We start from the raw sequence: 72,089 nt of genomic DNA, 5'->3' as shown, positions 1-72,089 counted from the left end.
TTATTTGTTTTTTTTACATGAAAAACCAGCAAATGGACATTACCTTTTAATTTAATTTTGTTTTTGTTTTTTTTAATTTATTTTTGGGGTTGATAAAAAATTAAAAAACAACATAACAAATAACAACATGTTTGCATAGTGGGCCTACCTTTTCTGAATTTTTTTTTAACTTTTGGGCGTTGCAGGGATATTTTGGATTAACTAAAATAATTATATAAGGTATTTTTCTAAAAACATTATGGATTTAATGACAATTGGACCAATTTTTGGAATGTAAAAATGTGTATTTAAAGTCTAGGAAAACACTTTTTTTTGGTGAAAAGTTTAACTTTTAAAGAATACTTACTCCCTGAATTTGGTATGCCACATTGTTTGCATTTTCCTATGCAAATTCCATAAACCCAAATGTTTACACCATAAAAATAAATAAAAATGACCTTGTGAGCTAATTTTGGAGTCAATAAATGAGATTGGTTTAAACAAAAAGCTTTTATTAACAAAATAGAATAACTCAAAAAATTAATGTTGCAGAAAGACAATCAAATGGTCCATTGTGACCAGGAGATGCACCAAATGTCCTCTCATTGCCAATATCTGGCCCAAAATGGCTTGATCCCGCATCCTTGGGTCTGTAGAAAGACAAATATGTTTTTAAATTAAATGTGATTTGTAAAACAAATACATAGAAGAAAAACAGGATTATTTACACTTAAATAAAGTTTAAATACCATGCTAATTTTGATGCAAAACTATAGTGTTAACAAAAATTAGAAAAAATTACCAATTGGCTCAAAAACAAAACAAAACATGGACATGAGAAGAATGGTTTGAACAATCAAAAGAAACAAGAAAAAGGATAATCACACCTGAGCGCCCCCAACACAATTAAAAAGATGTGAAAATTACTTATCTTCAGTCATTATATCTATTCTTCTGAAGTCTTTTCCAATGATTCAAACACATAAAAAAGAAAAAAAATGGAAAATCTAGTGCAGACGGTTTCCACAATACAATAACATCAGGGAAAAAAACCTTTTGTAATAAGAGATTTTTCCAATATGGTTATATATATGATGTACTAATCCATCAAAACAAGTTTTAGGACAATATTTTAATATATATAAATAAATAATACACAGCCCCAACACATAAATTATGGGGTTAAAATCACAAAAAACATAAACTTTCGGTGAAGTTGGCCTCATACCAGAATCAGGTAAAAAATGAGCCTGTAGTAAGCTTAAGGGATAGATGGAAAAAACCTGGGATCCACCTCAGCTACCTTCCAGGAACGTTTTCCACACAGGTCTGGATAGAATGCCAACTGCAATCCCCCTATTCTCAGCCAACGCTTTCTCAAGGCAAAGGGGGTCCTATTGTTACAAGCCTCCTTATATACCCCTATCAATCAATATCCTGATATGTGGGAGGAGCCAGCTTCATTACAATAAATATACATAAATATACAACAAAAAATGCCTAAGCTTTATGTTGTCTTATCCTACCTACAAAGACAGTAATCTCATTATTTGAACAGAAGGAAATTCATGTTTTATCACCATCCCAGAAAAAAAAACGGAAGTTAACGGACCCGCTACTTCCGGTCCGCGCTCCCACAGTAAAGTAGTCTATAGTCCATAGATACATGTGGGTCTTGTATCCTATGCAGCCCATAATGTTATCCTCCTTCCCCCGTCTCTTGGTTCCCTGCCATCATGAAGCCGATGCCAGAGACGAAAACCGGAAGTGATGTCGCGGCAATATGGAAACCGGAAGTTACTACTCCAGAGTCACAAGGCATCTTGGGATATGTAGTTTTTGTATCCCAATAGTCCGTTTATGTCCCAGTTAGATCTTATGGATAATTATAATGATCATAGAACATTCCTAATAAATAAGAATATACAAAAAATCATCTTAGTCACTGCAAGACATAGCAATTCCTTTAAAAATATCAAGACACAAACCCAAATGTAAAAATAAATAAATTAATAAAAAACATTTATTTACTAAAAACATACATTCAAAATACCAATAAGAAAGATATAGGAAATGAAAAAAAGTGCATAATGCATATAAATAATCTATAATTATTCTAAAAACCACTTTATCTCAAAATCCTTGTTTAACCCTTGTGGATATAAAGTTTTAAAAGTATAAATAGAGTGCATCTCCGCTTTTGCTAGTTCTTTTGCTAGATTATTATTTCTCCAATTTCCCTTTATTTGTTTTAAAATACCAAAGACCTTTATCTGTTTAATGTCACATTGATGGATTTCTTTAAAGTGCATTGATAGTGCATGTGTTATTAGACCTTTCATTATATTCCGCAGATGCTCTGCTAATCTTATTTTTAAAGGTCTAGAAGTTCTCCCAATGTAGAACATGTCACATTTACAACCTATATAATAAATTACATTCCTAGAGTTGCATATTTAATACTTTTAGCTCTTCGATATACAAAATTAGGTTTTTCTGGAATTAAAGGTTTTAGTATTGGATCACCCCTCAAAATAGACCAATGTCTTCCTATAATCCGTTCTACTTGTTTATATTGTGAATTATATTCCGTAACAAAAGATAGATTGAAGCCATTATCCCTCCTTGTTTTTAATTGTTTATTTAATAATTCTTCCCTTTTCAAATTATTACACTTGGTCATGGCTTTCTCTACCTTATTTTTATTGTACCCACTTCTTTCAAAACATTGCATCATACTAGCAGCCTGTTCCTTAAACACTTTATCATCTGAACAGTTTTGTTTGAGTCTTTGTAATTGACTGTTTGGAATAGAATCCAACCAATTAGAATGGTGACAGCTGGTTGATTCTATGTATGCACCTGAATCTGTGGGTTTTATAAAATTATGAGTCAATAATCTTCTATCTTGGACATAAATAGTTAAATCTAAAAAATTGACAATGGTATTACTAATTTCAAATGATAATTTGATATTATAATCATTCTGATTTAAAATTTTAAAGAAGGTCTCCAGTACTTGACGTTCTCCCTTCCATATAAATAAAATATTGTCAATGCATCTGGCCCAGGACACCAGATTCACCCCGAATTCACTATTCCACACATGTCTAGTTTCCCACATGCCCATAAATATATTGGCATAACTCGGGGCGAATCTGGTGCCCATTGCTGTGCCAACCTTCTGTAAATAAAAACAATCCTTAAAATGGAAATAATTATTTTCCAGAATAAAACTTATCCCTTTCTTTAAAAAATTCTGGAGTTCCAAATTAAGATTGCTCTGTTCTAAAAACACCGTTACTGCCTCTAAGCCAAGCTCATGCTTAATAATTGTATATAAAGAGCTGACATCGGCAGTAATTAAAATCTGGGATGGTGATAAAACATGAATTTCCTTCTGTTCAAATAACGAGATTACTGTCTTTGTAGGTAGGATAAGACAACATAAAGTTTAGGCATTTTTTGTTGTATATTTATGTATATTTATTGTAATGAAGCTGGCTCCTCCCACATATCAGGATATTGAGTGATAGGGGTATATAAGGAGGCTTGTAACAATAGGACACCCATTGCCTTGAGAAAGCGTTGGCTGAGAATAGGGGGATTGCAGTTGGCATTCTATCCAGACCTGTGTGGAAAACGTTTCTGGAAGGTAGCTGAGGTGGATCCTGGGTTTTTTCCATCTATCCCTTAAGCTTACTACAGGCTCATTTATTACCTGATTCTGGTATGAGGCCAACTTCACCAAAATTTTATGTTTTTATGTTTTTTGTGATTTTAACCCCATAATTTATGTGTTGGGGCTGTGTATTATTTATTTATATATATTAAAATATTGTCCTAAAACTTGTTTTGATGGATTAGTACATCATATATATAACCATATTGGAAAAATCTCTTATTACAAAAGGTTTTTTCCTCTGATGTTTTTGTATTGTGGAAACCGTCTGCACTAGATTTTCCATTTTTTTCTTTTTTATGTGTTTGAATCATTGGAAAAGACTTCAGAAGAATAGATATAATGACTGAAGATAAGTAATTTTCACATCTTTTTAATTGTGTTGGGGGCGCTCAGGTGTGATTATCCTTTTTCTTGTTTCTTTAAATTGTTTTTGAGAGGTAAATTGGATACCCTCTCTATAAAAGGATTCAACTAGAGCAGCCGAGGCGCAAAATATATCACCTAAATCCTCTTTTATCTTGTTTTCTATCTGTATCCAATTTAGGTGTTGTTTGCTGCCATTATGTTTTCTATAAGAGAGAATAGAAGAAAAGTATTTGATAATTTGTTCAATATAGAACAGGAGAGTATCAGTTTAGAAGATGAGGATTTAGAAAGTTTGATGAAAAAGTTGGAACAGAAATTATTAAAAGAAAGCAAAATCTGGTGGGAAGTTACTACTATAGAGAAATATATAGCACACCAATTAATACTGAAAGGTTTAAAAATTACAAAAATCTCATCTTTTACTGATGCATCTCAAGCTTTTACAAAAGAATGGGAGAATATCATAAATAATTGTTCCTTTGAGTTAATGCACTTGATTGTAAAAGAGAGACGTATGGAGCTTCAAAAATTAGAAGATAAGATTGCAATATTAAAATTATTAGTTGCACCATTCAAAAGATCAGAGGACTTTTTAGACATGGAGAAAGATATTGAATTTAGATTAAAAAGAAATGAGAAAGAAATAATGAATAGGAAACTAAAGAAATTTAATAGGGATAAAAATGAAATTTTAGAAGAAAATAATCCTTTGGATACTACTAACACAGACAGATTTGTTACCCCGCGAGAGGAGAGGAAAAAAGATTATATAATAAAGAGAAGATATGATAATAAAGATGCATATGGGAAGAATGAGAAATGGGAAAGAAATAGAAGACCATCGAGAGATGAGCTTGATAAAAATAATAGAAACAAACAAAAAAATTGGCATTATGACTGGCATTTTAGGGATCTTTGGTGTTATCCACAGGAGTCTTTTTCATTTAGAAGGGGGAGACATGATGGTTACAATTTCCCACAAGAAAACTGGGGGGATTGGAATTATGATAAATATCCTATTAACAGCGAAAATCGATTTGATGTATTGACTGAAAATCATGAATCCCCTTTTTTAGAAGGAGGGAGGAGACATTTACGAGAATTTTGAGAGCTCCTACCCACAGAGGAAAGAGGGGAGGGATTAAAAAAAGAGGGTAAAAAAACAGAAAAAGCGAGAGAAAGAACCTAGTAGAAAAGGATCAGAGAAAGACATAAGAGTAGAAAAGAGTAAAGCAAAAATCTTTAATTTGAGTAATGATATATTAAACCAACATGAAATTTCAGTGCTAGAAAAAGGTTTAAAATACCACCATCTAGCAACTTGAATAAATTTAAATTGTTTGTAGATTTACAGAAATATATACGCAAACTGTCCCTTAAAAGGTTTTTTGCATTAAAGGTTGATACAGAAACAATTAATAATGAAGAGCAGGGTTCATCTACATATTTTAAACTTCGATCTATTTTTTATCCTAAGCATACAATAGGAAATTTTGTGGAAACATTCAGTGAAATGGTTCAGAAGGATTTGGAAGAGTTACCAAAGGGAAAGATCTGTTATAACTTATCTAAAACAGAAAGTGAAGCATTAGAAAATCTAAAGAGTAACAGGGAAGTTATAGTTAAACCAGCAGATAAGGGGGGCGGTTGTACTTATGGACCGCAATAAGTATGAGACTGAAGTTTTGCGACAATTGAGGGATGCGGATATGTATAAAGTTTTACGAGGGGATCCTACACAAAGGATTTTAAGTAATTTAATCCACTTAGTTGGTGAATATGTAAAGAAATCTGCATTAACTGAAGCGGAATCTAAATTTATTATTAATCAAGAACCCTCAATACCTGTATTGTACATTTTACCGAAGGTTCACAAGGATGTTTTGAACCCCCCAGGGAGACCCATTGTATCTGGGGTCAATTCAGTGACTGCAAATCTTTCAGAGTTCATAGACCACTACTTACAACCCTTAGTTTTAAAGAATAAATCCCATCTTAAGGACACAACGGATGTTTTAAATTTATTAAAGAATATTGATTGGCAGGAAGATTATTTTTTAATTACTGCCGATGTCAGCTCTTTATATACAATTATTAAGCATGAGCTTGGCTTAGAGGCAGTAACAGTGTTTTTAGAACAGAGCAATCTTAATTTGGAACTCCAGAATTTTTTAAAGAAAGGGATAAGTTTTATTCTGGAAAATAATTATTTCCATTTTAAGGATTGTTTTTATTTACAGAAGGTTGGCACAGCGATGGGCACCAGATTCACCCCGAGTTATGCCAATATATTTATGGGCATGTGGGAAACTAGACATGTGTGGAATAGTAATTCGGGGCGAATCTGGTGTCCTGGGCCAGATACATTGACAATATTTTATTTATATGGAAGGGAGAACGTCAAGTACTGGAGACCTTCTGTAAAATTTTAAATCAGAATGATTATAATATCAAATTATCATTTGAAATTAGTAATACTGTCAATTTTTTAGATTTAACTATTTATGTCCAAGATGGAAGATTATTGACTCGTAATTTTATAAAACCCACAGATTCAGGTGCATACATAGAATCAACCAGCTGCCACCATTCTAATTGGTTGGATTCTATTCCAAACAGTCAATTACAAAGACTCAAACAAAACTGTTCAGATGATAAAGTGTTTAAGGAACAGGCTGCTAGTATGATGCAATGTTTTGAAAGAAGTGGGTACAATAAAAATAAGGTAGAGAAAGCCATGACCAAGTGTAATAATTTGAAAAGGGAAGAATTATTAAATAAACAATTAAAAACAAGGAGGGATAATGGCTTCAATCTATCTTTTGTTACGGAATATAATTCACAATATAAACAAGTAGAACGGCTTATAGGAAGACATTGGTCTATTTTGAGGGGTGATCCAATACTAAAACCTTTAATTCCAGAAAAACCTAATTTTGTATATCGAAGAGCTAAAAGTATTAAAGATAGGATTGTAAAGAGTGCACTTTCTCCACCAATTGAAAAAGGAAAGATCCTCACACAGGGGTTTCATAGGTGTGGTCAGTGCACAATGTGTAAGACTGTTAAAGGAGAAAGGAAGTGTACAGAAGTACAGATAAAGGGCATTAGTCACATGATTTTACTACATGCAACTCTAAGAATGTAATTCATTATATAGGTTGTAAATGTGACATGTTCTACATTGGGAGAACTTCTAGACCTTTAAAAATAAGATTAGCAGAGCATCTGCGGAATATAAAGAAAGGTCTAATAACACATGCACTATCAATGCACTTTAAAGAAATCCATCAATGTGACATTAAACAGATAAAGGTCTTTGGTATTTTAAAACAAATAAAGGGAAATTGGAGAAATAATAATCTAGCAAAAGCGGAGATGCACTCTATTTATACTTTTAAAACTTTATATCCACAAGGGTTAAACATGGATTTTGAGATAAAGTGGTTTTTAGAATAATCATAGATTATTTATATGCAGTATGCACTTTTTTTCATTTCCTATATCTTTCTTATTGGTATTTTGAATGTTTGTTTTTATTAAATAAATGTTTTTTTATTAATTTATTTATTTTTACATTTGGGGTTGTGTCTTGATATTTTTAAAGGAATTGATATGTCTTGCAGTAACTAAGATGATTTTTTGTATATTCTTATTTATTAGGAATTTTATATGATCATGATGGCAGGGAACCAAGAGACGGGGGAAGGAGGATAACATTATGGGCTGCACAGGATACAGGATCCACATGTATCTATGGACTATAGACTACTTTACTGTGGGAGCACGGATCGGAAGTAGCGGGTCCGTTAACTTCCGTTTTTTTTCTGGGATGGTGATAAAACATGAATTTCCTTCTGTTCAAATAACGAGATTACTGTCTTTGTAGGTAGGATAAGACAACATAAAGTTTAGGCATTTTTTGTTGTATATTTATGTATATTTATTGTAATGAAGCTGGCTCCTCCCACATATCAGGATATTGATTTATAGGGGTATATAAGGAGGCTTGTAACAATAGGACCCCCATTGCCTTGAGAAAGACCTCCGGAGAGGTAGAAACGCGTTGGTGAGAATAGGGGGATTGCAGTTGGCACTCTATCCAGACCTTTGTGGTAAACGTTCCTGGAAGGTAGCTGAGGTGGATCCCGGGTTTTTTCCATCTATCCCTTAAGCTTACTACAGGCTCATTTTTTACCTGATTCTGGTATGAGGCCAACTTCACCGAAAGTTTATGTTTTTATGTTTTTTGTGATTTTAACCCCATAATTTATGTGTTGGGGCTGTGTATTATTTATTTATATATATTAAAATATTGTCCTAAAACTTGTTTTGATGGATTAGTACATCATATATATAACCATATTGGAAAAATCTCTTATTACAAAAGGTTTTTTCCTCTGATGTTATTGTATTGTGGAAACCGTCTGCACTAGATTTTCCATTTTTTTCTTTTTTATGTGTTTGAATCATTGGAAAAGACTTCAGAAGAATAGATATAATGACTGAAGATAAGTCATTTTCACATCTTTTTAATTGTGTTGGGGCGCTCAGGTGTGATTATCCTTTTTCTTGTTTCTTTAAATTGTTTTTGAGAGGTAAATTGGATACCCTCTCTATAAAAGGATTCAACTAGAGCAGCCGAGGCGCAAAATATATCACCTAAATCCTCCTTTATCTGGTTTGAACAATCACTTTGGGAACTTAAATAATCCTTACACCATTTGTATATTGATTTTAGTGTATAAATTTTAAACATCACAATGAAACTTGTATTTGGTTCTGGCATATGTGTTTTTTTTTATATTTTAATTTTTGAAACAGGAATAAATTGGGCCAAAAATTAAGAAAAAAAAAAAATTTACAAAGAAAAAAAAAATTTAATTTAAAAAATGTAAAAAATAAAAATTTTGGAGCTCAATTTTCCAAAAAAAAACACCCCCCCAAAAAATGGACTGCCCTTAGATTGTAAGCAGGGATACAACAGTGTATGCATATAGGGCACATTTTAACACAAAAATTGAAAACATCACAAAAAAAATCCCTGCAGGTTAAGGGCCAGGTTGGCCCAGATCCTATTCCTCCAAAGTGGCCCATGGATGGGTGAAGACGGGGGAGAAATGTCCATGGGGGGTAAAGGGGAGGGGTTGGATTGAGGAGTGGGTGCATTAGGGGAGGGTGTGGGGATGTGGATGGGTAGGACAGGGGAGCGAGGGGTTATTTGTATTTGGGGAGCAGGAGAGGGAGGGGAAATAGGGATGAGCAGGTCAGAGGAGGGTGGGGAAATTTGGGAGGAGTGGGCAGGGGAGGAGATGGTGGGAGTTGGGGAGAGGGGTCGGGCAGGCCTCCGTCTATGTCTCAGGATCCGCTCCTGACCTAAATGATGTATAGTTTGTAATATTAGCAAATATGTATACCCAAAAAGATTTTAAAGCTAAAACATGAAACAAAAAGAAAATATTAATCGTGAGAAAAAAAAAACAAGGTCTCATTTAGGCCTAAAAAAATGCATACTGCACACATGCACACGCATTAATACAAATTTACATTAGCAAAGACAAAAAGTAACAACAGATTGTCAGAGATATATAAACATTCAAATATCCACTAACGCCGACAGATCCTCATCCGAAGATGCGCAAGCAGGTGCGGGGACCGGCGTCGTAAATCGGACCACCGGCGTTCTAATTGGCCGATGGTCCGCCGAAAGCCCATGGCCCGCAGCCTGCGCCGCACCTCCGCGTATGCGCGGCGCTTGCGTTGGTTGGTGATGGGGGGCGGCATGTCCGTTATACGGTGATCAATTATTTCCGTCAGCACCAGTAGCTCCCGCTGTGTGAAAGCACTGGCTCTCATGATGCCAATGTTTTTTTTTTTACAAAAATCAGTTTTATTACAGGGACCCCTAAATTTTGATTGGCTAATGTACTTTCATAAATAATATGAAGAATTCTATTGGTTAATGTGTGAGTCATGTGAACAACCCCTAAAAATATATTGTGACTTTTGATTGGCTTGCTGCATTTGGATGCGTTAGCAACAAGCTGGAAATAAAACAATTTCATAATTATAAACCAAAATAAAAGCTAAGAAAAAATAAAAGAAACTGCCTTTGGATTGAAAAAAAACACGTTTTCCGTTAAAAGCGGACGGATTCTACGGACCAAAATGAACACAAAACAAACAATAAAGTTTATTGACTTTAAAAAAAAAACAAGATTGAAAACTTTCGAGCAACAATGAAGTCAATTAAGGTAATTATTGCCACCAATCGATTCACGGATGTTTAACGAAGGAAAAACAAGGCAATCGGCAAATGACAGGCCTACTTCCGGTCGTACTTGTGCGAGCGAACACTTCATCCAAAAACGAGTAGTGCGCTCGCTATTTGGGACGCTCGTTAGCTAGAGGAGGGGTTGTGGAAATATGGGGCGGAAGACTCGCTACGAGCGACCACTCGTGCGAGCGCTTGGTTTGACATTTGGACGGATGTACCTCCTGCAGGCGAACGGCTGATAGTGTCCGGCTCTGAATCAGGCCCAGTGTTCTCAGGCCCAGATTCAGAGCCGGGCGCTCTTTGTGAGCGCTCGCTCTGAATCAGGGAATTATTTATTTTTTTACCCCCTCTGCCTCCAGGCCGCTCGCTAAGCTGTGGGTGACCTCCCACAGCTTTAGCGGGTGGCCTGGCGATGGTTGCGATTATCGCGACCATCGGGCTTGCGACGAGACCCTTATTAGAGCAGGAAGTTCACTATTGACATCACTGGTGATGTCAGTAGGGCCGCCCACAAACGGCAAACGGCCTCTGTTTGTCCAGCCACCCACCCTCTGCAAGCCTACAAAACGGGGCGAGCTGTCATCCACAATCGGCAGCCGCCCTGTCTTGTAGTGAGTCCCGCAGCGAGTGAAAATTCACTCGCTACTGGGCTTGCACGTGCGCACTGCCCGGCCATCGACCCACTTGCGAGCACATAGCGGGTCTGAATCAGGCCCTCAGTACTAATGGAGGTGCATAAACTGAACTAGGGCAATATTATGGGGCACAAATGAACAACCACTGTGGAGAGAGGTGTCTCTATAGAAGCATTGTGCTATGGGGCCCACAAAGTTCTGGTTACGCCCTGACCATGCCTTAGTATAGAATTACAGCGTTCAAGACTTCTGTTATTCAAACAAGAAAGTAAAACAAAGCAGTAACCAGGATATAGAAGGCTGTTGTGTATTAGAAAGTAACACACAGTAACAGGGCATAGTTCCCACCCCTTATGTACATAAGGGTCAATTTAAAAAGTGGTATAAAGATTGCTACATATCGCTTAACAATTTTCAAACTAACTATGGGGTCTATATAGTGTACGTATTAACAGGCTTTATGGGGTTTTGTGGTATCAGTGCATGTTTCAGTGTGTACACTGATACCACTACTCCCCCATGTACTAATGTGAAGGGGTCTTTGAAATGACGCTGGGGATTTCTGACCGGCACATGAGCAAATTCACCGGAAGGGCCAATCAGATGGCGAAAGAGGGAGAGTACAATTTGCTAGAGAGGTGAAATAGAACTCTGCTCCTTCTGCAAACCAAGCAATAAACATGCGTCCGATATCGGGGTGTGGGGGTGCGATAGCTGGGGGAGACGGGGTCAGTGAGCCTACGGCGCATGCGCAGATGCCTTCTCCCTGTATTTTTTGCGAAAACTACAGTGAAAAATGTGCAGAGGGGATTCGTAGGGATAGAGGCCCTGATTCAGAGCCGGACGCTCTGAATCAGGGCCGTCCCTCCTACCTTTTGGAGCGGCCTACCTTTTGGAGCGGTGTGACCACCCACAGCTATAACGAGCGGCCAAAATGATGGTCGCGATGGTCAAGACCATCGTGCTTGCGACGAGACCCTTGCGCAAGCCCTGGAGTGCTTTTGGCTCTATCAGAGCCAAAAGCACTCCCACTGACATCGCTAGTGATGTCAGTAGGGCCGGCGCCAGACGGTAGGCATTCCCATGGGAACGCCTCCGTCTGGGCAGCCACGCCCCTGGCACACCCACCAAAGGTCAATCACCATCGACAGCAGGCCCCCTTTGGTGCGAGACCCATAACGACGGCTTGGCCGTCGTTATTCGCGTCTCGCGCATGCGCACGACGGAGCCGCCTTCGTCGTGCGCATGCGCACTTGGGCAACATCGACGCGCTTGCGAGCGCTCAGCGCTCGCGAGCGGGTCTGAATTAGGCCCAGAGTTTTATCGCAAGGGATTTTGATATATCCCTGTGATATTACCTAAATTCGCAGTGCGAATTTAATGGAAAAAATAGCACACTACAACTACATTTGAAATGCGGATTATAGTAAATAGGAGCCTTGGCAATTGCTAAAGGCCTCATTAACATTAATGCGCAGATTCTGCACATATGCAGAATGGCCGTGTGACTCTCCTCTTGTGATACCCAACGCTGATCTGAGAGGGGCAAATCTACAGTGCAAGTGCTGCGCTCGCTGACTTGTTGCCAGTGCTCTTCTCCCAGACTGCAGGCTGGAAAAGTGCAACGCGTTATTTTTTTACATCAGCTTTGCATTGCAAAACTATTGTTTTGTTTATTTAAATTGCAGAAGTGCATTTTATAAATAGTAGGTTAGGTCCTTTATCTGCTGCTAAAAAGCAGGAGAAAACATCTTTATTGATTTTATACATAGACCCCACAGTTATTACATTTATCAGAACACGCACGCGCGAGCGCGCGCACAACACACGTTACGGGGCGTGGTTTATTATTAAAAGTAGTGTTTTTCTCATGCAACAGCAGCAGCCAATCAGAAGCAAGGATGGCGGAGAAGGGGAGGGCCGATCGCTCGTCTAAGTAATGAACTGCGCCGGGAAGGTAACTAGTGGTTCCAAAATGGCGGCCCCTTCAGCATCTCAACCGGAGCTGAACCTGTGCGAGTCCCCGGTCCCGGCTTCAATGTTCTCCCCGGAGCCTGACGACGAGGATTCGGACTGCAGTCTGGACGGGGAGCCCCTGAGAAACGGAGAGGCAGAGATAGACCTGACCAGTAAAGTAAGAGCACCAGTGCACAACTGGGTCCCCGGCTGACTGTAGGGGCAAGTGGACGTGTCACTTAGGAGAGGGCGGGGATATGAGGCCTCTGGCTACTACTGGAGGCTCCGTCTGGCATTCCCCCGCTGTCACTTCCATATGTATTCCCTCATTGGCCGCACTTTCATAGGCTTCTCCTAACTAGGCTTATTCACTTGGAGATAAGCATTCACCGCAAATGGAGTCGTATGTTATGGACCACAGCACTGATCATCTGGTAGTGTCACTTCTATACAAGATGTGTCAGGTGTAACTTGTTTACCTCCCAGACCCTAGTGGTGGTGATGAGCTCTCTGTTCAAAGAAATGTTGACATCAATATTTAGTTATGGGAATTTCTTATAAAACAATAAATCCCTTTATCTAACTTACTATTCCATAATAATGTAACTGATTATCTCACTGAGCTCTTCAGAATGTGTATATCACTTGATAGTATGCTGTATACGTGTGTTTTTGTGTGGTTCTGTTTTTTCCGTTTTCTTTATCTGACTGAATGAATTGCACTTTCCTATTATTACCCCTAATGAGTGACCTGACAGTCATGGTGAGGCAGGATTGATGTTCGCTGTTTGCTTTACACTTTATTGTATGAATGGATGTCCACGCAAACCTATGATAGGAACCTGCTCTACCAGTCGTTGAATGTCTGCCAGTTCTCCTTACGATTGTTTCTTGACTTTTAAGTTGACTGATATAATTAAAAACAGGAATATATAAAATTAACTATTTGCTGCTATAAACTTTCTGCACGTCATGGGCAGTCTGGTATCATTTAGTTGATGATAAGCTTTTGCTGATGAAACTGGTGGCAACTGACAGAGGATTGTGGGTGGAGTTGTATTCACATTCCATTCTGTAATACAGCTTCTAAACAAACTTCTTTTCTCTCTCCACCTTCTATTTATATCCTAAATAGAAATGTCATTGGTAGTGTTTTTTTTTTTTTTTTTTTTAAACTTTTTAGTCCTCTAAGGCTGACCAAAAAGTTGGATTTTTTTTTTTTTGTTATTTTCCTTTTACAGTGGAAATTTTTTTTTAAAAAAATTTGATGCTTTTAAAATGTTATATTTACAAGTATACAAGAACATTCTTAGTCTGTTGTTTTAATGTTTCACCAGCCCTATAGAAAGTTTTTAGTTTTCATCTCTCACTTTATATATTTCTTCTAAATATAATCTTCAACATCATTTACTTGTAATCTGTATTTATTTATGGCCATTTAATATGATCCTATTTTTGGTATGATTAAGGCTGGGTACACACCAGGATGATATCGTCACGATTGGCATATCGTCATGACAAATTGTGTAAATTGGCTAATGTGTTCGCATTATTGCGCGTTCCCGCTGGTTATATCCATCTTCCGGTTGTCTATGCTGCACGGACAATCGGAAGATATCGCATGTGATATGGTGTCAAACGTGCAGTGTGTACGGCCAACTGGACGATCAGACTTGTCGTTCCTGGTTGGCCAATTTTGATGTCATCATGTAGCCACTCCCATTTCCTCCCACAATCCTCAGCTTCTCCAACATCGTGAGCCTGAAGACTTTACAGATGCGACTTGACGATACAGACAGCTTGGGGTTGTACTGCATTAGGGAGTGATGCCACAATGACAGCATAGGCAGGCGCAGCTTGATAGAGATAGCTATCCATACTTTCAGAGCAAAAAAACACTTTGTAGAGCAAGGCAAAACAAAGTAGAGCAGTAAGCTAAGAAGAGCGTTCAGCAGGATAACCTAACCTCAGCAAATACAGGAGCTCCCGGAGTTATTCAATTCAGAGCGCTGTTAAGCCCAACTAAGGATTACTTCTCGCAGTCCTCCTGGGTTGCGAGCAGAAATCTGAAAAAACTCCTGGAGTGATGCTGATTCCTGACTTTAGCGCCGTGCAGTTTAGTCAGAGAACCCTATATATTGAGTGCATGATAAGAAATCACTACACACTTTTTTCCTCTGAAGAAACAACCAGTCTATACAAGTTGAGAAACGCATCAATAAACACTGAAAATAGGTTTAAATAATCTGAGCGCTTCACAATTTAAAGGAAAATGCTGCAATGGGTTAATATGGTGTGCACCCACAATACACCACAAAAGTAGATGAGTAAATACAAAAGTAAACCTTGCGCAAAAACCTCAGTGGGGAATTATTTTCCAATATTGGTCTATTGGAGTAACCTTAAAGTCATCAAAATTCCATAAAATGTTACTGTATCAGTTCTTCCAGGTTTAAATCAGTACATGTATGTGTCCTCTTCTCTTCACAAATACACTGGTCTGCCCGCACAATACACTGGTCACTCGCTATCTTCTTTACCCACACTGCAGTGCCTCTTGCTCCTCAGAGAAAATAAGGGATACAAGAGAAAGCCGCAATAGTGTGATGAGGTTTTATTAAAGTGACAATGTGTTAAAGTAATACTGAGGCTGCGTACCAGACATCCAGGTGTATAAAAACACCATCAAGCATAATTAATTTGTGATTACAGGGTACCTCCTGGGCTCAAGAATCCACCTGCTCCGCTTGGGTCTGGAACAGCTATTCCTCAAATCTCCACCAACGCATTTCAGCTTACAAAGAGCCTTTGTCAAGGTGTGCTAGGCTAGACCTAATATCCATGGAGGGGGGATATAAACCAGGATATTGGGTCTAGCCTAGCACACCTTGACACCTTGAAAGAAGATAGCGAGTGACCAGTGTATTGTGCGGGCAGACCAGTGTATTTTTAAAGAGAAGAGGACACATGTATGTACTGATTTAAACCTGGAAGAACTGATACAGTAACATTTTATGGAGTTTTGATGACTTAAGGGTTACTCCAATAGACCAATATTGGAAAATAATTCCCCGCTGAGGTTGTTGCGCAAGGTTTACTTTCGCATCAATAAACACTGACCGCTGTGTCAGGACCAAAGATTTTACAGGCAACCCTAAATAAATCCGCTAATAAAAAATCTCTCCTCCTGGATTGGAGTGCCGCGTCCTAAGGACTGAGACGCCGTTACACGGCCGCCAGAGGTGAGTGCTCCAATATTTGAGCTGTACTAGATCCAGCTAGGACCGATCAGTGGGAACTTTTTTCCCCATGTATCGTGCACTGTGTCCCGAGGACTGAGACTGCCCAATTGCCGGGTGTACGAGCGCCCATATGCGAGTGAACTAGATCCGGCAATTTGACCTGAGAAAGTCCTTATCTCAGGAGCAGATACTGACCCGATTAATAACCACATCAATGTACGGGCTTCTACAGACTAATTCACTGAGACTGGGCAAGTAACGTGCATGGAGCTATATCTACTTTGGTATATATATTTTTTTTTTTCTGCGTCAAACCCGTGGAGGCTGTGTATTTATTAACATCTAATACAAATCTAACAATCAATAAACAGCACCCCTATGGCCATATGAACATTGAGTGTGTTAATATCAGCAGTACAGGTATAAGATTTATTTAATTTTTTTTCTTCTGTTTTCAAGTTACATCAGCTGATTACATATATCAGCTTATTTTCAACATGGAACATTGAATTTATGGTGGGGAGTGCACTCCCATATCTACTTGCATTATGATATATAAGTACTTTAATTTTCTATATCTGGGTCCTGTGCTGTCATATTTATTGACCACCGAGAGCAGCCTGCTGTTCCTCAAATGACATACTGTAGCACAAATTGATATTGCTACATTCAGTTTTACCAGATAGTTACAACCTTGGAGAAGTTGTTACAATAGTAACATTTATTTGAACAAAGTGGTATCATCCATCTTTGTGTCTAAACCAGTGGATTCAGTGGTTAATGGAGTAATTATCATCAGTGTTATATTATTCATATCAACTGTTTTTTATTTATAACTTTTACATAAATATTTTTATAGTGATTTTTTTCTAACTATTAGCTCTTCTTTTTTTTTTGTTCTTTGTTATAAGTTTGGCTTTCCTTATTTCAAGATAGCAGCAGCAATTAGATTGTCTGTCTAGTTACTGAGTACTGCAGGTGCCTTCTCCCGCTCTATCCCTTTACTAATGAAGTCACCTGTGGTCAAGCATGGATATCCTTACAACCTGTACTGTTAGGGTGCTTTGAGGACCGAGTTTGGGAACCTCTGCTCTAAATGTACAAATAAACAATTGAAGATTAAACACAATTATATATTTTTTAACAAACTTTAATCTAATTTTTTTGACTTCCCAAAGTAGCCACTTTTTGCAGATATAACCGCTCAACACACTTGGCATTCTATCTACAGTGGAAAACAAATATTGTTTGAGAAGTTATTCCCAACACTGTTGAAGAAGCTCCCACAAATGTCTTGCACTTGTAGGTTGCTTCGCTTTCACCCTTCCGTCAAGTTCATCCTAAACTAGACTAGTTCAATTAGGTTTAAATCTATAGACTGTGCTGGCCATTCCATGATTTGAAGTCTACAGTCTTATTATTTTCGTATGTAGTCTTGATATAGCCTGGAGGCAGGGCTGCCATCAGAAATTGTGAGGCCCATTACAAATGAAACGGTCAGGAACCCTTATCCACCCTGATACCCAGAGCAAGTGCATGCTATGAAGCCCCCACTACAGTTCTGAGGGGACCACATACTCCCCAGACATACCCAGCTGTCACCCAGACCTCTTCACTTATAATTGGACCTCTGCCTACCTGTACAAAACGGAAGCATATTTTGGTGACATGCGATACAGAAAGCTTCCTAGTGACTAATATACAATAGAGAGCTTCCTGTTGACCAATATATAATACAGAGAACATCCTAGCGACCGTCATACAATAGAGCGCTTCCTAATGATCGTACAATACAAAGAGCATCCTAATGATTGATGCATGTTGGATAATACAGAGTAGCAGAATGATGCAGTTCCTTTTTTTTTTTTTTTTTTATATTACCAGAAAGTCTGCTCTATCTTCCTCCTTAAATGTTGTTCGAGAACACATGTTAGAAAACCATGAATATAATATCAGTGTTTCTGACACAGAGGCCTACCCATAGACTTTGAGGTAGTCTTTTTCATCTTTACCATTAATTATGGACTCTACAGATGTATGTAATGCATAATATTTGTTTATACAATTTTTGTTATGGCTCTGAGATGTTTGACTTCTAAAGTAAGCCTTGCTGTAGCCTATATATGAATGGTAACATGTCGCACGTAACCCTAAACTGCAGATCCTAGAAACCTGCACAAAGTACATAAACTGTCATAGTCTTGCATACAGTGTGTACAACGCACTCACTACCACACTCCTCCTGCCATGACCTGAGAGCTGGCACACTTGTAGGGTCATATAAGATCTGCAGTCAGGTATCTGCTGCACAGCTCTAGCTCCTACCTCCCGTCTCAAGTCGAGGGCACCACATCTCTAACCCTTTCATAGTTGGCAGATATACAACGCACTAGGGAGAAATACTTGCTATCCTCTCCTCCGATGGCTTGGTTCTGTAACCTGCTGTAGATATTTCATGGCTGGGGCAATGGTGGAAGAAATGGTAGTTTTGCTATGGCTATGAGGTGGTAGGGAAATTATAGAAACCCCCTACAAAAGGAGGAATCCGTGTCAAGATGAGTGTTAATAATCCAGGCTCTAAACTGCTTTCGATTCACAGTCTGCCTGTGAATCACAATCAGACACTAAAATCAGAATTCGCTTGTGTCAGGATCATCAGCATTAATTGTTTGTCAAGTCTTGAATGTTTGTTTTTGATATTGTATTAATGTGCATATCTATTATGTTTATTTTTAGTACTTATTAGCACAATAAATTACCATTTGGTATTTTTATATCAATATATCCATCTAGTAGTATTTAATATTCATTAGCGCTGGTTTTCTTTTTCTGATTTTTACTTACTATTAGGGAGTGACAACCCCTATACCAGCAGCTCTCTTGATAGCGCATCTCGTTCACTTGTCTCGTTCACTTGTATATTTTTTTCAAACACCACTAAACAAGAGGCAACACACCATGAAGACCAAGGAGCTCTCCTACACAACTTTGTCCCCGACTTGTTTGAAGTACGATTCTGGGTTGGGTTATAAAAAAAAAAAAAAAAAAAAAAAAAAAATCTAAATCTTTGATTCCCCCGATCACCATTAAATCCATCATCATCATATGGAAAGAACATTGTACCACAACAAACCTGCTAAGAGAGCCGCCCACCAAAACTCAGACTGGGCAAGGAGGGCATTAAGGCAGCACAGAGACCAAAGGTAACCCTGAAGGAGCTGCAGAGTTCCACAGCAGAGGCTGGTGTATCTGTGCATGTGACCACAATAAGCCGTACACTCCATAGAGCTGGGCTTTATGGAAGAGTGGACAGAAAAAAGCCATTACTTAAGCTGCATACACACACAACGATTATAGGAACAATTTTATGTCAGATTTTTTAAAGTGTAATGAACGATTTTTTTTGAACTACAAACGATTTTTGCATATTCCCTTAATGAAAATCGTTCAGTTGACAAGTCTGACTGAACTACAAACGTGAACGCGCATGAATGATTATCGTTCAATGTTTGACTCAAAGTGAACTATTTTTTTAAACTATTATCGTTAAACGATATCGTTTAACGATAATCATTCAAAAAATCGTCTGTGTATGCACCTTTAGTGATAAAAAATAAGACACAATTTGAGTTTGCCAAAGGCAGGTGGGCGACTCCCCAATTGTATGGAGAAAGATGCTCTAGTCAGATGAGACTAAAATTTAACTTTTCAGCCACCAACGAAAACGCTATGTCTGGCGCAAACCCAACACATCCCATCACCCCAAGAACACCATCCCCATTGTGAAACATGCTGGTGGCAGCATCATGCTGTGGGGATGTTTTTTAGCAGCAGGGACTGGGAAACTGATTTGAGTTGAGGGAAAGATGAATGGTGGTTCACCTTCCAGCAGGACAATGACCCGAAGCATACTGCTAAAGCAACTCTCGAGTGGTTTAAGGGGAAACCTTTAAATGTGTTGGAATGGCCTAGTCAAAGCCCAGATCTGAATCCAATTGAGAATCTGTGGTCAGACTTGAAGATTGCTGTTCACAAGCGGAAACCATCCAACATGAAGGAGCTGGAGCAGTTTTGCCTTGAGGAATTGGCAAAAATCCCAGGGGCAAGATGTGGCAAACTCAGAGACTTATCCAAAGCAACTTGCTCTGTGAATGAAATGATGCACACCTTCAAACAATCCATTTTAATTCCAGGTTGTGAGGCAACAAAACATGAAAAATGCAAAGGTGGTGAATACTTTAGCAAGGCACTGTATATGGTAGTTTTTCTGCAATGGTGAACCTCCTGAAGAAATTGTTCATCCCCGGGCAGATGGTAACTTCAGTTGGTATTCCCTATTCTCGTAGGAGATTACATGGTCCAGAAGATGTCTGTTTGCTTAGGAATATAACCAATGTCAGCATCATCTAGCAGCTGTTAAATTAGCTAATACAAAGGGGGCAATCCAATTATGTTCGAATTGAGAGTTTGTTTCATGAAATTTGTAGATTCCCATGAATGCGCGCAACTGAGAATTCGTCAATCCAATTAAAAATGCCTATTCGCGGTACTCGCAGCAGGGGTTTGCGAATTGACTGCCAAATAAATGCATGAAAAAGTGGTAGACCATCCTGGACCTCCCCAAAGTTGATAATTTTGTTAGCAGGACCGTATAGAAGGCTGTTAGTGGACCTAAGGAAACCACTGAATGTTTTTATATGGTATCGGCTATGTATGAAGCTTGATCAGTATGTAACTTGGCAATGCCCTATCCCCACAGAAGGGACAGCACTGTACCTGCTGCGGTGGCTGCTGGCTCCAGGGCTGCCGCAAGATCTCTCGATGCTTGCGAGATCCCGCGCATGCTCAGTGCGGCCCGGCCGGGAGTGAGACACAGCTGCTGATGCTCTGTGAGCTCTAACCTGGGATCGCTGGTGGGGGAGTTTTCACTCCCCCGCTCCGGCCAATGAGATGTTAATACTTTTCATTGTTAGTGCTTCCTGCTTCGCCTCGGTAAAGGGGCGAAGCAGGAAGCTTTATAGCGGTACAATAAGTGTTGCTATAATAAATCTGCCCATTTTTGTTATTTGCACATACATTTTGATATCTCCATTTGCACCAGTGATTATGAGAGGGTGATTTTTGCTTTGTACTGCTTCCATTTTCTAATGTTTTGCCTTTTTGTTTTGTTTGCAGCATGTCTTGGTGAGCCCCAGTGCAGAGCAGTATGACAGTCTTCTGCATCAGCTGCGGGATCGCATGGATGAGGGACGTGGAGAGACAATATATGTTGTTGGGCAAGGATCTGGTGAGTTAATGTTTATAGACATGTAATTTTTTCTCTAAAAATAAGCCATTGGAAACTGATTTGCATTGAGCTATAACAGGGTTCTTTGTTTTACACTGTCTTCACTGAAAAGATGCATACATCCATACAGTCAGACTGTATGTATGACCGTATCCATATTTGGACACTGACACAATTTTCAGAATTTCGTCTCTAGACGCCACCACAATGGATTTTAAATTAAGCAATGGTGATGCAATTGAAGTGCAGACTTTCAGCTTTAATTAAAGGGGATAAACAAAAGTATTGTATGAAATGTTAAGGATTTGAAATTAGTGGTCTATTTTTAGGGGCTCAAATGTAATTAGATTAACTTAATCATAAATAAAATGTTAATTTTTAATACTTTGCAGGCAATGACTGCGTGAGGTTTGGAGCCTACGGACATCACCAGATGCTGGGTTTCTTTCATTGTTATGCTTTACCAGGTCTTTACTGCAGCTGTCTTCAGTTGCTCTTTGTTCATGGGTTTTTCTATCTGAGCTTGCATTTCACTTGCTGAAGATAAAACTACAATCGGGTTGAGATTAGGTAATTGTCACTCTGCCACTGCAGAATATGCTGCCACTTTGCCTTAAAAAGCGCCTGAGTTGTTTTTGCAGTATGTTTTGGGTCATTGTCAATCTGTACTGTGAAGTGCCATTCAATTAACTTTGCTGAATTTGGTTGGCAGCAAGTATATCCCTATACATTTCATAATTTAATTCAGTTGCTTCCGTATTCTGTCACGTCATCAATGAACACTAGTGACAGTGCCATTGGAAGCCATGCATGCCCATGCGTCACTCTGCCTCCACTGTGTTTTACAATTGTGGTATTCTTCAGATCATGAGCCGTTTCAAGCCTTCTCAATTTTTTTTTATTTTTTTTTTACTTACCATTATTCTGGTACAGGTTGATCTTCGTTACATCTCTCCAAAGAATGCTGTTCCAGTACTGAGCTGCCTTTTTTTAAATGTGTTTTTTTTTTTGCAAAGTTTATTCTGCCCTTTCCATTCTTGATGCTTATGAACAGAAGTGAACCCTTCTGTATTTGCTTTCGTCAAGACTTTATGGTAGACTTGAATGATATGCCTGGGAACAGTTCTTCACTTGGCTGGATGCTGTGAAGGGATTCTTCATTACCATAGAAAGGATCGTGTGATCATCCTCCACTGTTGTCTTCTGTGGACGTCCAGCCCTTTTTGTGTTGCTGAGCTTACCAGTGTGTTCTTTTTCTTTATCTTCTCTCTTCTCTCTCCCTCCCTAATGTTCCCGCTACCTCTCTGATGAGTTGTTTCACTGGCATTGAGAGCTGCTTTGACCTCCTATTGTTGGTTTACAGCAACATCTTGCAAATGCCACACTTGGAACCAGGGCTGCCATCAGAGCTTGTGGGGCCCGGGACTGACAAAATAAGCAAAGGGTGCCACTAACCCCCCCCCCCCACAAGGTAGACTCTAGGCAAATAACAAAGTAAGAAGGTCTTTATTCGTGGCATATAATAAAATGGACAGATCAACAATCCTACCACCTCTGTAGAAGGACAAGCATCACTATCGTCACATGAAATATATAGATCACCAGACATCAGTTACTGTCATGCACCTTCAGAATGATGGTATCTCTCTGTCACTCTTTCTGCAGTATGCACAGCTATCTATAATTCTGCTCCCGTCTAGTTTACATGGCTCTCTCCCATTATTTTCCTCTATGCACCAGGCTCCTCCTCTTTTTTTTTTTTTTCCCTGTTCCTGTCCCTATAATACGCACAGCTGTCTTCTTCTTCTAGCGCTAAACTTCCAACCGACTTGGGCCCTCATTCAGAGCCGTACGCTCTGAGCAGAGCGCACGCTCTGAATGAGGGCCGCCCTTCATAATTATGGAGCATCCTCCTGGACGCTCGTATAGCTGTGGGTCACCACCCACAGCCTATACGAGCGTGCAGTTTGATGGCCGCGATGGTCTTGACCATCGCCACTGCGAGCCGGAGCCTGCGGTTGAGTTTTTCAACCGTAAGGCCCGGAGTGATTTTGGCTCTATCAGAGCCAAAATCACTCCCACTGACATCACTAGTGATGTCAGTGGGCCGGCTTCTGACGGTAGGCGTTCCCTTGGGAACGCCCCCGTCTGGGAGGCACGCCCACCAAAGGGGGCGTGCTGTCAATCAACATCGACAGCACGCCCCCTTTGATCAGACACAACGAGCGAAGGAAAGTCCTTCGCTCATCGCGTCTGGCGCATGCGCACGACGGAGCTCCCGCCGTCGTGCGCATGCACAGTGCACAACATCGACCCACTTGCGAGCGGACAGCCGCTTGCGAGTGGGTCTGAATCAGGCCCTTGGATCTTGTAACTGTTATACTGAATAAGGGCCTGACGATCCGTTCAGATCAGAGAGACAACACCCTCCACGTTACAGATTGACACCCAGTTTGGAAACCACTGCTCTATTGTAAACTTTGGATACTTTCTCATTGATGTGGAGGTTGAGCTGGTAGCTTAATTTTCCTGAATAGATTGCCAGCAATCCTCCAAAGTCTCTTGTCTGCCTCCACTCTATAGGGTAGAGACAATGATGATTCCATGGAGGGAGGAAATCATACCTTTCTACTTCAGGGTCCATAGGGGGTCCACAGGGTTGACCTTGGGGTATAGCTGGATCTGGATCCACGGGCACCACGCAGTTAAAGCTTTGCTGCTCCCAGGATGCACTTGGGTCCATCCTCCTCTATACCCCGCCCCTGAGCCAAGGCACCTCAGTTTTAGTTGGTGCCCGGCCAGAGTCTGGTCACCCTGGGCAGTGGGGCTGCATAAGCAGCCCCTAAGCTTTACTTTTTATTCTTTTTAAAGAAGATTTTATTTATTTTTTACTATCTTCAGAGCGGCAGCATCAGACTGTCCATCTGGATGTCCACGCTGCCGCTCCAACAGCCCAGCTGGTGCTGCGACGCCAGTACTGATCTGGGGATCGCAGCGGGACCCTGGAGTCAGTACTAGCGTGGTTCCGGGATCTCCCACTGACTGCTGCCGGAGGCACGGGGCCAGGTAAGCCGCGTGCAGTGCTTTGCGCTGTGCACGGGGAAACAAATGCAGTCTTCAGCCGCCGGTCTTTGGGGACAGACCGGCGGCGGGCTCCCCCTTCACAGGCATACCCTGCGTGACCCTTGACCACCAAGGAGTAATTGCTGGAAGGGAACCAGCGTCCCTGGGGTTAATTGCTAGCCAGGGGAGGCAGTCTTCCCTGATTTAGCGGCTCCTCCCCTCAGCCCAGTGCGCCTTCTCTCATGCGTGCTGGCGTCGGTGGGCTGTTCCTCTTGCGCCCACTCCTCAGAGCTCTCCGGCGGCCATCTTCTCAGTGGCAGCGCAGATCTCCCAGGCGGTGCGTGGACTGGTCCCCCTGCGTACCTCTCCCCTGCAAAAGGACTGTGTTTGCAGCGCTATAGCCCTCCCAGACACTGAATCAGGGAGGTTGATTGTAGCGAAAGGTGCAGTGAGTATAACTTCCTGCATGGTATGTGAGTTTTGCTAGTGCTGCTGTCTGTGCTAATTTTCTGCTGACTCTCATCTTATACTATCCCTTTCCTTCTCCTACGGCCCGCAGGTGCGTGGGGGAGGGGTGTTCTTTCTGTGTACCTCACTTATATAGATCTACGTATTTGTGAGGTTCGTCACATACAGTGGTGTGCTACACAGTACCATATTGTGGGCTGTTTGTGTTGCATACTTGGGAGTGCGCAGGTGTTATATGCCTCACCTCTTTTCGGTGATACACTTTTATTGCAAAGTTATTGTGTCATGTCTGATGAGGAGAATGAGCGCTCCTTGGCTCCTGTGTTTTCCTGCCGGCGCTGTTCGGCAGGGGTTGATGGGGTGGATTTGTCTCAGGACGGTCTGTGCGGGCTGTGCCAGCTGGTACCTGGCCCCTCTAAACCCCCGGTGGCGCAGGATCCTCCTAGGGCGATGTTTACACAAGTGCTGGCGTCGATCGCGGACTGGCCTGCGGTCCCTTCTAGGGTGTTGCCCCAGCCTACCATCCCCCGTTCCCCGGGTGTTACGCATCTGGTGCAGTCTCCTCCCGGGTCTCAGACTGTGGGTCCTTATGCGGGATTGCCTGTGTACGTGCAGTCTCCCACGGTGACGCAGCAGTCAATGGTACCCTTTCAGGGGTATCCTCAGGCGGTACCCCCTCCCTGGGTGGATGTCCTCTCCAGCTCTGTTCAGAGCCTGGCGGCCTCGTCATCGGCTTTTCAGTCGATTGTTACACAGTGATTTGCCCCCAGAGGCGTCCAAGCGACCCATTCCGGCTTCACTGGCAACGCAGTACACGGACGTGTCTTCGGATGACGGAGAGGTCCATGAGGACTCTGACTCGGATGCCAGGGCCCAGGAGGTGGAGACTAAGTCCTCCATTAATGTGCCGGCATTGGTTAGGGCGGTGCGGGCCATCCTTCATATAGAGGAGGATGCGCCGGCTCCCAGGTCGAAGTATCCTAATTTTAAAAAGGCCAAAGTAGCTTCGACTGTTTTTCCCCTGTCCGTCCAGTTGACGGATCATATGGCGGGAGCCTGGCAGTTGCCCAGCAAGAGATTCCAACCGCAGAAACTCCGCCTGCGGTGGATTCCCATGTCACCTGCCTAATTAAAAGCACTACGTTGCCTTTACCGTCTATCTCCTCCCTGAAGGACCCCACGGACAGGAAAGTGGAGACTTGTTTAAAGTCTATCTACTCTCTCTCTGGGGCAGTGGCCCGTCTGTCCATGGCTATCTCTTGGGTGGCTAAGGCCATCGAGAGCTGGGCCAATGCTTTGGAGGATACCTTTCCGGATGATGCTCCGGATATCCAGAGAGCGTTGATAGGACAAATGAGAGATGCGGCTTCCTACATTGGGGAAGCATCGTTGGATGCAAGCCTGCTGACCCCTAGGGTGTCGGCTGCAGCTGTGTCTGTGCATCGGTCCTTGTGGCTGCGGTCCTGAAGAGCTGACGCAGACTCCAAAAAGGGCCTGGAGGCTTTACCTTTTAATGGAGCATTGCTTTTTGGTCCAGACTTGGACAAAATAGTGGATACTCTGGCTAAGTCTAAATCAGCCTTCCTCCCTTCGGCTTCAGCACCTGCCAAAGTACCGAGCTCCGCCTTTTGGTCCTTTCGGGTTCAGGGCAAGGCCAAAGGTCAGTCCTTCCTGAGGCAGTCGGCGACCAAGACCGCCTCTAAGCCCAAGAAGCAGGCCTGAAGTGCCAGGCGCCCTTCTTCCAAGCAGGAGGATAAGCCTTCTGCCTGATGGGACGTGCCTCCCTCTGGGGGACCCCAGAGTGGGAGGCCAACTTCTTCAATTTGCCCAGTGCTGGTACAATACCACCACGGATGCCTGGGTTCGAGAAGTGGTCTCCCAGGGTACGCCCTGTCTTCTCGGCACAGACTGCCCCATCAGTTTTTCTGTACGAGTCCTTCTCAGGACAAAACCAAGGCTTTACAGATTCAGGAGGCTATAGAGTCCTTGTTGAAAGCAGGGGTTATTGTTCCCATTCCTCAATCACAACGAGGGACCGGGGTACTACTCTACTCTGTTTCTGGTGCAGAAACCCATTGGTTCTCATCGCCCTATCCCCAATTTGAAGTCTCTGAACAAATTCCTCGGAGTTCCCAAATTCAGGATGGAAACGTCACGTTCCATCATTCTGGTGATGGAACCTGGGGATTACATGGTGTCCCTGGATATCCAGGACGCCTACCTCAATGTTCTGATAGCACCTTCGCACCAGCGGTATCTGAGGTTCGCTATCCTTCAGCATCATTATCAGTTCCGGGCGCTACCCTTTGGCCTCTCCACGGCACCGAGGGTATTCACAAAGGTTATGGCAGTCATGGCCGCACATCTTCGGAACCAGAATATACGGCTGCTGCTGAATCTGGAAAACCTCCTGTTGCTGGCGAGCTCCCCGGAGGTACTGCTTCAACATCTCCACCTGACGATCGCCTGCCTGCAAGCGCACGGGTGGTTGATAAATTGGAGAAAGTCCTCCCTGATTTGATCACAGCGGATGGTTCATTTGGGAGCCCTGCTGGATTCTCGTCAGCAAAGGATCTTCCTGACTCCGGAGAAGGTCTCCTCCCTACAGCTGCGGACACAGTTGCCTGAGCAGTTGCCGCCTGTCGGTCCATTCGGCTATGAGAGTTCTGGGGTCCATGGTGTCGACATGGTGGAATTTGCCCAATTCCATACACGGCCCCTGCAGGGGCTGATTCTATTGGAATGGAACGGGTTACCTCACCAGATCCGCTCTCAGATGCTGGTGTTGTCCCCGAAGGTTCGTCAGTCTTTGGCTTGGTGGCTTCAGACAGCTCATCTGGTCGATGGGCACCCCTTTTGGATCCCGGACTGGGTCCTGATCACGACTGATGCCAGTCTCCGGTTTTGGGGGGCAGTGACTGGCTTGTTGTCACTTCAGGGTCGTTGGTCTGCAGAAGAAGCACTTCTCCCCATCAACATCCTGGAACTGCGGGCGGTATACAGGGTCTTGCAGTCGTCCGGCCCCGCTCTTCACGGAAGGGCGGTTCAGGTGCAGTCCGACAACGCCACCAAGGTGGTGTTTATCAACCACTAGGGAGGAACTCGCAGCCAGGATGCTATGACGGAGGTGTCTCGCATCCTTGCTTGGGCAGGGTGTCACATTCCAGCGATCTCGGCGGTCTTCATCCCCAGAGTCCTCAATTGGGAGGCGGACTTCCTCAGCCGTCACGACGTGCATCCCGGGGAATGGTCGCTTCACCCAGAGGTGTTTCAGCTACTCGTGGACAGATGGGGGCTGCCGGAGCTGGACTTGATGGCCTCCCGTCACAATCACAAGTTGCCCGTTTACGGGTCAAGGACAAGAGACGCATGCGCAGGTCTGGTGGACGCGCTGTCGGTGAAATGGACGTTTCACCTGGCGTATCTGTTTCCTCCGATATCCCTGCTACCTCGGGTCCTGCGGAAATTCAAGCAGGATGGCGGCACGCTCGTGCTGGTGGCCCAGACGTCCTTGGTACTCCGATCTGAGGAGCCTCTCCATCCATACCTTCTTCCTCAGCGTCAGAACCTATTGTCTGATAACCCGGGTTGCGCCGTTTACACTGCACCGTTACCCAGGTCCATCCTAGGTCCGACCCTGGTAGCTAGCTGGGTTGGATTGCCGGGTCACTTGACCCAAGTTATTTTTCAGGGACCCTTTTACACTGAGCTGCGACCTGGGTAGACCCAGCAATAACCCAGGTTTTTGCTCTGGTGTAAAAGGGGTATCCGAAACATGTAACATAAACCTCAATGTATTTTTATTTTCTTACTATTGGAATTAAGGTGGAAGTAACCGCTTGGGGATGGGAGGCTCAGATGCTTACCTTCTGACTTTGCCATATTTTGTAGTTGGATTGGTCCCTGTATTGGTGCAGTAGTCTGTAAAGTTTGGGTGGAAAAAAACTCCTGGCTCTTGCAGTTAAGAAGGCATTGTCTGCAAATAGCGATGAATTGATCCCCCAATCCCAAGTCTTGACACTCCATATGTGTGGCGATGCCATGATAGTTTCTTCCAGGGCCTCTATGATCAGAGCAAAGAGTGGACAAGCCTTTTCTTGTGCCATTTCAAATGTGACTGGATCCGAAGGAGAACCACTGACCATGACTCTAGTGGATGACTGATAATAAAATGCCCTGACTCCTGTGATAGAGCTTCCATAAAGGCGAAAGTGTTGTAGCATCTTGGACATAAAATGTATTTGTCAGCGTCCCAGGACTGGATAATAGCTGGCGTTCTTCCAATGCTGATAATACATATGCGGTTAATGACCTGCACCTCTAATTTTGAGCTGTTAACTGATAATATTGAAATGTAAGCAATTATTGGTTTATTCAGCAAAATAATGATCTATGTTACATGGCTAGTAAAGCGCTGAAAAGTATTTTAATAACTTCATAGTGATTTCAACTTTAATGTTATAGTATCTCAAAACAAACTACAGTCTCTAGTAACTGTGGGGTTTCGCATGAGTTGAAACAAGCTTTTTAGAGTAGAATACCACCACCACCAATCTATTTGCAACAGCTATGGTCCGCTTTATAGTTGACTTGCGCCATCATCCCTGTGCTGCAATGTTGACACTTTGGAGAAATAGCCATGCATGTATAGATGCATAGAAAATGTAGTAGTCCATAAAAAACTGTGCTACACAGTTGCATAATTACTGTAGTACTTGGTTATGGGTCACTTTGGTGGTCCTGTAGCCACTGGCATTTGCGCACTATACTTACAAGCTTTACCAGCCAGGAATAGCTTTGAATGTAAGTGTGTATAGATGTTTGTCACTGTAGTGGAGTGGGCATGATCAACCACAGCTGAGTGGAGGTGATTCAATTGAAACCCTGTGCAAGGAGTCAAAAAAAGAAGAGTCAACAAAGCATCAACCAGATATTTAAGTATAGTACATGAGTATTACTCCAATTGATGGGAAGCTGGAAAATCTAGGGGACTGTATGATATCTTTAACTGTCATCCTTAAATATTCTGGAGGGTAAGAAATTATATTAACCAATAAAATCTAATGACACTAAAACCTTCCAGTCAGTACTTTTTTCTCACCAATCTATCGAAGTTCTCTGGTGTCTACAGCTTAATTATAGGTTTGTTCCCAATAAGCCCTCCAAATAATTCTTCCTGGAGAAGGGTGGACGGGTGTTAAATTACACTTTTTATTAAATGTACACTATTGTCTTTGGTATACCATGGGATTGTGTACACTGAATTTGGATGCACCTCATGTGTGTTCTGACTTTTTTAACTTTTTAGACGGAACAGAATATGGTCTAAATGAGGCAGATATGGAGGCATCTGCTGCTACCGTGACCAGCATGGCAGAGCAGATTGGTGCTGACATGATTATGCTGCGGGAGCACCAAGAGGCTGGTGGCAAAGTTCGCGACTACCTGGTACGCAAATGTGTGGGAAATAATGACTTCTTAGAAGTAAGGTAAGTTGATACAGGCCTAAAGAAAAGAAAAAAAATGTTGTGCCCACTTTGCCACCATACATGGTAGTTTTTTTTTTTATTTATTTTTTTCTCTTTGGGTTATTAATATTACTGTGACCAATCATCCTTAATGATTATATGGCTTAAAACAGTGGTGACACTGCCCTGTTAACTGTAAGGTAGCCTAAAGGATGAGTAAAGCTGTAGTATGTGGATCCGTATAGATTTGATTAGTTTGCCACAGAGAACTACTGTATGTTTTTTTTATAATTAACAAATAGAACTTGCATAGGAATGGGATTAAAATACTGGCGGTTGAAGAGCCGCCGGTTCAAATACCGTCCTGGGGGGGTGCCTAACCCTAACACCCCCCCCCCCCTTAAACAGTTGGAAGTTGCGCTCGCATAGGCCATTGGGTTTTTGGGTTTTTTTTGGTGTGGAAGGCGAATCCTACAAATCTTGTCCAATATCTGTTTAGTATTTCTCTATTTTGTTTGAGTCTGTAAACTGCACCCATGAATGATTATTTCCTTTCATTGTAGAACTGAAGACTAAAATATGTTTCTTTTAATGTGTTCTCTTGCAGGGTGGCTGTAGTTGGTAACGTGGATGCTGGGAAAAGCACTCTATTGGGAGTTCTGACTCACGGAGAGCTAGACAATGGCCGTGGCTTTGCCAGGCAGAAACTCTTTCGCCACAAGCATGAAATAGAGTCTGGCCGCACGAGCAGTGTTGGCAATGACATTCTAGGCTTCGATAGCCATGGTCATGTTGTCAATAAACCAGACAGTCATGGAGGCAGTTTGGAGTGGACAAAAATATGTGAGAAGTCTTCAAAGATAATTACCTTCATTGACCTGGCGGGTCATGAAAAATACTTGAAGACCACTGTGTTTGGAATGACTGGTCATCTTCCAGACTTCTGCATGCTTATGGTGAGAGCAAGACTAAATTGTGTGTGTTTATGACCTTTTTTGGAGTATAAAGCAAATATTAGCCGCCTATAAGTTTTTATCTGGATCTGCAGAGGAGTGTTTTTATATAGCCATAAGTAAGTTTGCGTTTGCAGATCAATTTAAATTCTTGATTATACAAGCAGAATACCCCTAAATGCTGCATTATGTAAGCATGGAGGAAATCTGATTGTGCATAAATATTTCAACATGTTTATCCCTCCTTTAGGTTGGCAGTAATGCTGGTATAGTTGGCATGACTAAAGAACACCTGGGTCTGGCACTAGCATTGAACGTGCCTGTCTTTGTGGTGGTAACGAAGATCGACATGTGTCCAGCAAACATATTGCAAGGTAAAAAGATGTTCATGTCTCTGACCTTATGTGGGTCAGTTATGTATGTTTTGATGGTGCTTTTACATACTCATGGCCATGGTGTAAAATATTGAGCTCCCAACAGAATAATATTTGTGAAGGGTGGAGATGGCAGGACTTCCCATGAGAAATATGGTCCCACTTCCAAATTTTGATTCTGGGTTAACCTCTCCTTGAAAGATGAGATTAAACCCTGCCAGTGCTGCCATCAGAAATTGTTGGGCCCAGTACTGACAAAATAGGTAGGGACCCCAGGAGGTATGCGGCAGAGGTGGGCGTAGTTGTGGATAATGTGGGTGGAGCTATTTCGGGGGTGGGGCATCAATTGGTGTGTAAAACAGTTTAAAAATTCTGAAAGTTTGGGCTTTTGAGAAAGTTGTTAGGGAAGTCTGGTTGGACTAGGGGCAGCAAGGGCAGGGAAGGCCGGCTGGACTGGGCAAGGGGCAGGTAGGCTGGCTGGACTAGGGGTGGCGCAGGAAAGGCTGGCTGGACTTGGGCAGGGAAGACAGGCTGGTTGGGCTAGGGGTAGGGTGCAGGGAAGGCTGGCTGGACTGAGGGGGGCGCATAAAAGGCTGGCTGGACTTGGGCAGGGAAGACAGGCTGGCTGGACAAGGGGTACGGTGCCGGGAAGGCTTGCTGGACTGGAGGGGGGGGCACAGGGAATGCTGGCTTGTACTGGGGGAGGGGCAGGGAAGGCATTTTTGACAGAGAGAGTCCCGGGTGATGGCAGTGGCCAGGAATACACAGGCGGCAGGTACTGGCAGGTTGAAGAAGCATTGGCGCACCTGGCTCAGCGCGACAGCGGCCTTAGAAATATGGAGCCAGCCGCGAGCCAATCACTAATCGCGGAATGGCAGCTGCTCATGATTGGCTGCCGTTCCGTGAGTTGTGATTGGCTTGCAGCTCCATGTTTCTAATGCCGTTGCACCAGGTTGATGCTCCTTCTCCATGCCAGTGCCTGCCGCCTGTGTATTCCTTGCCGCTGCTGCCCGGGACTGGAGTCCCGACCGTCCCCCATGATGGCGGCCCTGAACCCTGCTAAATCTCACAATCCCTTTTCCTCTGTAGCATTACCACCCCCTCCTCTGTTGCATATTCCTATCACCCCTGTTAGCCATTGATCCCCTTGTTGCAAATCCCTCCCACCCCAATGGCCATAGATCCCTATGTAACATACCCCAGCTTAGTGTCCTTAGATCCTCCTGTAGAATTAGCTCTCCCTCTTCCCATCCCATATTGAACAATTAGCCTGCAACTAGCCTCTAATGCACTGTCCAATCCATGATTTAAACTGCACAAAGGTAACTTGCTAACCCTTCAGGTCCATGTTCACATGTAAAGACCCCCCCTCCCTTCCTAACAACACTTTTTTTTTTTTTTTTCTTTTCTTTTCCTCTTTGAACTCGCTCGCTACAGAGGCTGCAGGAGCTTTTTCTCCAACCATGTATTAGCAATTTGCAGAACTCAGCAGAGTGTGCAATATGTAGGTCACCAGGGACTAATCAATTTCCACTGGCCAGGAAGAAGCTCTCGGCTGAATATAACCCTTGCTCTGAGGGCGTATGAAGAGATTGGCATTGGTGTATAGTGCTGAGGGTTCCCCCCCAAGCACTTGTAGCTTTGTATCGAGAATACATATAGAATGCAGATCACGAGGCATTCTAGTACGTAAAAAGCACATGACGTCACAGCCCTACAGGTTACAGGAGGAAGGAATTTCCCTCCCTCTTGTTCTGTACTCCTGACCTGTCTTTGGTTTCTTTGTTAGAACAATTCTGAGTTCCTTAACAGCCAAAAGTATAAAGGCTTGCGCTTCAGTAAATCTTATCTGCCCAAACTCCTGTCTCTGCTTCCTATACCCCATAGTAGAGTGTTTCCCAAACTCATTCTTCAAGGAGCCCTAACAGTGCATGTTTTCCAGGACTCCTCACAGAATCACAAGTGAAATAATTGGCTGCATCTGTGGATCTTAATATAGGTCAGCCAAAATAAATGCACCTGTGCACCAACTGGAAAAAATGGAAACCATGCACTTAGTTCTCCCTGAGGAATGCGTTTGGGATACACTGCCATAGTATATAGTGTCCCACACTTGCCTGGGAGGAAAGGATTTGTCTGAAAAATAAAATTCCCATTTTAATTATAGCAGGTTTATGTTGGCTATTATAAAGGTCATGCTGTGTGGTGTAGCACCTAAAGTGAAGTGAGACCGGCTCCGAATCTCTTAGGCCAGAGGTTAAGCTCTGCCATTACAGTCCTGGTATTAAGGATATCCATGCTTGAGTCCAGATGGTTAAATCAAATTGACTGAGGTACTAATTAAGTCACCTGTGCTCAAGCATGGATATCCTTAAAACCAGGACTGTTTGGGAACCTCTTAGGCAGTACCGTGTGTGTGTTTATTTTTTATTTCATGTTTGATTTTTTTTTTTTATAGATACATTCTTCAAATCGGTGTGATAGTTAACATTTCAGCACATTTCTTTTTAAAATAGTTTAAAGAAAGCTAAAAACTCTAAATGAAACTTATGTTTTCAACGTTTTAAGCTAAATAGGATACAAATTATAATAGTCCTATTGTTTAAATTTACAGAGACTCTGAAGCTGCTGCAGAGGCTACTTAAGTCTCCTGGTTGCAGGAAGATCCCGGTCTTGGTACAAAACAAAGATGATGTTATTGTCACTGCTTCCAACTTCAGCTCAGAAAGGTGCAAATCTCCGGTGTACATAAATGTATTTGAAGTGGTCATACTAGGGCAGAGAAAGGCATCACTCAGTCAGTCGTAGCCAGCGATAGCACAAAATGTTTCTTGGTTGTTTTAGTAATATTTTACTTTCTAACTTTCTTCACAGGATGTGTCCAATATTTCAGATCTCAAATGTAACAGGGGAGAACATGGATCTTCTCAAGATGTTCCTTAACTTGCTGTCGCCACGTAGCAGCTCCAGAGAGGAAGAACCCGCAGAGTTTCAGATTGATGATACTTATTCAGTACCAGTAAGTTTGAACAGATGTCTGTGCCAAGGTTGTCAATACAGAGGTATTCTTGTAAATGTGTCTTTTGAATGTAAAATTTAAACTGCAAACCATTCCAAGTACTGGAGTCTGTGATCCTGAAATGTAGTGTCTATACTACTTAGGAAAAAAAACTATGGAAAAGCATTTATCCTGTTGCCATCCTGAATCCCTTGCACAGTTAATGTATTCCTGCTGTGTATGTGTTCATGAGGGATCACTTCTCTCCTGTTATTCTCAGGGTGTCGGCACTGTGGTTTCTGGAACCACCTTAAGAGGCCTGATTAAGCTAAATGACCTTCTGCTGCTAGGACCAGACCCACTAGGCAGTTTTACTTCAATTGCAGTGAAGTCCATACATCGCAAACGAATGCCTGTTAAAGAAGTGCGAGGTGGCCAGACGGCGTCCTTTGCCTTGAAGAAGGTAAGGCCACTGCAAAATAGAGCCCTGAATAATTTAGCCGAAGACCACCTAGGCATGTGTGCTGGACATGCCAGGACCAGAACTATGTATCTTTACAAACTTGTAACACTTTGTATCCCCTCTAGATTAAGCGTTCCTCTATCAGGAAGGGCATGGTAATGGTTTCCCCACGTCTTAACCCTCAGGCGTCCTGGGAGTTTGAAGCTGAGATCTTGGTGCTGCATCACCCAACCACAATCAGCCCTAGATACCAGGCAATGGGTATTTACACTAAACATATTTTCATTTGATTATGGGAGTAAAATATATCTGCCTTCCTTCGTTTAAAACCATCACTTTACCTTTATTGCTAAATAGTTACAACTCAAACTGCTGCACAATCTCTAACATTACAAGTGTTTTATTTATACATTTGTGTATTGCATGCTATTCTTGTTGTAGAGGATTTACTTCTACAATAGATTAAAAATCTGACAAGGAATAAGCACCACTCTGCACTCTTACTATTTGACTTGTTTGTAGATTTACGTACCTCACCCCGTGTTTTAGCTCAGATTAAAGTCCTCCTCTTTCTCCAATTGTGCAACAGTTACATTTTCAAAAGCGCTTGGCTGACTGTATGCTTTGCATCCAGACTTCCATTCATTCTTTCAACACGATCTCCAAATGATTTGTGCAAAAACATGTATAATGCTGTTCTGCTTACTGCTGTTAATTGTAACATAAAATTCCAGTGACATCACAAAACCTGGCAGTCGTGAACCTAAACACTCTTGCGACTTGTCATCTGTAAAGCTGGCCACACACTAGACCAACTTACATCCAACCAGTCAACTTATTGATTGGTTGGAATGAAAATCTGGTAACGTATGGGAGTAACTGATGATCAGCAATTTGCTCCTAAATGCTAGAAAACAGATGAAAATGGTCATTCAGACAAGTTTGTTAAATGTTTGATATAAACAATTTGTTCTAACATCAGTTTTTGTCAAATTTCCGGCATTTGGGAGCAAATTGCTGATTGGTTGTCATTTGCTCTCATACCTTATCAGATTTTCATTCCAATCAACTAGTTGGCTGATTGGACAGATTATCTTTAGATGTGTGGCCAGCTTAAGAGTAATGGTTACTTGATCCACTTCCTACATAGTGAAGTGTATTGATCCCGCTTCCTAATATGTAATGCCAAAAAAGTTTTAGTTTGGACAGTTGTGGGTGCTTTGTTGATGATTTATGTCAATGATTTATAAGATGTTTCTGTTTTAGTACATTGCGGTAGTATTCGTCAAACTGCGACCATCCTGAGTATGAGCCGCGACTGCTTGCGCACTGGAGATAAAGCGACAGTTCACTTTAGATTCATCAAGACTCCAGAGTACTTACACATAGACCAGAGGCTGGTCTTCAGAGAGGGCCGTACCAAAGCCGTGGGCACCATAACCAAGGTAGCTTATTTTGATCGGAGAATGTCTTTAGACCGATTTTATGTTTTAAAAAAAAAAAAATTAAAAATAAGAATATACTTGCAAGCACCTTCTTTTTTTTATTTGACCACACAAGCCAATTTTGCTACGTGTTTCAATGTGGCTTGCCATGAAGGGGCCACATTGAACAGGTTGAAGTGTTTAGATCTTAGTCGGGATGGTATAAAGGGATGCGGTTAACATACCGCCGCCTGGAATGCCACCTGTCAGAATTCCGGCGCTGGAATCTCGACCAGGGACTAAAGATAGATACGCCTATCTTTAGTCCCTGGTCGAGCTTCCAGCGCCGAGATTCTGACGGGTGGCATTCCAGGCGGCGTTATGTTAACCGCATCCCTTTGTACCATCCTGACTCCTATCTTTAGCCCCACACCCGGCATCACAAACAAAGGGGGGTGTTAGGTTTAGGCACCCCCCAGGGAGGGGTAGGGGGGGGTTAGGGTTAGGCACCACTGGGGGGAGGTTAGGGCTAAACACCCCTCCCAGAAGGGGGAGGGTTAGGTTTAGGGATCGGGGTGTGGTTAGGCACCACTGGGGGGAGATTAGGGTTAGGCACCAATAAGGTAGGGCGGAGATCTTCACTGTTCGTGCTTCTGGCGCCAGTATTTGGTCTGCCGGGAATAGATCCAGCAGCATTACATACCAATAGCTTCAGATCTTTTATTTGGCGTTTAAATTATATGTTGCTTTTATCATTTTATTTAAAAAAATTATTGTAGGTGAATAGACTCCAAATAAAGCTGGAGTATTTCTCAACAGAAGTGCAATAATCATTTGCTACCTTTTTTATAGCCAAGATGTGTATCTGTTATCTAGTTGTTACAGAGCACAAACAACTTGCCCATGAACTCAAAGCCACAACAAGTAAAGATGCAGTCCACCAAAAAGAGTCCGCTTGGAAAAAAAGAGGAAGCAAGCACGGGGACTGCGGTAATGGAGGAGACTTCCACCACAGCTAATGCCTCTGGAAGCACACCGTTGCAAGGCCAGGTACAACTAAATGTTTTTTTCATTTTATTTTCATCTGCTGCTCCACAAACAGACTCTGGTTTTCCACTAGAATGTAAGGGTTTCTGTAACATTTAGTTATTGCTTACATTTGAAGTTTAAAAAAAAAAAAAAAAAAAAAACTAATGTTGACATCTTCATGAGATGCTTGATAGTAAAGCTGCGCATCCACTAGCTGATAATATACTGAACGATATAGTTCATTTTATTATATCGGCCAGTAGATATGACGTCAACGACCAGCGATGCGTGCTCCCGCTGGTCGTTGACGACGTGTCTCATCGCCCATACTTGCAGGGCAACCTGACTTTATTGTCAGTACGGGGATGAGGGAGGGTGATGTGACTGAACGATCTATATCGTTCAGTCTGGGTGCTCAATGTCGGGTACACACCTATACGATATCGCTCATGGAGCTTAAGGCTATGTAGAAAGTTTGTGATTGCTCAAGAGATTTTCCAGACACTGATTTGAGGGGTTCCATACAAAAGGTCGCCAATGAAAAGGTCAAACCGACAAGTTAGTCTGTACAGAAGGTCGACAGGAACAAAAGTTTCAACACAGAAATGATCGATGCATATTTTTGTTCTGGGTTTTTTTTTTTGTTTGTTTTTTAATAATATAGTTTAGGTTTGGTCACCAGAGGGTTAGGTACCAAGGGCAGGATTAGGGTGAAGGGTGACCATTTTAATATCAACCTTTTGTACCTGTGGACCTTTTGAGTTCAACCAAATTATGGTCGACCTTTTGTATCACACCCAATTAAAGAATATTCCTGCCCTCTAGATCATGGATCACAGCGCTCCATGATGGGGTGCTGTGTACACAGTGTAACAGCCACCCGTTACTATTTGAGATATCATCAGGGTATCTAAAGGTGGGTACACATTAGATATGTTGGCAGATCGGGCCGACATATCGGGTAGTTCCGTCGGCTTGCATGTAGGGCCGACTGAATGACCCAGCTGCCGACACCAGGCAGATGAATGGAGCAACGGATCGTGTACTGGCTGTCTGATATGTCGGCCCTTTGGGCATCACTGAATACACGCATCGGTACGTGTGTACCCAGCTGTAGATTTGAGGAACCTTACTACAGATGTTTGAGATCCAAATAGGATCTCCTATGATGCCAGCATCATTGGATCCAGTGTAACCTGGTTCTCATAGCAGCAGTGTTTGCTTGTAAGATGCTATGATGGGAGTGAAGTGTTGGTGTGCATGGTAGATCCATAGGCCACCTTGCTTCCTTCCTCTATCTTAATTCAGACTTTTACAATCTATCCTCCAATTCCCTGCTCACATAATGATACTGGCCACATCCTATGCAGGCCTGTCACTTATATAATAACAAGAGTGATTAATCACAAGAGTTCCTGCTGCTAAGGGCTTGACTACAGGTTGCCTGAAGTCTAACTTCTGCCTATACCAATTACAATGAGGCTAGAAGTGAATAAACAGTGAATACAGGCCAATGTCTTTTAGATGGGTAAGAAATGTGATTTATTTCACACTAACAATTGGCTTGCTAGACCACCTTCAGTCCGTGTGATCCAGCTACTTTATGTGATTAGGGCATTTATCCTCCTCTAATGAGTGTCAATTTTTTTTTTTTTCTCCATATAACAAATTTAATTTCACTTGGTAAGACCGGGAAGTGTTTTGTTAGTGAAGCTGCTAAAGTAGAATAAGTCCTGAACAGTTTTAATTTTTGTTGTATAAAGATCAGAAACTGGACTGCTTACATCAAACTTCTCTTGCAGCCAAAAACTGGAGGAGGCGGCAGACGCCGTGGTGGACAGAGGCATAAAGTGAAGTCTCAAGGGACATGTGGGGTGTCAGCAGGGGGTTGCTGAACTTGACTGCTCAACATATTTATCCTTCCAACTGTTTCAACATACCCCAAACCACAAATAATGGAGAGAAACATCACACTCCCAGTTCTCTAGTATCACCAGGCTCCACTGTTTACCGTTGACCATTGTGTTACTGTACTCGTACCCAGGGATTATGGGTTTGTATTCTGAATTACTGTATGGTAGCCTCCAGGAAGACAATGAGCAAATGAAATATCACCCTCAGCAGGATTGCAGCAAGAACAGATGGACTTTAAGAAGAGGTCTTGCTTTGTTTTGAGATGCAGGTAAACGGAAGCAGCGTGTTGGTGGACCTGTGTAACAGCACATTGGGAGTCTGCATCCAGTTCTAGAAGCATATAAACCTTTTTATTCCTTCATGCAAAGACACACAGTATAAAATGTCCATTTCCTAACATTTCATATGATAGACTTTCAACACCATATTTAAGATACATTTTTGCTGATTTTAAGTTTATTTTTAAACATTTTAACTTAATTTTGCATCTGCATTTCGTTTGAACTGTTATGGAACTGTGCATTACTGTATTCCTTTTTAGTTCAGTTAGTGATCCTACTGAATAGCTGAGTTTTGATTTAAAGCTTTTTATTTTTTGGGTTCCCATTGGTGGATAGGTCTCTTGAGAGGATTGTACGTCTGACACATTTTAATGACCCGCGGCTGTTTGTATTAATAGAGTACTTGCTGCCCTTCTCCGTTATGAGACTTCTAAAGAGTTTAAAGCACAAGTAACTTTTTTTTTTTTTTTTTCTTATTCCTGTCTTTTTTTTTTTTTTGTATGCCTTTGATTACATTTGTTACGTTCCAGATGCAATGCAGACTTACTAGCCTGTTTAAGAACTGCAGTTGGATAATAACACAGTGCCCAAATGTATATGCAGTTCAAATGACCGCAATGTAAACATGGCACCAACTCAAGCTCTTCTCTGGGTGCTGAGCTTTCATTTGATACAGTGTGAAAAGTATATACGTTTAGGCATAGGGATCAATGAATTCTAAGCCTATACCAATTAAACCGTACTTTACTCGCATCTGCATTCTGTCTGAAGCCAAGGGTGTAATCTTCACAAATGTTGCTTCCTGACCAAGCTCATGAAGTGGTTGCTTTTGAACACACTTTTTTTCTTTTTTTTGTTTGTTTTTTGTTTGTTTTTTGTTTCCTATGATCTGGCTTATTTGACACAAAGAACAGATGAGTTTTATTTTGTGTACAGAATACAGTCCTTGTTATAGTCACTCCCGCCATTGAATGTTATACTTTGTTCATGTTTGCACCTTCAGCGGAAGATTAATCTGGCTGCTTGGTTAATAAGCTTTATAAGATTTTTAATTTTGAGATCTGAATGTTTTCTTGCATTTGCATTATACTTCATTATGTATATCTTTTCCTCAGATAGTAAATTTTTGTGTCAGTCTCACTTCAGTACCTATATTGTTTTAGAGGTGGGATTATGTTCTGTCCACTTGCTAGCTGTATTACTTTATAAATATTCAGAGCCTTCCTCTACTAGTTCAGATACCTATCCATTATGGAGACATGCAATTACATATGCAGTAAAAAATTTGGAGAGCATATAAAAGTTTCATCTTGCTGCGCAGCACAATTTAATTTGTCATTTGACGGTTCTGTGGCCATTAAAATAAATATCAATTCAACATACAAGTTCTGAGAGATGGTGTAATGAGGGCCTTTATTTTTTTTTGTTATATATGTATAATTTTTAAATCTGCAGCCCTAAAGTGCAATCATCTTAGTCTTTTGGATTTTTTTTTTTTTTTTTTACTGTGCAGTATTTATACAGGATTTTTGTGAAGGAACTTTGAGGTGTTTGCTGCCCTGTGTTGAGAGATTTCTTAGAGTAAATTATACAGTGGATATTAGGCAGGAAAGTTGGGATTGTGTTTTCTTCTCTGTCGCACGCAGACTGTTTTAACAGCATGAAACTTTCAAAATAAAAAGCTAATTGGGTTTTTGTTTTCCCATAGAAGTTGTTTGTGGCTCTAATAAACAAATCCTAAATTTTTGGTTAGGAATGAGCCGGCAAATTATGCTAACTATCATTAAGCTTGTTGCTGCTGTCACAAATCTTTTCTGATTTGTGTGTTTTGTTTCTGACCTAGCCTGCAGTGGTGAGATTACCTGGCAGAATATAGCAATGAATGTTTCACTCAAGGGAGCTCAAGTCAATTATATGCGACTTTCTAACATCCGCAAATAAATGCCACACTTGCGGTACTGCTTGACCCGCAGATTTTTGTTTGCAGTCACGAAGGGCTGCCTTCAAAAATCTACGATTTCAGGGCCAGATCGGCCTGCGAGGGGGGCGTGTTGTGAGGTTGTTAGTGGCCAATCTACGCTGTTACAACAGCAACTTTTCCTCTTGCGTCCATTTGAATTTGGCACCTTCGTGTATGGTAAGTCTGGCTTAAGCTATTTTTTTTGTTGTTTTTTTTTTTTTACATTTTGTGAAATCAAGCAATATCCTTCCTGACAGAACAATAGAAAAATGATTACTTGAAAATAGGATATAATTTGTGTGAAGGATAACATTTTTTAAGGTTTGGCACACTACGCAGCAAGTTTCAAATATTACAGTGAGTACTCTCACCCTCCAGCCCTAGAGTCTGCTGCCGCTCATTAATGAGAGAGAGATGCTGAGCGTCCTATAGGACGCTCTGTGCTGTCAACTCCATGTAATAGCTGCTTGGTGCTGCCCGGGAGTAGTAAATTCCTGGGTAGCATCATTCAGGCAGAAGCAGGGTAATTTCCTGGGACTTAAGTCACGGGAAAAACCATGGTCTATTGAAGGGGCGGCTACCTGGGAATGTGTTCCCGGGTAGGTACCTTTCAGACAGACATGGCTACGTGGGAATTTGACTGAGTCAGGCCAAATTCCAGAGAATCTCGAGATGTCTGAAAGGGGTATTAGTCCACATTCCTACATCGAAAACAGTGGTGCTGACATAGATTTTTTTTAAAATAAATGGGGGTGCTCTAGTAAGTTGGCCAATATGGTTGCAGCCGTTCCAGACTTGCTTCATACTAGCAGTGAGCAGGCTTTCTGTTTGGTGTGATTTAAGTTTGCGATAGATACAGCTGGACTCTGGTTTATAGCCATAGTAATGCTCAATATCCACTATGTGAGGGTCTAAAATATATATGCTTAGAAGTTTTTGTATTCCACACTATCTGATGTGCTTCATAGACACTTGTCCTGTGTGTTTTAGTATGTATTTCCATTCACTTGAATGTGGTTTCTCAAAAAAAGAAGAGAAGAAAAAAAAAAAAACCAGCTCATGACATACTTAGGTGTGTTTTTTTTTTTTTTGTTTTGTTTTTTTTTTTAAATGTATTTTCCCCCACACTTTTGGCTACATTTTATGTGTAAAATAAAAATACATGAAGTGTGTGTTTTTCTCATAAATGTCTAGAACATTTTTATTGCATTCTACTTTATTTACCACCTCAACACTTTCATCTTATATTTATTCATCTTAATTAGTGTGGCCCATGCTCCCTTGTTAAAATACCAGGCAAAATTAAACAAAAAAAAAAGTAAATTGATTTATAATTTTAACCAATTTATTACTACCGGGCAATGCACCACATAAGACTCTGTTCTTCCTGTGGGTTCAAGCACTTTGCCTCAAAATCGTTGTGATTTTAGATTTTCCTTACGTTTATCAGCTAAATTGGAAAACTGTGTGTAAAGGCAATCTCGCTATATTCTGCTAGCCGCACAATATGTTACTGGCGTATTGGCTCTTTATAACTCTGTATGTGGCACCCAATACAAGGACAGACACAAATGCATTTACCAACATCCCAATGATTGTACCAATATTGTTTAGAAGATCACAGCTGTTGTTCAGTGTGTACAGTCATCTTATAACTGCAAAAACTGACAACACTGCAGCTGAAAGGGGGCCAGTTGAACAGCTGTGTCTTGCCTGCTTTAATCACACATGAGTGGCCAAATTAAACAGTGATACAGCATCTCTTGGGCTGAGCAGCGATTCACAATGGGCCTCATCAAATTGTGTAATCTTCTACAACTTTAAAATTATAATGTATCTGATGGTTACGTTTGTGCCTAAAGGAGGATGGAGAGATATGTTGTAGAGGTGGGCATGCCCTTGAGGGAGAAGGAATGGAAAAGCTGAAAGTGCAGGTTGATGTGAATGAGTGAAGGCTTCGTGTTTTTGTTACTGGAGAGAATGTACTGAGGATGGATTTGAAGAGTGCTGGTGATGAAGCAATGAAGTTTGTAGGATTTGGCATGAGAAAATAGCTTGTTAATTGGTGTCAGTTATGCCTTTGACGTAGGTGGCAAAAATATATTGTGATGTACGAAGGGAAGTGAGTTTAATGTGACACGGAGGTGACTGAATTAACACAAAATAGTTTATGCTCATTCATCTAGCATTATGTACTCAAGTCCTGGACATTTATAGGGGTATTCAATATGGAGCGAAAACGCAGTTTCTGCGAGGTTTTCGCTCGGATTACGTCATTTTCGCTGGTTTGACTTTGAAATTGAATACGGTGTAAAAGACTTTTCGCAGGTTCGAAAAGTCTTTGAAAAAAAAAACGGGGATAACTTTTCACCACGGAATAGGTGGGGAAAAAAAAGTGCAGAAGTGGGGTTTAGGGGTGCAGGGTTAAAAAAAAAAAAAAAATTGCCTGCATCCCTGAAAATGTCATTTTAAAATAAACTGTGTCAAAAGTTAAAAAAAAAAAAAAAAAAAAGGGGCATCCCAAAAAAATTATTTAAAATTTGAGGTGAGGAAAAAAGTGTTTAAAAATAGGGAGATAGGTTCAGGGCTATTCTGCAAATATGTGGCAGGTGTATTCTAGAATAGGTTATTAGCGGCAGTTGCATATTTGCAGAATTTTTAAATAGACTTTAGGGACTTAAAAATATGCTAGTACCCATTTTCATGTACCCCAAATTTGATGGGACCACTTAATAAAAAAAGAAAAAAACCTAAGTGCTCTTCTGCAACACTTCTTCAATGTCAGGAAAAAAACACCTGCAGCCGCTATTTAAAACCCTGACTTTCATTTGCAGGCTAAAACGGGGGTACCCATAGTGATCCCCCATGTTTTTACAGTTTTAGGGGGGTCCTACAGTTTATTCCAGGTAAATTTCATTTTTTTTCGACGATCCTACTTCGCCGGGTCCCGTTTTCGTAGCTTTCAAATCGAATACGGGGATAAAGCGGGCGCGCGCCCGTTACTTTATCCCAGGAAAATCTCCGATGTGGAGCGAAAAGTCCAGCACGGACTTTTCGCTCTCATATTGAATACCCCTCTTAATCATGAAGACATTTAAAAATCTGTCATGTTATACAAGAAATATGGCCTAATATGTATACAAAATACCCCCATGCAACTACTGATTGTACGTTGCAGTTTAAAAAGGATCTATCATGAAAGAGTTCTTCTTGCTTTGTCATTTTAAAAGTGAGATAGTTTTGGATGACCATAAAACTAACATTAGAGGAGTGCCATCCACCTAAACAATTAGACAAGAGTTTCCATCTGCACCTCCTGCATTAATACTATGTGGTTTATCCAGGCAAGATAACATCTCTAATTTCTTCTTCAGAGTTCATAGAGCTCCACAGTGAGACATTGGGCTGTAGGTGGGACCTGGAGGACCAGAAACCAACAGCAAAGCTTTTGAATCCAAGGACTCTTTGGTCCTTCCCTCTATACCCCGCCCACAGCCTGAGGCCACTCCATTTTACGTTGGTGTCCAGCAGGAGCTGGCCTACCATTCTAACAAAAGGCTGCATTAAGCAGCCCAAGCTTTAACTTTATGATTTAATTACCTGTGCTTAGGTACTCCTGGCAGGGCTCTGAGGGGAACTAGCTTGCAGGCTCCCCAGACCCCAGCCTGGAATCCAGGGGACAGGTAAGGCAGAACCACGTTCGCAGGGACTTGTGTCTTAGTGCAGTCTTTCCTCCGGTCCTTAGGAGACAGACCAGAGGCGCTGATGTGGTCACTGGCTCGCCCACTACACTAGACCACCGAGGCTTAAAGATACTGGCGCAAAGGCATATTATAAAGGCCAGAGGACCCGGTGGTTAACGTAAGCCAGGGGATAAGGTGCTCTCCCTGCAGCCCCTCCAGCTCAGGGTGCCATTCCACTGTGGTCTTGGTGTTTCCTGAGCTGCTCCTCCCTCTACCTTCTCAGAGACGCGGGGAAGCCATTTAAGGCAAGCAGGTCTCTGGGAAACGATGGGTCCAGTCTCCCTGTATACCTCTCCCACGGGCCAAGTTATATCCTATCAGCAACGGTGGTCTGTATAGTTGATTTTAGTGCCCATTGCAGACATGTAATGGTTTTTTTTCTGCATTTGTATGTGATTTGTGCTAGCGTTAATCTCTATTTTCGATAGTGTCGGTTTATACCTGTCCCTTTTTTTTCTACTATACATATTAAGGTATTGGGGGTTCATAGTCCTCACACTTAAATAGCAGATGTGAGGTGCAATCACATACTATATAGTGCGGTTGCACACTACATTGTGCCATATATAGTGCAGTTGCGTACTACACTGCCATATATAGTGTGGTTGCACACTACACCGTTCCATATTACACATACTGCAAGGTGTTCATTGCACTGTATCATACTGTGTATTCCATTATTTTTGTGGCAATGGCTGGCAGAGGTAAGAATAAGCAGCCTGATGCTGCTCTGCGGGCTTAGCCACAGAGGACCTCATTCAGGATGGTCTCAGTATTAATTGTTACATCAACCCTGGTGTCTCTCCCTCAAGACACACCCTGGGCTGCCTTTTCACAAATGCTGGCAAAACTTGTGGACCAAGTAGCAGTCCCTGTGGTAGCTCCACTTATGGGATGGCCACAGCAGGTACCCCCTACAAATCCTTTGCCTCTCCCATGGATAGACGTACGGTCTGCCTCTGTACAGCGTTTGGCTAATACCTCCTATGGTTTTCAGCAAATGCAGCACAAAGATAAACCTTTACCTACTAAATGTACTATGATAGAATCAGAGAACTCTGTGGATTGTGAAAATGAGATATCATCTGGGGAGACAGAAGACGCAGATCTATCTCACTCCGTCTCTAAACTAAATATACCTGCTCTTGTGAGAGCTATTAAAACTATTCTACAAACAGAAGAGGATGAACCCGCTCCTAAGAAAAAACTTGCACTTTTTAAGCGACAAAAGGTGGTTTTAAAAGAGTTCCCTCACTCTGACCAGCTATCTGATCACATGAGTAAAGCTTGGAATATGCCCAGTAAAAGGTTTCAAATTCCAAAACTGTTCAGTTTCTTTTACCCGCTTTCAGCTACTGATTGTACTAAATGGGAAGTTCCCCCAACGGTGAATTCTCATGTAACACGTCTGGTTAAAAATGCTACCTTCCCCATTCATACTGCAACCTCCTTGAAGGAGACCACAGATAGCTCCTGTAAGAATGTATATAGATTTATGACAAGCTTCTATGCAATGCTTACAATTGTAAAGCGCAACGGAATATGCTGCGCAATATAAGAAACTTAATAAATCTATTACTCGTCCTGCTAGGGCTACGGCCTGGCTGGCAAAAGCCATTGAGAGTTGGGCAGAAGCCCTAGAAGAGACTTTTCCCCCTGATGCTTTGAGGAAACAGCTGTCCTACATATCTCCCATAAAAGATGCAGCCTCCTACTTAGGTGAAGCAGCTATGGATACGGCTCTTCTGGCTTCCAGGATATCTACCATACCTATAAAAGCCAAGGGTCCATCTTTTCCATGACAGCATACATCAACCACGGCCTCCAAGGCTAGGGCCAAACAGGCCTGGGCTACTAGACGTCCACCTGCCAAGTCTAAGGACAAGCCTACAGCCTGATGGAGTGGGCCTCTCCCACGGATATGCCCTCTCATTCCCCCCCCCCCCCCGACAGTTCTTTTGCAGAGCACCTCCATCGGACCCAACCAAGGCCCTGCTGCTCCAAAAAGCCATTCAGTCTTTAATGAATTCAGGAGTAATAATACGGGCCCCCTCCTCACAACGGGGCAAGGGCTATTATTCTACCATTATTCTACCCTTTTCATAGTTCAGAAGCCCAATAGGTCTCATCGGCCTATCCTCAACCTCAAATCTGAACAAGTTTATCAGGATGCCCAGGTTTCATACGGAAATATGGAAACACTCCATTCCATTATCCTAGCTATGGAGCCTGGGGATTTTATGGTATCTGTAGACATTCAGGACACTTACCTACATGTAAGCATAGCACCTTCTCATCAACAATATCTCAGGTTTGCTATGCTACAGCAACATTACCAATTTCAGGCTCTGCCGTTCGGCTTTTCAACGGCCCCCCGGGTTTTTACCAAGATCGTGGCAGTTATGGTGGTCTCTCTTAGTCGTCCAGGGATCAGACTGCTCCCATACTTGGACGATCTCTTGCTGTTGGCCAGCTCCCAAGAAACTCTTCACCGCCAGATACGGGTAACCATTGCTTTTTTTTTCTAATGCACGGATGGCTGATCAACTGGAAAGAATCTTCCCTAACACCCTCTCAAAGGACGGTACATTTGGGAGTCCTCTTGGACTCTCGGGTTCAGAGAATCTTCTTAACGGCCGACAAGATTTCAGCAATCCAGCACAGCCTACGCAGACTTCTCCATAATCGTTGAGTGTCAATTCATTCTGCAATGCAGGCCTTTGGATCAATGGTGTCCACCTTCGACATGGTGGAGTTCACTCGGTTTCACTCCAGGCCCCTACAACACCTGATCTTCCCTAGGTGGAATGGGCTACCCCATCTGCTCAAATCCCAGACGAGCCTCCCCCCAGAGGTTCGCCTGGCCCTAGCCTGGTGGCTACAGACTTTCCCATTTGAAGAGTCATCCCTTTTGGATCCCGGACTGGGCTCTCCTCACCACGGACGTAAGCCTCCGAAGGTGGGGTGAAGTTAACCGTTCAGCACTCCTTCCAGGGCCGATGGTCCCCAGTCGAGGCAGTTACCAATCAACATCCTGGAACTTCGAGCCATCTACAGAACTCTTACTCTAGCTCAGAATATTCTGAAAAACAGGCCAGTACAAGTACAGTCCGACAACTCCACAGCTGTGGCCTGCCTTATTCACCAAGGGGACACTCTTAAGTCCAGTAAGCAATGACAGAAGTGTCCCGCATTCTCACATGGGCCGAACACAATCTCCCAGCTATCCCTGCAGTGTTCATCCCAGGGATTCTCATTTGGGAAGCGGATTTCCTCACGATGTGCATGCAGGAGAATGGTCTCTACATCCAGAAGTCTTTCAGCTTCTAGTGGACAAATGGGGTCTTCCGGAAGTGGAGCTCATGGCCTCAAGACACAACGACAAACTCCAATATATGGAGCCAGAACACATGACCCCTACGTGGCCTTCATAGATGCATAGTCTGTGAAATGGAACTTCCATTTGGCATATTTCTTCATTCCAATATCCCTACTTCCTCGAGTGCTTTGAAAGTGGGGAGGAGGCACAGTCCTGTTCATTGCTACGGCTTGGTCCAGACATCATTAGTACTCCAATCTCAAGGCTCTCCATAGACGTTCCTCTTCAACTTCCTCTACGAGTAGACCTGTTGTCTCAGGGTCCATGTCTACATCCGAACCTAGCCCATCTGTTTTCAACGGCTTGGCTCTTGACATCCCTCCTAATGGCTAAGGGTTTCTCCAGCTCTGTGGTCCAGACCATGCTAAGAGCACGTAAACCGGCTTCAGCCAGGATTACCACAGAATATGGCATTCATAGTTTCTTGGAGCACACAATTGGAAATATGACCTGCAAGTCTTTGAGTTTTCTTGAATTCTTGCCTTTCTTCAGGCTGGACTAGATCTAGGCCTCCGCCTAGCATCTCTGAAAGTGCAGGTCTCTGCTTTGTCTATCTGCAGGGCTGTTCTTCGTACATGCCCAGGTTTCCTTCCCAAGGTGGATTCTCGCTTCCATCTGAATGAGGAAATTGTGGTTCTGGCATTTAATTCACCAGACCTCTCGGCAGGTGAGGCCTTGTTGGATGTGGTCCGTGCTCTGAAGATCGATATAGACCGCACTACCATCGGGAAATCTGACTCCCTCTTTGTCCTGGTATGGCGCCTCAGCTGAACAGCTATGCAAGGGGGCCACCTGGTCTTCTGTCCACACCTTTCTTTTTATGCCTTTTGAGTTGCCTCTCAGGAGAACCCTATGCCTGAAGTAAGCAGCCTATCAGCTCAGGATCAGCTTGAACAACCCCAATGTCTCCCTGTGGAGCCCAATGGACCCTGAAGAAGGAAAGGAGAGTTATGGTAAAATTTTACCTTGGTTAACTCTTTCTTCGAAGTCCATAGGGTCCACAGGGCAACCTCCCTGATGCTCCTAGCTTCTATGGTTTTTTTTTTTCTCCTGATCACTTGTTTCCTTCTCTGTGTGAGAGTGTGATTCCTTAGTGTACCAGTCTTCCTTCTGTCCTATCCTACTCCTGCCTTGGGCTTGTTAACAAAACTCAAGTGCCTTCAGGCTGTGAGCGGGGTATAGGGGGAAGGACTGGAGCATCCTGAGATTGAACAGCTTTGCTGTTGGTGTCCAGTCCTCCAGGTCCCACCTACACACCACTGTCTCGCTGAGGACACTATGGACTTTGAAGAAAGAGAGTTAACCAAGGTAAATTTTGCTATAACTCTCCTTTCTGATACTTACTCGAACCTCCTCTTCGTGTTAACTATGCTAGTCTTCTCAGTAAAGCTATTTGCAGGGACAGTTACAACATGTTTAGCATGATGAAACTAGTAAATTTGTGCTTGTAAAGAGTACCTGGTTAAGTTCTTCATCCTTCCTTTTTTTTTTTTTTAATCATGTCATTTTATTTTTTGAAATGACAAAGAACAAAACAGATTACGTCATTGTAGCATGGCATAAAAAAATACAGACCATATAGATCGGTGGTTCTCAAACTCTGGGCCTGATTCAGTACGGATAGTAATAGCGATTAAGCATGCAGTCTCACTGTGAAGATATGCAAATCTGTGAAAACATTAGTAACACTAGTAAATTGCAGCCTCATGCACAGTTGCACAAGGTCTGACCTTACTCAGAAATTGCTAACCTCATCGCACGCAGTGAAAGCCCAAGCTGCTTGTGACATCGCTATGGCTAATTTATGCACGCCCCTGCAATGGCGTTCAAACGCACTGGCATGCCTGCGTTTTACCGACACCCCCCCCCCCCCCCCTCAAACGGTACTTCCTGCCAATCACTCTGCGATGGATCTGCGTAGTCACTGCGATCGCAGTGGAGTGTACACGCACTGTGATGCATGCGCAGAACGCAACAATAGGCCGATTACGTGCATAATTGCAGTTGCGATCGCTGCTGAATCAGGTCCTCGGTCCTTAGGACCCCACACAAGTCACGTTATCAAGGTCATCCAGCAGGTGCACAGGTGGGGGAAGAAATGACAGTTGAGAATTCCTGTATTGTATGCTCTGATAGTTTTATGTTTTGTGCTCTGGGCCTGATTCAGACCCGCTCGCGAGCGCTGAGCGCTCGCAAGCGGGTCGATGTTGGCCAAGTGCGCATGCACACGACGGAGGCGGCTCCGTCGTACGCATGCGCGAGACCCGAATAACGATGGCCAAGCCGTTGTTTTGGGTCTCGCACCAAAGGGGGCGTGCTGTCAATGGTGGTACACCTTCTATTTGAGCCATGTCAGCTGAGCTGAAGAAATGTTGCTCTGTCGTATATGAGGAAAGCTAGTCTTATCAAAATGATTTCCATCCACAGGCATATGTGCTTAATTCAATCCCTCCCTATTCTCATGCCCCACAAAGACATTCAATATGTTAATTATCTATTCAGGAGATTCATATGGAATGATAAACGACCAAGGATTAGTCTACTACAGTGGTTGTCAAACTCTGTCCTCGGGGACCCCAAACAGTTCACATTTTCCAGGCCACCCAGCAGGTGCACAGGTGTATTCATTACTCACTGGCACATTTGAAAAGATCCACAGGTGGAGCTAATTATTTCACTTGTGATTCTGTGAGAATACCTGGGAAAACATGCACTGTTTGAGGGTCCTGAGGACTGAGTTTGAGAACCTGTGATATAGATAGATCTTGGCTGTGTACAGTATTGAATAATAAACCTAATATACAATAACAGTAGGTACAGTTGTCAAACATAAATTTCCATACATGTCCAGTCTGTTGTAAAAACAGATGTTAGACTGGCAAATATAATAAAATAAGTCAATAACCAACATCTTGCATAAATAGTCCAGATACTTCTGTATGTCTGTCTGTATTAAGGGGACAACAAAGTGTCTGTCCCTTTCCCCAACCAGGAGAGACACATTGATCCCTCTTTTTATGGTATTTAGGCATAGAGTTCCAACTTTTAAATAGCTTTCATGCTTGAGATATCGTTAAGCAAAGCTCTCCACTTGAAAATATCAAGGGGATCATTTGCAAACAAGGTTCTATCTATTACTTTGGTTAAAGTAGTAAGCTATAGAGTCTAGTGATAGTGTATTAACAAGTGTGTTTGTTTCTTCTAGATCAAGACCAAATAGACATTCTAGGATTTAATGGGGAAAAGGAAGGAGCTGTTGACCAAATATCTTCCTAGACTTTAAACCAGAAGGGTAAAACTACTGTGCATTCCCATATGTGATGCCAAAAATGTTGGTTGCCACACACTTTGGGCAGTTAGCATCAGCGCGCATACCAGACCACTGTAAAGAGAGGAGTATGGTATACCATGTGAAGAACACATAAGACCTCCTGGTAATTAACACATTGGGTGGTAAATGTAATAGATCCTACAGTTTGCAATAATTGGTCATCAGAAATAGACCCTAGGTTACTTCCCATTTCATTTTAAGAGAATCTAAGACATCTGGCATAAAATTAGTAGTAAGACCAGCATAAATAGAGGAGATTTGACCCTTGGAGCCCAAACATCTCACCACAGATTTAACTGGGGAGGGAGATAATACTGGAGGGGAGCTACCAAATTGGGCCTGTTAAATTACTGCATCCCAGAATCCCGTCGGTGGAAGGCCGACCTGGGACTAAAGATAGCATTTCAACGCCTGACTCCTATCTTTAGCTCCATGCCGAAATCCAGACGCCTGGCAAACGGAACAAGGTAAGCCGGGGATACGTAGGTTGTAGCCGCGGGGAGGGTTTAGGTTTAGACACCCCCAGGGGGGGACTAGGGGTTAGGCACCACCAAGGAATGGTTAGGGGTGGGTTAGCTTACTTGCCAGACGCTGTCTGGATGTCATCCCTTTGGGCTGCCGCGGCGTTTGTATGAGAACTGATTCCCTATAAAAGACTGTTTAAAAAACCAAACTCCTCCTGCAATTGTGCAAAGGATTTAAAGACACCATCTTTATAAATTTGACACAATGAGGAAACCCTTTCACAATCCAAATAGTATTAGAAGAAAGTTTAAATAGTTCAAGGTATGATTTATTAAACCATAATTCTTCATCTAAATCCTTCATCCTACAGTCAGGTGCATAAATATTGGGACATTGACAAAATGTTCATATTTTGGCCTCTATTCACCACCACAATGGTTTTGAAATGAAACAAACAAGATGTGCTTTAACTGCAGACTTTCAGATTTAATTTGAGGGTAATTCTATCCAAATCAAGTGAATGGTGTAGGAATTACAATGGTTTCTATATGTGCCTCCCACTTTGTAAGGGGCCAAAGGTAATGAGACAAGCTAAACAATCCTAAATCTAACTTTCACTTTTTAATACTTTGTTGCAAATCCTTTGCAGGCAATTACAGCCTTAAGTCTGGAACGCATAGACATCACCAGATTCTGGGTTTCATCCCTGGTGATGCTCTGCCAGGCCTCTACTGCAAATGTCTTCAGTTCCTGCTTGTTCTTGGGGCATTTTCCCTTCAGTTTTGTCTTCATCAAGTGAAATGCATGCTCAATCAGATTCTGGTCAGGGGATTGACTTGGCCATTACATAGCATTCCACTTTTTAGCCTTAAAAAACTCTTTGGTTGCTTTTGCAGTATGCTTCAGGTCATTGTCCATCTGCACCTGTGAAGCGCCATCCAATGAGTTCAGAAGCATTTGACTGAACATGAGCATATAATATTGCCCAAAACACTTCAGAATTCATTCTGCTGCTTTTGTCAGCAGTCACATTATCAATAAATACAAGGGAACCTGTTGCATTGGCAGCCATACATGCCCACGCCATGACACTACCACCACCATGCTTCACTGATGAGGTGGTATGTTTTGGATCATGAGCAGTTCCTTTCCTTCTCCATACTCTTCTCTTCCCATCACTCTGGTACAAGTTGATCTTTGTCTCATCTGTCCATAGGATGTTGTTCCAGAACTGTAATGGCGTTTTTTAGAAGTTTGGCAAACTCTAATCTGGTCTTCCTGTTTTTGTGGCTCGCCAATGGTTTACATCTTGTGGTGAACCCTCTATATTCACTCTTGTGAAGTCTTCTCTTGATTGTTGACTTTGACACATATACACCTACCTCCTGGAGAGTGTTCTTGATTTGGCCAACTGTTGTGAAGGGGTTCACCAGGGAAATCATTCTTCTGTCATCCACCACAGTTGTTTTCCGTGGTCTTCCAGGTCTTTTGGCTGAGCTCTCCGATGCGTTCTTTCTTTTTAAGAATGTTCCAAACAGTTGATTTGGCCACACCTAATGTTTTTGCTATCTCTCTGATGGGTTTGTTTTGATTTTTCAGCCTAATGATGGCTTGCTTCACTGATAGTGACAGCTCTTTGGATCTCATATTGAGAGTCGACAGTAACTGATTCCAAATGCAAATGTCACACCTAGATTAACTCCAGACCTTTTACCTGCTTAATTGATAATGAGGGAATAGCCCACACCTGTCCATGAAATAGCTTTTGGGTTGATAGTTGATAATCCCATTACTTTTGGCCCCTTAAAAAGTGGGAGGCACATATAGAAACCGTTGTAATTCCTACACCGTTCACCTGATTTGGATGTAATTACCCTCAAATTAAATCTGAAAGTCTGCAGTTAAATGACATCTTGTTTGTTTCATTTCAAAGCCTTTGTGGTGGTGAATAGAGGCCAAAATATGAAAATTCTGTCAATGTCCCAATATTTATGAACCTGACTGTATGTTCTAGTTACTTCACCTAAACACACTGGTGCCTACAACAACCTGGGTTCCACTCTGCTCCACAGCTAACCTGACTCACAGCAGAGGGACTGTCTGGTGGAAGTCTTTATGCTGCCTCCCTCAAAGAGAAGCAAACAGCCTGGCTTCTAAAGTTGGGTACAAACTAAACTATATGTGTACCTAGCGATCCGATAGACAACCCCCCTCATTGCCGACATATTGGGTGGCCAGTACACATTAAACATTAGAAGATCTGGTGCCCGACCGCCCAATATGTCTGCCTCTGTCGCATCCCACTGCATGGAGTCGTCAGCCGCATCATCAGATTGAGCTGCATGTAGGGCCGACCTGACTCTGCGGCTGACAACCCACAGGAGAGCACACTGCACGGTTTGAACAATTTGTTGTTCCGATCCATCAGAAATCTTCAAATAGTCCCAAATATCGTCTAATATGTACCCAGCTTAGGTATAGTTCTTTAGATGGTAAGAAAAATATAAGTTCAGACTTTTGACAATTCAACAGATCATCAATTATGCAACTTCAGTGGACACTGAGAGGCCTGGATTGTGCTAACCAAATTATGTAATTTTTTCCACAGTGGTAAAATGAGGCCACAAAGCAGTATGTTGACTAGTACCTCATGGGTGTCTTGGTCAGGCCCTGCCTGATGAGTTACTTTTGCCATAAAATAGACAATACTGATGAGCAATACAGGTATATTTCTTTTCATCCATCTGGAGGATATTGTGCTATGGGGTTGAGATGAGAGTGTAAGAACTGCCACTTATGTTAACTCACAACTTAAAATATTTCTCTCCCTCCTTTAAGTGCTGCAAGGAGAGGCAGCAAACAGGGGTTTTCCCCCCCAACTCCTCCTTTCTTATACTGCGCAAGTTTACTGGGAGCCCAACTGAATAATTTTAGTATCGAAAGACTGGGAACTTTCTTGTAAGTAACCATCCTCTCTACAGAAGGACAAGATGCCACCACAGAGGAGAACATGGATAGCCAGTTTCACCAGAACGTTCCAGCCATTCAAATGGCTGGTTTTAAGTGGCAGCCAGACTTTCTGATATGACGATTAGTCCATCTCTCCCATAGGGCAGGGGGCCACGAGGACTCTCAACAAGACTTTTGCATGAGTATATAAGAATGTCACCGCTGTGGTAGCCTTTGTGATTCCCTGATGCCTTGAGTGGTTTAAGCCATTAGAGATGTGCTCCCAGGAGGAGGAAATATGTCTAGGACCAATGTCTATTGTAATGGCACAGTACAGGAATAGACTGATAGTCTGCCAAAGGATAACACAAGTCAGCTGTAGGAGTTGCATAAGGCAGCTTTGTGTAATGCTGGGCTCACACTAGTAGATCTAGCTTTCCTTTCATATAGCCAATGTACGATATACAATACTGTGCAAAAGTTTTAGGCAGGTGTGGGAAAAAAAAAACCTGCTGCAAAGTAAGAATGCTTTAAAAAAAAAAAAAAAAAAATTAATTCAAATAAATATTTCATGTGACCCCCCCCCCCCCCTTTGCCTTCTAAACAGCATCAATTCTTCTAGGTACACGTGCACGCAGTTTTTGAAGGAACTCCCCACAGATCTTCTGTGAATGTAGGCTTGCCCAAATCATTCTGTCTATTCATGTAATCCTATACAGACTTGATGATGTTGAGATCAGGGCTCTGTGGGGGCCATATCATAACTTCCAGGACTCCTTGCTCTTCTTTACATTGTAGTTAGTTCTTAATGACATTTGCTGTATGTTTGGGGTCGTTGTTCTGCTGCAGAATAATTTTGGAGCCAAGAAGACGCCTCCCTGATGGTGTTGCATGATGGATAAGAACCTGCCTGTATTTCTCAGCATTGAGGACACCATTAATCCTGACCAAATCCCCAACTCCATTTGCTGAAATGCAGCCCCAAACTTGCAAGGAACCTCCACCATGCTTCACTGTTGCCTGCAACCACTCATTATTGTACCGCTCTCCAACCCTTTGGTGAACAAACTGCCATCTGTTACAGTCAAATATTTCACATTTTGACTAATCAGTCCAGAGCACCTGCTGCCATTTTTTTCTGCATCCCAGTTCCTATGTTTTCGTGCATAGTTGAGTTGCTTGGCCTTGTTTCACGTCGAAGGTATGGCTTTTTGGATGCAATTCTTCCATAAAACAACTTATGGACAGACTTCTCCGAACAGTAGATGGGTGTACCTGGGTCCCACTGGTTTCTGCCAGTTCTGATTACACGGCTGGACATCTTCCGATTTCGAAGGGAAGTAAGCATGGCTGACCACTGCTTCTACGGTCCTCAGCATTGCCCGTTTCCTTGTGCTTCTTCAAAAGAGCTTGAACAGCACATCTTGAAACTCCAGTCTGCTTTGAAATCATTGCATGGGAAAGACCTTGCTGATGCAGTATAACTACCTTGTGTCTTGTTTCTGTGCTCAGTCTTGCCATGGTGTATGACCTGCGACATGAAACTGTCTTCCACAACCTCACCTTTGTAGCCGAGTTTGGCTGTTCCTTGCCCAGTTTTAAGCCTCCTACACTGTATGCAGTCGGCATCCCGGCAGTCTGGACGCTGACGCCGGTCAGAATCCTGGCGCTTGCATCCCGACCACCGGGATGCCGAAGGAAACTAGCGAGGTGGGGGGGGTTAGGTTCGGTTTAGGGGTTCGGCATTAGGGTGAGTAGGGGCTGAGTGGGAGGGTACTAATTATCCAGGACCGCTGCCGCTCCCCCCCTCCCTCTTTCATTGCAGCAGCCCAGCACATGCTGCTGTGTGCTGGGCTGCACTGAGAAACTGCTCGCAGCTGCTAAGTAGCAGCCACAGCAGTCTCCTATGCCTGTGGGGGAAGTGATCACACTGGCCATGCCTCACGCGATAGATGAATGAAAATTGGAATAACTGTCTGTACTGTGTTACAGAAAAACTGATATGACTATTGTATCTCTTTTTCTTTTTTTGGTCAAAGGAAACCGTTCCATGGCTAAACCTGGAAGATGTAAGCTGATTGTCACCTATTCTAAGTGACAGTGTAATATATTAGGTGTAGAGGCTGATCCTCATGCTGTTGCTCTGCCTCTGTGCAAATTTGTGAGTCACACCTGGAAGAGGTTATCCATACCAAGGAGGTGGAAGAACGAGCTTGGGCCAAAACTTTGGCTCTGCAATATCCTTACTGCCAAGGAAATTAACTAAGACCTCTCCCCTGGAGTCTTCAGTGGTAGATTTACTAAAGTTCCTAAAAATGAAAAGTGGTGGCCTTGCACATAGCAGCCAATCAGATTCTGTCTAATATTTTCTAGGATGCAATAGAGAAATGAACGCTATAATCTGGATGCTATGAGCAACACCACCGCTATTCAAGTTTAGTTGCTGATGTTCAGTCTCTGGCTACAGTCATGGAATGTCGTGTGGTTGAAATACTACTTAATTCAAGAAGTTCTAGGATTCAGACCTGTCTTCTCATGAGAGAGATCCAGGGGACACTGATATAGAGAACTCTGCGCAAGATGTATTAAACCTTGCAGAGAGATAAAGTACCAACCAATCAGCTTCTAGCTGTCTTTTTTTTTTTTTTTTTAAAAACAGGCTTTAAAATAGCAGTTAGAAGGTGACAACCCCTCCCACCATTCCCATTTCTAATTTAGAGAACACAGTACATTGCCACGGTATTAACGAATTGGTAGCAACAGGCTGCCAAGTTTTAGATTTGACAGGAAAAGGAAAATTTGTTTTTCCTTTCCTCATCTTTGTCTAATTTGGTTTTAGAGGCTTGGATAAGACTAGATGTAAGGTTTCTTAATGTCATAGCGGTTTCCTTCACTTTACCCCATTCTGCCATGGAAGTCCATGAGATGTTCATGTAACCCAGGCCTGGCTAACCTGTGGCTCTCCAGCTTTTGTGAAAGTACAAGTTCCAGCATACCCTCACAAATCAGCTGGTAAAGCATGCTGGGACCACAGCTGGAGAGCTACAGTTTGGTCAGGCCTGTTGTACCCCGTCTTTCAGAGACTATTATACTGTCAGTTCCTATTGGAGCTTCTTTGAAGGATGCTAATTATCAGAGGTCTGACCGCAAGTCCATGTTAACTTAGTGGAAAATGGTAAGAGCTCCTAGGGGGAGTTATACAACTAGACCGACCTAGGCCAGACCTGTTGGCTTTAGCAGAAAATATCAAAGTAGCATCTTGAGTTCCTGGGAGAGGATGCAATTTTTATTGTTTTTAAGAGATTGGCCATGGCAGTGGTTAAATGAGTGTTGTGGCTTAGTTGTTGGTCTGATTGAAATGATGGGAAAGAGAGATGATTTTTGTCAGGTCATTTCCTCTCTGGTTTCTTCAGGAATAATTTCTTCAGCTTCTCAGGAACAGAGAAATCGGGGGGGGTTTCCTCTCAGTCTTTTTCTGCTTCAGAAGCCAGACAAAACAGTGTGGCCTATATTGAACTTTATTCCGCGAACAAGAAGCTCCAAGATGAGGTAATTAAGGGCAGTGACCATCCGTATGGAGGCAAGTGAGTTCTATGCATATTTAGACATCAAAGATGTATATCTTCATGTTCCAATCTTGGAGGGACACAAGTCTTTATTTAGATTCTCAGTCCAGGTTTTTCATTTATAGCCCAGGACTCTTCACAAAGTTTGTAGCAGCTTTGGTAAGGTCTTAACTGCACCTTATTTTTAATTTTTTTTTTTATCCCTTAACTGTTTTATCAAGGCAAGAAAACCAGTCTTACTGGATAAAGATCTCCAGATTCCATCAGTACGGAAGTGACATGGGTGTATTAAATCTGGTACTCAGTCACTGAATGTCATCTCTGGCTGTTATCTTCTATTTTTAATTTTGCATAGGAATTTTATTATTGGTGATTATGGTTTTCATGCAGAGGAAACCTGAGTGACTCAAGGTGTTGATGTTCTTGGGAGGCAGTAAGGGGTGTCTTCCCTTTTGGAACAGTTCTATATTACAGTCTCAACACACTTAGGAATTTGTCAAGGTCCAATCACTTTTTGTATGCTCAGGTCATCCGACTCTCCAGGAATGTGTCATTCTCTCAGATGGTGGTTATGGAGGCAGAAATTCAACAGCGACAGATGATTTGCCATCCTCCGTTGGATAAATGTCACTACAGATGTGAGTTTTCATGGACAGGGGTAATTTTAACCTGCATCTTCACTTCCAAGGGATTTGGCCCAGGGCTGAATCTCTGCTTTCCATCAATGTACCAGAGATCTGGGCATTTTACTGACCTTCGAAGAGATCAGTCTGATCCAGATAAAGTCAGACCATGCAACAGAAGTGCCAAATATAATTTCTACCTTTTTATATCAGCTGGGGGGCAGTGCCTAGGCAACAAAAGTTTTTCAGGATTATAGCTTGGGCACAACAGTTTGTCTTGAGCGATTTCTGCAGTATCATTTTGGGAATGGAAAATGCTAAGGTGGATATTCTAAGTTGTCACTCAATTCTCCAGGGAAGTGTTCAATTGCATATACAAATATTTTTTCTCTATTTTTTTTTTTTTTTGTTGAACCATCTGAAATAATAGCATTTACTTCCGCTGCATAATCTCAATATTCTAACTGATCGCAAATAAGTTTCTTTAGTTACGGACAGTAATTATTGATTGTTAACCATTAGCTATGGGATACAGTCATGTCCACATTTACCATATCGACAATCATAATGTCGGTGTTATTGAAATGTCGACATATTCTCAATGTCGACATCTGAAATGCCGACATTCTCAGAATACTGATAGTTACAGTTAGGGGAGGGAGGGTTAGGAGGATTACTTACCGCTGGATGCCGGAAGCCACAGCTGGGGCCGCCAGACCTGCTGAATAAGGTAAGTCATCACTGGACCACCAGGAATGTTTTATCGACCTTCTTATCATGAGAAGTGAAGAGAACTTGTGCCAAAGAAAAGGTCTAACGGAAGTTAGGAGTATGCAACTCAAACCTTTTGGAGCTCAACCAATAGGTTCCTGGAAGATAGTGGGATCAAATGAGAGAAACGGGGGGGGACCTTTGGTCTCAAAATGTGTGCTTTATTTTACCAAGAAAATAGGGAAACAAATGTAGTGTACACTGTGTTAACCCAAAAACATACACTTAATATGATCTACAGTATGGTCGCCTATGTAATTAAGCCTTGAGAAATATTGTACTGTTACCCGCTAATGATTGCAGTTTGCACTGGTGCCTTTCAAACCTTCTAGTAGGTGTTTCTTAGGATACACGCGACTAATTGCCATCCAAAATCCCCGCTGCGAGAGGAAAAGCTATTCAATTAAATAGCCTTTTCCCCACACCCTAAAATTGGGACTCACGCACGTAAACACAGTTCCGCAGTTTACATGGAATCAATGTATTTTTTCCTCACGTGCGAAGCAGAATAACGTGGATTTTACCTTGCACCACTAGGTGCTGCGAGGTAAAGTTCGACTGCGGGGAATCGCGCGCGGGGAATCCCCGGCAATTGAATTAGACCGGCGTGGCAATTAGCCGCTATTAGAATCTGCCCCATAGTGTCAACTGTCGCATATTGTGACTCGGACCAAATAAATCCTTCAAGATCAGTACTTATTCTTTATAGCAGATCTCTGTCTGCACCGTCAGGACTTACCTGAGCAAGCACACAAAGATTTGCGATATGTATTGCAGCTATTTTGAGGTTACAATTTTCCCTTTCACCCCTGCTTTTATTTTTTGTCTCTTGAAATGTTATTTTTCTTCACCTTCTTTTGAAAGATGGTTTCAATCTGCAGTCACAGGCGGAGATTTGTGCTATATTACCCAAGGCTCGATTGCATTCTAGAAACGTTGAGCATATCATATTGAGTGTATGTTTTGGGATTCTCACTGTGTACACTATATTTGTTTTCCTCTTTTTTTTTTTTTTTTCTTGGTAAAATAGCGCACACAACTTGAGACCAAAGGTTGCAGATCACCCCCCCCTCTCCCCATTTGATCCAGCAAAATTATTTTTCATATTGACTTTATATCAGTGTCAACGTAGTCTATTTTAACGTAAGCTTGTCGACATGACCAGATTGACATTCTCATGTCCACAAAGTATACTGAACCCTGGGATTATAGCATGTAATTTTGTGTGGTGGGTTCTGTGTCCGAATTAAAAAATAAATAAAATACTGTGTGTGTATAACTATGTACATTTCTTAATTGGCCAATATATATTATTAATCAATAAACAAGACATAAGATTATTTAAAAGTCATCTAGTACTGTGTATGTACTACCATTGAGATCCTCTTAGGGCAGTGTGTCCTAACCTCGGTCCTCAAGGCACACTAACAGTCCCGGTTTTAGTGACCTCCATGCTCAAGCACAGATGGATAAATCAAAATAACTGAGATACTAGTTAGGATACCTTATGCTCAAGTACGACTATCCTTAAAACCTGGACTGTTAGTGTGCCTTGAGGACTGTGGTTGGGAAACCCTGCCTTAGTGTCTCATGTGGGTGATTACTCCCTGTCGACCCCATCTGTGCCACACCTGTTTGTCTGCCCCTCTCTTTTAGAATGTAGGCTCTGCACGAGCAGGGCCCTCTTCCCTCATGTGCCTCTCCTTACTTATACTTTCTTCTACTCCTTATTCCCCACAAAGGCACCTAACACCTGTTTGCTGACTTCCTGCTGCTTATTTTGAGTCGCTAATGCAGCAATGTGTATAAACCATGTCCTTGCACTACATTGTGTTGTATTGTACTGTACAGTAAGTCACTGATTTCTTGTTCACTTATTTGTTTATGCACTTTGCTAAGCGCTTCCGAACACTTGTGGTGCCATATAAATAAAGGATAATAAACAGGGTCATAGGTAGGGGTGTGCGGCGCTACAGGCAGGCACTCTGCCATAATTACAGCTGCCTGGCGTGTCTTGAAGACGCTCCGGGCACTGCTTGAGCTTCAATTACCGTTGGCCCCGTCCCCTTGTGTGCAACGTCATGACGTTACACGCAAAAAGGGTCGGGGCTGGCACAGGGCGCTCAGCGCGCTAGGGTCTGATTACAATTATTATCAGAGCACTACTGCTCTGATAATAATTGATGGAAGTCACTATGGCATGCATTATTAATACATAGCTTTTCAAAATTTTATATATGTCCTCTTATAGATTCATTTGCAGCAGTGTGGAGGAGCCTTGGCTAAAAGTAATCCACCTCATGTATAGTATACCTGACTGCAAAATCTGTCACCTAATTGTAACATAATGAGTATATTGTTCAGTCATAAGGAATCCTATTATGGAAGTCTCATCTGCCACCATTGCTGGACCTCCAACTGAAGTCTAGGTGGTGCCATTCTATGTACAGCAGCTGCTGAGTTCAACTTTGCTTTAACAAAGAGCTAATCTAATAGCCCCCCCCCCCCCACAAATTTTCCCCCAAAAACGAACATGATCACCAACTACAGTATGTTCCCCTTTTGATAGATGTAATTAGTAGCAAGACAAATTCAGTTATTGTTCTCAAATTATTTTAGATCTACTCTGACCAAAGTGACTCCCTACTCCCCCCCCACCCCCTCTTCCAATCCTAATTATCACTCCTGCTCTTTGTTTTTATTTCTTACTTGAGGGTTTTATAATCAACTATTTTGCTTTAATAATGAACTGTACAACTTTAAGGAGCATGTAAGATTTTATTTGAAGAATAGTATTCAAAATGGGGTATAGAAAAATGGGGTATAGGCTGAATAGGTGAACACAAACTATGTCCAGTTAAAAACTGAGGACAAGATCCAATCTCCGTGTCTGTGATGCTGGAAAATATATTCCTTCCCACAAGACAGGAATTGCCTCCCTAAATGTGCTACCTCCATCCCTTTATTTAAATAATCCTTTCCTGCAAAACCTAACAATTCATGCTTCTACTCTCAACAAAGGAGTGCCTCAAGCCCTAACTTCGATGGTGCAAACTTTCAAAAAATATATGCTGCCATCTAAGGCCAAGTCCCAGAATCTTAGAGAAGCCTCTGAGTTGGTCACCAAACAGGAAAAACTTCATAAGACATTGGGGTCTGACGTCTGAGGCAGATTATCAAACTGGACGCCATGATGGACAAGATGGGCCTTCTACTTACTGCCAAGAGTCCTCCCTTAAATGACTAAACCAGATGTTTTATGATAGGGACGGCAAGGTAAGTAGACTTCTGGCATCCAGACTCTGGGCCAAAGTTTCCTAAACCAATGTTTTTAAATTAAACACCCCTTCTGGCTGGTTCATCTATGACCCACACTACATTTGTGGTGAGTTTCAAAAATCCCTACACCAACTCTACAATATTTCATTCAACTTGAATGCCTCTCCCCTTCTTTTAATTCAATACAAGATTTTTTTGTCCCAGTGACCTCTGCCTAATCGATCCGCTAGCTCTCTCGAACGAGAAAATTATGGTGCAGGAGATTTCAGACACTATTAGGGGCTTAAATCGAACAAGTCTCCAGGGCATGATGGCTTTGCGGCCACCTACAATAAAACATTAATGTCGGTACTCTCCCCATCTTGCTATGGTGTACAATGGTGTGATATCTGTGGATCTTTTTACAAGGAAGGCCTTGACACCTGGATTGTAGTTTTCCTGAAAAATAGAAAAGATTCTTCCAATTCTGCTCACTACCGTAGTAGACAAGCCTGCGATACTAGGTGGATCACCAGTCTCATCCACTACATTAACTCGAAACGCATCCCAACCCTGGTGCTCTCTCTTAATGTAGAAAAGGCATTTGACCATATTAGTTAGCCTTTTATGATGCAGACTTTTAAGCAGTTTGATATTGGGGATGCGTTTCATCAGGGGATTCAGGCTCTTTACCCAGTTCCTTTGGCCATAATAGCATATTGCATGCTAGCGCACATGACCTGTTCTGCATGTGTGTAGTCCTCCCGTCATCGGAGTTGTGACCAAAGCATTGGGTTTGCGTACATCTCTGAATCAGGCCCATACATTCCCTATATTGGAAACAGTTGATTAAGGGCCTGATTCAGTATGGATCGCAACTGCGGTTGTAATAGCGATTACGCACACAGTCTCACTGCGAAGATATGCTAATCCTCTGCGATCGCTATGTCATCGCAGCACAGCATAAGGATGCCCACCTTACCTTACACACACATCCGTAATACTTTAGCAAGACTGAGAAACCATTAGTACAATCGCAGCCTGATGCATACTTGCAGAAGCTCTGACCTTACTCAGGAATTGCTAACCTCATCGCACGCAGTGAGTACACAAGCAGCGTATGGCATCGCAGTGGCGTTCAAACACACTGGCAGGCTGCGTTTTGCCAACCACCCGCCTCCCGTCACTACCCAAAAAGGTACTTCCTGTCAATCACTCTGCAATAAGTCTGCATAGTCGCTGTGATCGCAGTCCCGATCACAGTGGAGTATTTGCGCACTGCAATGCATGTGCAGAACGCAACAGTCGTCCGATTGCGTGCGTAATCGCAGTTGCAATCCTTGCTGAATCAGGCCCTATATATTTTGAAATTAATATCTGGGGTTAAAAAAAATAAAAGCTGAGACCATGTGATAATTTTAAATATGCCCTGGTGATGAGGAAGAGGAGAGGGCACTATGGTGTTAAAGTGGCAAACAGACACTAGGTGGCACTCTACATCTGTCTAAAAAAGGCTTCATGAGCCTTTACAAGTTAATGCAGAACCAGGTTAAGAGAAATAACAAAACATAGTAATTTAATGACATCTTATCTTTCAACTTTTGACACTAGTAAAAGAGTGGTATAGTTAATTCTGCCTATTGCTGGGTACAACTGATAAATATATTGGCCGTTCCATAGTACATCGGCGGGTGTGTACATACGATATGTCTGTGTATGATGTTGTTTACAGACATTTTGGGTCTGCCCTGCAGATGGCCGCTATATCTGAAAGGTATATCGGTCATCTGCTGCTTTGTATGGGTGACCCGCCGATCGCCCATACACATGCTACAGGGACCCGCCGATGAGTGACAGCTCGCCCAGTTGTGACGTCAAGCCTGGCACATCGGGCAAACGATTGGTAAGTTTGTATGCACTTACCAATCTTCAAATAGGTTTATGCGTTGGCCGAACAGATGACCGTCGACCTATTGTGTACCCAGCTTGAGACACTGCAGTGTCATCTGTCATGTTTTTAGTAATAAACAGACATTACATTTTTATAAATAGAACAGTGTTTTTCCTATAATTCTTACTGAAAAGTCTCTGTAGTTTTATTTTATTAGTAGAATAACTGTAACCTAATATTTTGTTTATTAGTGATTGAATGGTTGAACAATGATTTATGGACCATCGTTGAGATATTTTAGGAGAAAATCCACTAGGGAAAAGATACAATCAGAATAAGGCAATTGGCAGAACAGAGATTTGGTAAATATGGGTCATACAATCATTGAGGAAACACATTGAAACATAAATCGTTTTTCTAATTAAAATATATACTTACATTATAATAGCAATGGTGTGCAGTGACCTACAGCAAATAGATAGAGTACTTTCTTTACACTAGCTGCTTAAAAGCTGATATCTATTATTACGTAAGATTAATTGTACAAAGTACATGAACTCTGAATAGATAAAATGTAGGCATTAGGATTATGGGGAAAAAGTGATTTAGAAACAGTTCATAGTATGTATTTACCTACAGCTTATTTATTTTCCTACACATGACTTATTTTGCATATTTTACACAAATGTGTATCAATAGTGGCAACTGCATTGTGGTCTTATTTACTAAATAATCTTAAATGTACCATCGGCTTTCTGTATACGAACTTAAAATATTAGTCACAAATTATGTATTTTTTTAGGACACCTCCTAATATTACTCAATTTCACCTTTATACCACTATATAAATAAATGTATAAATTTCAATAAAGCAATGTTTCCTTGCAACCTCCATTGCTTCTGCCACCCAGCATTGCCCTCTATTCAGACAGTGTTCTATGAGTGCACAAGAATGAAGGCTAGAATACTCAGTGTAATGACTTTATTGCTGTCATCGTATTAATATTTCATAGGTCAGCAGCAAAAATAGGACTCATTATTTACAACATGCTAAAGTCAATACCTGCTAGTTCAATAACATGCTAATAGATATATATGCCTATAGAGCAAAGATTATGTTGCTAACATTAATGTGTGTTTGTTTGTAATATAGCCTCTGTGATCTCAAAATATTTTTTTTCCCAATTGGCATTTTATCTGGTGCCAGAAGAGTTAACTAGCACAGTAACTTTAGAAAGGTTCTTCCTTGCAACTAAGCTCCATTTCATAGCCTGGTGCTCAGTTACTGGTGTCTGGATAGGATGACCTAGTGCCTCATATATCCATGACGTACAAAGATATGTGTCTAAATCATGAGGGAGCATCAGACAAGGGGGCAGAGATACTTAATCAGGGATCTTACTGGTCAGAAAGAGGTGTGAGATGAGCTCCCTGTTTTGGAAACTTAAAGGTGAATGTATTGTTGATTAATTTAAATTGTCAGCATAATCCATGCAATTGGCTGTGGTCATATAATCATGGTGTTAATACATAACAGTAACATTATTAATTTATATTTAGGTCATTGATAGCATTATATGTGAAGTCTATGCTATCTAAAGCAGGTAGGTGGGTACTGATAGATGCAGAGGGATAATGAGCAAGACAAACATGACTTTCAAAGCAGCACATTGACAGGCACCACATGTACCAACATGATTATATAAGGAAGGTACTGTAGGGTTGGGTATGAAATTCTGCCACCGGCATTCTGAGCGCCGACAGCCGGGATATAAACTACATCCTGTACTGTAGTACTTCTGACGTTATCATGCACAACAGTTAACGTATGTTTCAAAATAGTGCCACCACCTAAAAAAAAAGTTAAATTACTGGAAATCTTGAGGTGTGGTAAAAAAAAACCAGATTGTTATTGAAATTGACAATGGAAGCTGACCTAGGCAACTAACTGTGCTCTAACGATGATGTTGAAAAAGGGACTTTAGTACGCCCAACTTGTCACAGACCATCTATGGCAGCCTGTGGTCTAACTAGGTTACACTCCTGACAGTGAAAACAAGAAGGTTTGGTTGCAGTGGGATAAGGAACACCAACACTGAATACTAAAAGTGTGGTCAGGTTCATGGTGTGAGGGTAATATTGTATGCCACAGACTGGCCATTGGTGTTGTTCATGTGCATCTCGTCATGGCAGCAGTATATCTATTTTGAAATGGATGTATTCAGTAAGATAATGTCACCAGGCAAGGCAATTCTGGGTTGGTACCAAGATAGCAAATATACCATGTCTCCTCTGTAAGAGGACATGTTTATTTTCATCAACTGTAGAACTGGTCAACAAAGCACTGCTGACATCTCTACAAATATATTATTGGGAATACTGAATGGTAGAGACTAGAGTGCCAGGCTGAGGCTGCTATATAAGCGCTACAATACCAACATATGCCCATGTTGGAATACACAAGAATGTCACTTTCATCCTAATGCTGTACGGCTGGTGTCATGAGCCATGAATGAGTATCCATTTGTGATTTGTATTCATTTGACTATCTGAGACATTCATTATACTTCTGTGGCCTTTGGGCCTGATTCAGACCCACTCGCGAGCGGCTGACCGCTTGCAAGTGGGTCGATGTTATGCAATGAGCATGCGCACGACGCAGGGAGCTCCGTCGTGCGCATGCGCCAGACGCGACGAGCGAAGGAAAGTCCTTCGCTCGTTGTGTCCGATCAAAGGGGGCGTGCTGTCAATGTTGATTGACAGCACGCCCCCTTTGGTGGGCGTGCCGGGGGCGTGCCTCCCTGACGGGGGCGTTCCCACGGGAACGCCTCCCGTCAGAAGCCGGCCCACTGACATCACTAGTGATGTCAGTGGGAGTGATTTTGGCTCTGATAGAGCCAAAATCACTCCGGAGCTTGCGGTTGAAAACCTCAACCGCAGGCTCCGGCTCGCAATTTCGATGGTCGCGATGGTCTCGACCATCGCGGCCATCAAAAAGCACGCTCGTATAGCCTGTGGGTGGTGACCCACAGCTATACGAGCGTCCAGGAGGACGCTCCATGAAAATGGAGCCCGGCCCTCATTCAGAGCGTGCGCTCTGCTCAGAGCGTACGGCTCTGAATGAGGGCCTTTGTTTTTATATTTTCTCTGGGCACCATCTAATGGATGTATATAAAATTAAATTAAATAAAAAAATTAAGTAAAATAAGATTTTTTTTTAATTAAAATAGAAAATATAATGGATAAGAAAATAAAGTATATAAAGAAATAATAAATCAGTTATTCCACTACCCGTTCTTTTGCATCAAGAAATGGAACATGTTCAAGTTAGATCTGGTGATTCCATACCTCACCACATTCAAGTTGTTTTGGGGCAAATTGGGCAGCAACCTACTTTCACATAGATGATGTTTGGAGTTGCTGGGAAAACTAGAACATAAAAAAAAGTGATACTTCTGTGGTTTTGTAAGAACCATAGGACAACATATATACATTTTATTTTTGTTTCCTAACTTGATGTTTCATGTCACCAAAACAAGTCTAACATGTAAGTCATTCTCCAAATGTCCCCTGCTATTCCAATACATGGCTCCTCTGGATTCTGTAGGTACTGCTGCAGGAAAAACTCTTTATTGGTTGGAGCAGACGTTCCCAAATGGGGAGAGTTCAGGTTTTAGAGATATCCATGGTTGAGCACAGGTTAAATCAAATTGAGTGATGTACTAATTAGGTCGCCTGTGGTCAAGCATGGGTATTCTTAAAAAATAGTCTGTTAGGGTGCCTTGAGGACCAAGTTTGAGAACTCTGGGATGTAGTGTTCCTCTTGTATAGTAGCAGGATCTACATTCTACAAGATTTGCCATGCTGTGGGTGCAGAGTAAGTATAGACATGCCCAGCATGGTCCATGGATCGTCAGCTTGTTATTGAAGATTGGTCAAAAAAGGAAAAAAAGTAGCTGTTTTGTTACGGGAAAATTATTTCTAAATTATAATAGTTTATGTGTAGGTGTTTTTCTATAAACAAAATCTATATATTGAGTATTCTGCGCTGTATGTATAGGAAGCAGCTCAAATAAATGAAAAATGACTTACAAATAGAAGACATGAGCGCTAAAAATGGTGTACTGAAGAGAGAGTAATGTTTATAGCCCTTTTAGGCATTAATAGGGAGTAGGTGGAGAGCGATGTTAAAAGTCCATTTTGCCAAAGGGAAATTGCAAAGTTCCAGGAGGCTGGGTTGGTAATGAGGCTATTACTCGCCCTACTATTCCCTACCTCTAGGAGCTCTGGTCCTCTTGTGGATCAGAGGTTCACCCTCAGTCAGGCTGCATGCACGGTGCTCGCGGTATTCGGAAGTGACATCAGGCGCCCGGACCATACTTCGCAAACACAGGCAGCTTTGGTGTAGTGCTTCTCTCTTCCTTGTGTCTCCAATGCTATTAACGCCACTGCGGGTGCTTTTTCAAGGATAAATGGAGGTCCAATTCCTGAAATTATTTGTCTTCCAGGTGGGTTATTTCTATTTTTGTGTACTTTCGGTAAGTGGTACATAGTTGGAATTCTTGGATGTATTTGAATTCTTTTTTCGAGATTATTCCCATTTGTAAACACTCCTCTAGTTGTTGAATCAGTATTCTCTGGAATTCTTGAGTTGGATCTTTGTCTGAGAGTAAACGTAGAGCTTCTTGTTCGTAGCCTTCTTTGTCCATCACTACTACCCCTCCACCTTTATCTGCAGCCTTGATGATTATGGTTTTATCACTTTTTAGGTCTTTTAACGCTTTTCTTTCTACTTCAGTGAAATTATATTTGGTTTTAATTTTTCCTGGAAGTTTTGCAATATCATCTTCAACTAATCTCTGAAATGTTGAGATGTGGGGGCCTTTGATGTGTGCTGGGTAAAAAAATGATTGCGGTTTGTATTCCGTATGGAGATACTCTGAAACATTTGTAGTAGTCTGTTCTTTCGGCTCAATTTTTGCAAAGATTTTTTTGATGCATACCTTTCTAATAAACTTCTGAGTTTCTATGTATAAATCAAATTTGTTAATGTTTGATTGAGGTGCAAACTTAAGACCTTTTTCCAATACGGCAATTTCTGTTTTTGTCAGATTCTTGCTACTCAAATTGAATACAGTCTCTTTGTTCTTAGTGGTTTCTGTATCTTGTGTGGGTCTTTGTGTTAATTTTTTCTGCCTTTTTCCTCCTCTTATTCCTCTCTTTCGTTTATGATATTTCGTTTTTTCTTCATTGATGATTTGTGGTGATATGGTGGTCTTTTCTGTTCCCAAACCATGTCTAAAAAATCTTGTTAGTCTTCTTCTTCACTTTCTGATTCTTCCTGATAGTTCCTTTTTTGTTGTTTTTTTCGGAATTCTGATTTGTCAACTCTTTTCTCTATTCTGTTTAGTAAAGTCTGATAACTTTGATTGGTTTCTTCTTCTGCTTTTCTTGTTCCTTGTTGAAATGATTGTCTGATTAATTTGTATGGGTTGTTTTCCTGATATGAAAAGTTCTGCCAATTTGTATGGTTTGTAATTTCTTTTTGTTCCTAATGTTTGTGGTTGTGGAAGTAATGGTGCACGTCTCTGGTTCTGGAAGTTATATTTCTCCATGGGATATTCTTCTTCTCTTTGAATGTTTGTCTTTTCTCATTGATTTTAATGCCAAGCTCTATTTCCTCTTTCTGGTCTCTTATACATTTTTTTCTGTTTTTGTCTAATGATATCTTCTTCAAGTTTTTCTATTTTCTTATTTGTCATATCCATTAAATTTTTGTTGTCTTCCATATGTTCCAAAGGTTCAAATTTTTTCTCTAATTTTTCTATTGACTCATTGATTATTCTTAATGACATTTTTCTGTCTTCAATGATTATTGAGATAAGGTCTCTTGAACACTTGTCCAGGGCTTCATTCAATTTTTTATTAAAATGTATTCCAGTTAGTTCAAATGTTGGGTTTTCTATTATTCTAAGACCCTTATGGATTAAGCCCTGTTCTAGATACTTGGTTAGGGTAGTGATCTCCCACCACTGCCTAGTTTCCCGACTATAAAATTTTTCAAGTTTTAGGAACTGGCTACAAAAACGTTCTTCCTCTACCTCTGGTTCAGAAATAAAAGTTGATGTTGAAAATATATCTGCCACATTTTCCCTCCTATTCTTATGAGTGTATATATATATATATATATATATGTGTGTGTATGCCATAATATAGACACAAAATAGGATGTAAAAATTAAATATAAATTAATGTAAATAATAAAAATAAATACGAATAATAAAAATAAAT

At 41.9% G+C, this 72,089-nt stretch overlaps 1 protein-coding gene across 1 annotated transcript; it reads left to right on the top strand.

The window, feature by feature from the left end:
• Positions 1-12,884: 12,884 nt before the first annotated feature.
• On the top strand, positions 12,885-43,009 carry GTPBP1 (GTP binding protein 1). Its single transcript, XM_088468087.1, has 12 exons — positions 12,885-13,076; positions 21,316-21,427; positions 30,267-30,447; positions 31,034-31,382; positions 31,630-31,753; positions 34,368-34,482; positions 34,628-34,772; positions 35,032-35,214; positions 35,340-35,475; positions 36,481-36,659; positions 37,515-37,688; positions 39,470-43,009. The coding sequence occupies exons 1-12, from the start codon at positions 12,918-12,920 to the stop codon at positions 39,560-39,562; spliced, it is 1,950 nt and encodes a 649-aa protein (XP_088324213.1). The 5' UTR covers positions 12,885-12,917; the 3' UTR covers positions 39,563-43,009.
• The last annotated feature ends 29,080 nt before the right edge of the window (positions 43,010-72,089 follow it).

This window comes from Taudactylus pleione, unplaced genomic scaffold, assembly GCF_031769625.1.
Source record: "Taudactylus pleione unplaced genomic scaffold, aTauple2 ptg000080l, whole genome shotgun sequence".
Lineage (NCBI taxonomy): Eukaryota > Metazoa > Chordata > Amphibia > Anura > Myobatrachidae > Taudactylus > Taudactylus pleione.
This window is presented reverse-complemented; position numbering and strand designations above follow the sequence as displayed.

Excerpts from the sequence above, each read along its gene's own strand:
- GTPBP1 (XM_088468087.1), top strand. The coding sequence starts at position 12,918 with ATGGCGGCCCCTTCAGCATCTCAACCGGAGCTGAACCTGTGCGAGTCC. Across the intron at positions 21,428-30,266 it reads TGTTGTTGGGCAAGGATCTG|ACGGAACAGAATATGGTCTA; the intron begins GTGAGTTAATGT and ends TTAACTTTTTAG. Across the intron at positions 30,448-31,033 it reads AATGACTTCTTAGAAGTAAG|GGTGGCTGTAGTTGGTAACG; the intron begins GTAAGTTGATAC and ends GTTCTCTTGCAG.